Raw genomic sequence first — 71,597 nt, forward strand, 5'->3', positions numbered from 1 at the left:
CTCCCTGCCCCCATGCTGGGCTCCTCCAGCATCCACAGTGAGGCCCCTCCAGTGATCTGGCTTCTTAGACATTCAACCTAAGCTTCCCCAAGTCTGGACCTCTCCCCCTGCCTCCACCTTGGCTGCCTCTGCTCATCATCCTCCCAATTTCTCAGACACACCACCTTCAAAATTGAGAAAGCTGGCATTCCCTTTTGTTGCCTGGCTTCTGTTGCTCCAATCCTTTCTCCTCCCCGATCTCTTGGGAACCTGGCTTTCATGCTCACTGTGTCCCTAGGTTCCAGATCCCTGCAGAAATTTTTGGCGAGCATCTCAGCATCTGGCTTTTGGCATCTTCTGCTCTCAGGACTCCCTTTGAAGTCCATAGCCCTTTGTAAAGAATAAAGGATTTTCACACTCAGCAGGCATTACAATCACTGGCCTTTGGATCTGTCTCCCTCATTATATTATTAACTACTTGAGAGCAGTGTTCTCAATGTACTCATCCCTGGATGATAAGCTTTGCATATGAGTGACACCTGACAAATATTTTCAGAATAAAATGAATGATTGGCTTGGTTTGGCCAGAACTTATGCTTAGGAGATGGCTACGTCCTGTAATTATGAAGGCGTTGGTGGATAAAGCTAGTTAGAAAAAAAAAAAAAAGACGTGCAACACAGAAGCATGAAGGTAAGGAAGGAAGTGGAAGGGAGTGATGGATAAAAGAGGTTGCTCAGAGACTCCTAGTGAGTGAAAGGTGGCTCCGGAGTTATCAGAGGGCGCATGCTGCCACCTTGTGGCCTATCTGCATCAGGACAACCTGTGGGATTCCTTTGGCTCCAGGTTTTTAATCTTTTTGCTCTCTGGACACTTTTATATGTATTCATAGAAGTTATTGAGTATCTCAAAGAGCTTTTGTAGATTATATGTATCAGTATTTACTACATTAAAAGTTTAAAAAATTTAAAATGATTTATTAACTCACGTAAAGTACCATTAATAAACACATTACGTATTACCGCATTTTTAAACAATGAAAAATAATTATATATATATATATGTCAAAAGCTAGTGAGAAGAGTGTTATTTTTTTTCACATTTTTGCAGACCTATTTAATGTGTGGCTTCAAAGAAGACAGCTGGTTTATCACATATACTTCTGCATACAAGGTATTGCTGTATGTTGCTTTGGTTGAAGATTTGAAGAAAATCCAATCTCCCACAGATAAGTAGTTGCAAAGGGGATGAATACGTTAACAGCTTTTAAATATATAATTGTGGATATTCTTCTCTCATATTACATCAAAACCCAACAAGTGATGGTTTCTCAAAGGTTAGTTGCAACGTAGAGTCTGAAACCATATCTATGAATTATTTGTTCTCTGTTACATTAGAATCAATTGGTCCCTCTTAAAATTTAATGGATCTTTTACCCAAACTTTGTGACTTTGTGACTTCATATATTGATCATTTGGAAAATATTGGTTAACTGAGTTATGTACGTCTTCTAAATGCTGACATCATTTATTACTCAATATATATACATATTCATATATCACACACACACATATAAATAAACCACATTTGGCCAGGCATGGTGGCTCACACCTGTAATCCCAGCACTTTGAGAGGCTGAGGCGGGCAGATTATGAGGTCAGGAGATTGAGACCATCCTGGCTAACACTATGAAACCCCATCTCTACTAAAAATACAAAAAATTAGCCATGTGTGGTAGCACATGCCTGTAGTCCCACCTACTTGGGAATCTGAGGCAGGAGAATCACTTGAACCCGGGAGGCAGAGGTTGCAGTGAGCAGAGATGGTGCCACTGCACTCCAGCCTGGGCAACAGAGATAGATTCCGTCTCAAAAACAAACAAAACAAAACAAAAAAAGCAAAAAAGCCCCACCACATTTGTTAATATCACCACTGATCCCATCAGTAGTCTTCAAGCATTGGGAAGCTGTCAAACTCATGGTGGCAGACACAAATTTTCCAAAATTCAAATTTTTGCCTGAAAGCTCCAATTTTATTACGCTAACAAATTCTAGTTGTTTTCCTGGAAGTGAAAGGCTCACTTTGTTAATTTTCAAGAAAACGTATGCCGCATACCCAAATATGAGTATCCATAGTTTGGCTATCATTTGTTCTGTGTTATTTGTTCATGGTGTCCATGAAAAAGTGGTTGGTTCAGCTCACAACTCTAGCACACAAACGCTTTTCCTTGAGAGAATCAGGGTTGAGATTTAATAAAATGAATAATTCTCACTGCTTCATCAAGAACATTCCTAAGTGAGGCTCCTTTTCTTGAAAGAATACGTTGTGAGGAATACAATGACTGCTAGTGCAGTTTGACGCCACACATAGGTTCATGTCTCCAACGGTTTTTTTCTACCATTGTTTTTGTGTCATCAGTGCAAATATCAGCACAGTGAGAAAAATGAGGAGCCGGGAGTCTTGGTTTGTGGGCAGTTTCCTGTGGTGGGCAGTTCAGGGAATATTGTTCTGGAATTAGTTTTGATCTCATGGACCCCCCGAAGGGGTCTTGGGGTCCCCCAGTTTCCCCTGGGCCACTCTTTGAGAACCACTGCCTTAGGTACTTGAAAGTATGCATTATTTGAAGCAGGTCGGTGTGCTGGCTTGCTTTTCCTTTCCATTTCTTCTTTTGACACCTTTTAAAAGTGTGTCCTGTTTAAGTCTTTCTTTATTTTCTTTCTTTCTCTTTCTTTCTTTCTTTCTTTCTTTCTTTCTTTCTTTCTTTCTTTCTTTCTTTCTTTCTTTCTTCTTTTTCTTTCCCTTTCTTTCTTTCTTTCTTTCTTTCTTTCTTTCTTTCTTTCTTCTTTCTTTCTTTTTTCTTCTTTCTTTCTTCTTTCTTTCTTTCTTTCTTTCTTCTTTTTCTTTCCCTTTCTTTCTTTCTTTCTTTCTTTTCTTCTTTCTTTCTTTTTTTCTTCTTTCTTTCTTCTTTCTTTCTTTCTTTCTTCTTTTTCTTTCCCTTTCTTTCTTTCTTTCTTTCTTTCTTTCTTTCTTTCTTTCTTTCTTTCTTTCTTTCCCTCCCTCCCTCCCTCCCTCCCTCCCTCCCTTCCTTCCTTCCTTCCTTCCTTCTTTATCTGACAAATACTTATTGAGTTTCTAACATGTGTCAGCATTATGCCAGACACTAAGCTAAACCCTGAGACTACAGAATAAAGTATAATTCCCACCTCTGTGAAATTCACAGCTGGAGGGAAGATTAAGACAGAGGACAAAAAAAAATGTAAATATAAATAATGATATTATTAAAGGCAGGTAAAGGAGATAGACTTGGGAACTGCTGTTAAGGAGATTATAATTACAATTCATGCAGGTGCTAGAATGGAGAAGAGAGACTCTGAGGCTCTACCTGACCCGACTAGTCACGGAGCCCTTTCCAAAGATGCCAGGCTGAAGTGGAGCCTCTGGGCACAGGTGGGGAGCGAGGCTGGGCACTTGGGAAGGGTCCTGAGATGGTGGGAGGTGGGACAGAGAGCACTGGGAGCCTGCTCTGGCAGCGTGGAGTGAGATGGGGCTGGGGGCCAGATAATTTAGGACTTAGGAGGTCCTCTCGGGATTCTGAGTTCACAGAATCAGAGAGGGACAACCCACACTACTCTCTTCCTCCCTCCTGATGCCCTCGTCCCGGACAGCCCTCAGTCTGTTAGTCCTCAAGAATCTGTTGGTCTCTGGATGGGGCAGAGAATCTGTTGGTCCCCTTAGGCAGCCACCACCCAATCCCTTCTTGGGCTTCCCCTCCCCAAGCCGCTCCAAAAAGGGGAACCGAGTCTCCTCAAGTCCTTGGTGCCCCGGAGGCAAGCCCAGAAACCTTCTCATTTTGAGAGCTGTTCTACTTATTTAGGATGGGCGGCCAGCAAAAGGCATGGAGAAACAGCATGCTGCCAGGCTGGGGAAACTACCAGGGTCCCTACAGTGCTGGTCCCAGGCTCCAGTTCTTGGTCTCCTTCATCTCTGTCTCTGGCTCTGCCCCACGTTCACCCTCACCCCAGGATAGAGCTCACAGCTCCAGCATGGGTCTAGGTGCATGACTGGGATGAATGCCAGGTAGACCTGGCACATGCTCAAGGGGCCCCATCCAGAGAGCGCTCCTGGGGAGCCCGGGCTAAAGGTGGGACTGCAGCTCACTGAGAGCAACTGTTCTGGATTCAGGGCACTTCCTCAGTGTCTAGGGAGGCTGCCCCACTCTCTGGGACGTGAGAGGCTCTGCAGGTCCCCGTGGAGACTGCACCCTACTGCGTTCTTGGAAAGTGTCATGCAGAGTTTCCTCTGTGAAGACTCAAGGGCTGGAAGTCCAGGTTGCAGAATGTGGAATGAGATTAGGTGACAACTGGAACATGGCGAGGAGCTGGAGATTCTTGGTTTGTGGGAGGCTTTCTGTGGTAGGTGGCAGCTTGATGCCGACGGTGGGGAGTGGCAGGCGGGAGGATGATGGGCAGACATGTAAGCTATTGGGGCAGAATTAGGCATCGTGAGCTGTTTCCTGAGATTGTACCTCCCAGTTTCTCTCTGTCCATCCTGACCCTGCTCATGACCCTGGTAAAAGGAGGTGTTGGTGAGTGACTTCAATCCACAGTCTTCAGGCTCCTGTAGCAGATCTTCATAGGCAGGAAGTTTCTAGATGTTGCAGACACAACCCTCAGGCCCTGCAGGCTTTCCCAGGTTAGGGCTGAGGATGAGTTCTCCAGAGTGTTGGGCAATCTTGCCCTTTTCCAGGGAGGAGCTACCTGGGCTTATTCACAGGGCGGGTCACCAGGTGCTGTCAGCCTGAGTCTGGTCCCACTTGCATTTCTCCAGGTGCTGTGAAAGGAGCTGGCTCAGAGCCTTGCCCTCTGTCTTCCCCTTCTCTCCCATCTTTTGTTAGGGATCCTGGGCTCTCCTCTTCTCTCTGGGAAGCTAGAGCCCAAGTGCTCCATTCCCAGGGAGGGAGTGCCCTCTAGGGCCAGGGGGAGTGAAGGCTGGAGGAGGAGGCACCAGCTGGTGAAGAAGGGCAGGGCCTGGAGGCCAAGTCTGGAAGGGAAGGAGCTGCTGGCCAATCAGGGGTAAGCTGACTGCACCCTGACCTGCTGGGCTGGGACAGCACAGGACCCACAGGTATCTGTGAGTTGAGTGTGTGTTTCTTCTTCAGAAGCCCTCTTCCAGCAAAGGGACTGGAATCCACCAGAAAGAGTGTTAAGGGTTGGATTTCTTCTGCCCTAGAACTAAGAACCCCTCCTACTCCTATATCTCCCTCATCTGGCGTATTCCCAGCTGGGAAGGGATTCTCTGCATCAGACCCATCCATATGAGTCTGGATTTCTCGGTTGTACCATTCTTGGCTCTTACTTCCTTTGTCTGTAAAAATGGGGGTTAACAGTCTTACATGACAGGATTAGTGTGAGGACTAATTAAATAAGACTGCATGTGCAAGTGTGTACACAGCCTTGCACGCAATGGGCACGTGATGAAATTGAGTTGCTCGGGTAATAATAGGACAGGGATGCTGAGCACCTGCTGTATGCTGGGGGCCCTGAGAAGCCTGAAGTGGGTGCTGGCCCTCAGGACGCCACAGGATGGTAGAGGAGGCAGATGGCACCCACTGCAGTCAGGGTTGGGGATGCTCTGCAGATTGAGAATGGTCATGTTAACAACTGTCAGCGTCTCTCTCAGGCCGCCATCCACACTCTCCGGATTGGTGTCCTGGGACCACGTGGGAATGCTGCCGTGGCTTCTTGTCTTCTCTGCACTGGGTCTCCAGGCCTGGGGTAAGTTTTCTTTCCCTGGGCCAAAGAGCAACCGAGAAGGGTGATCCTGAAGTCTCATAATAGGAATTAAAAAATACCTACTCTCCATCTGAGCCTGAGGAGTTCAAGGCTGTAGTGAGCCGAGATCCCACCACTGCACTCCAGCCTGGGTGACAGAGAAAGAACTTGTCTCAAAAACAAACAAACAAACAAACAACAACAAAAAACCTACTCTCTCGGCTGGGTGCGGTGGCTCACGCTTGTAATCCCAGCACTTTCGGAGGCCAAGGCGGGCAGATCACGAGGTCAGGAGATCGAGACCATCCTGGCCAACATGGTGAAACCACGTCTCTACTAAAAATACAAAAATTAGCTGGGTGTGGTTGCGCGTGCCTCTAGTTCCAGCTACTCGGGAGGGAGGCTGAGGTAGGAGAATTGCTTGAAGCCAAGAGGTGGAGGTTGCAGTGAGATGAGATCGTGCCACTGCACTTCAACCTGGGTGACAGAGCGAGAACTTGTCTCAAAAACCAAACAAACAAAAACAAACCCATTCTCTCTTGGCCGGGCGCAGTTGCTCACGCCTGTAATCCCAGCACTTTGGGAAGCCAAGGTGGGCAGATAAGGAGGTCAAGAGATCGAGACCATCCTGGTCAACATGGTGAAACTCCGTCTGGTGCGTGCCTGTAGTCCCAGCTACTCAGGAGGGAGGCATGAGAGAACTGCTTGAACCCGGGAGGCAGAGGTTGTAGTGAGCCGAGATCAAGCTACTGCACTCCAGCCTGGTGACAGAGTGAGACTCCATCTCAAACAAACAAAAAACAAAACAAAAAGAAAAAACCCCCCAAAACCTACTCTCTCTTAGGGAGAAAGAATAGATTGTACATAGAGCACAGAACTTGGAGCCTACAGACCTGGATTCAAGTCCTCACTCTGCCTCTAGGAATGATTTTAAACAAGCAATTAAGCTCTATAAACTTTTATTTTCCCACCTGAATATTGAGATAGTTATGACTTCCTAAACTCACTGTGAGGATTAAATGAGATAATGCACCTGAAGATATAGCAATATGTGGGCAGTAAAAGCAAATAAACAGGAGCAAGGATTGCATTTGTATTATTATGATGTCAATCAGAGTCCAGCCTATGGCTTGGGTTTGTGCTTGTCAACAAGAGAAAGCTCCTCGCGGGTAAGAGTCTCAATCAATGCCCTGCCCATCCCCCATGGGCCTTCAGACAGGAGAATGGGCATAGCACATGTCCCTAAAATCAATCCTAGGGGAACTGGTCTGAGCCACGCAGGTAATTCTAACCCGTTCTTCACACACGGTTCCCCATTGCTTCGGTAAAATGCACACAAGAGAGGACTTCGTGGTTTTGAAGTATCTGAATACATTTCCAGGTTTTTTTTTTTTTCCACCAATTCTGTGTGTAGATACAGCTAACGAGAAAAGGATAACATTTCCAACTCCCTGCCTATCCCAGGGGATTTCCCAGAGTTGGCATGGGAGGAAGTTATGCCACCTGTTGCTATCAGAGGTGGCCCTCTGGTCAGCCCAGAGGGACTTCTTAGAGCGGGCTCTGGGATTTGAGGAGGCAGAGGGGCAGTGGAGAGGGGATGGCTGTTTCTGTTCAGAGCTGGTGCCAACATGATGGCTGGTATTGGTGCTCTCTGATGCAAAATGGGATATTCCTTTGCAGGTGATTCCTCCTGGAACAAAACACAAGCTAAACAGTTATCAGAGGGGCTCCAGTACCTATTTGAGAACATCTCCCAGCTCACTGAAAAAGGTAAACTGGATCTGGATAGTAAGGGGGTTTTGGGACGAGCTGGGGTTTTTCATGTGATCGGAAATGTTTCTGAGGTCTGCAAAGCCACATGTGACTGGGATGGGGCAAATGGGATTGAGGTGCAGATAGCAGTACCAGTAAACCACCTGCATTAATTGCCCTAGGTCCTTGGGATGGAAGGCTGGTGCTGGAAGGCTAGAAACCCAGGAAGGGGGGAAACAGCCTCTGCAGACAGGGACCCCCTTTGGAGGGAGACCCAAACCTTGCCCTCAGGGAGTCCTCAGACTGAGGGGGAGACATAGCCCCTGCTGGTGGGAGAAGATGCAGTCCCCTCAGGGAACACTGAGAACCACAGAGGAAATGATCAGAGAGCACACATTGAATGCTGAGGTGACACCAAGCCAGGCTGCTCAGGGCTTTCCCAGGGATAAGCAGGTGATGCTTCCTGAAGTGCAGAGCCTGGACCACAGCAGGGGAGGAGATGAGTAGGGGACATTATGGGATGGGGGAGCAAAGCATTAGGCTCCCTGGCCAGGTGCAGAGTCTGTATTCGGGGTGAGTGTTGGAGAGATGGGGATGCAGAGGTGGGCAGGGCAGGTGCACCTGCCTGCTGAAGGCTCTTCCACTACCATGGGGCCAACACAGCCCATGCCTGCATGTTCAGCTTGGCCGGCTAATGCGGTAGTGATGGGGCAGGCGCGCTGAGTGACGACCCCAAGGCCTCCCCACAGATGCCTCCACCACGGTCTCTCGCAAGGCATGGGGGGCAGAAGCTGTTGGCTGCAGTATTCAGCTGACCACGCCAGTGAATGTCCTTGTTATACACCATGTCCCTGGATTGGAGTGTCATGACCGGAGAGTCTGCAGCCAGAGACTGCGGGAACTGCAGGCCCATCATGTCCACAACAACAGCCGGTGTGATGTGGCCTACAAGTAAGAGCTGGGCCTGGGTCCCAAGGCACATGGTCAGTGTTGCTTCCCTGGGATGCTTCTCCTGTCCCTTCTCATCCCTTTTCCTCATTTTCTGGGTTGTGGTCCTATATGTTTTATAATGAATAAAATATTTAAAACCCCCATGAAACTCCCAATCCTTTGGATTTTTCTGTGAGGTGCCTGTCTCTGAGAGCTCCCAGAAGGAAGCAAGGAAGGTTAAGTAATAACTGTATTCTCTACCCTCCCCCCAACCCTGGCTTGCACAGCACACCACAGATTACAAACGACTTCCTCATACATGAGGGCTTTAGCTCTCCTGACTGATAGGCAGGTGTCACCATCTCTTTGCCCTGGGAAGAGGGGCCCAAGGGAGGGAGGCTGATTAATTTGGGGTCACATATCTATGGACTCATGGAGCCTAAACTGGCTCTCGTCATCCCTGGTGTGCTCCTCCACACCACACACATGGGCTCCAGCCTCAGTGAGGCAAATATCCATCTGTTCCTGTAATGATCGCTCTAGTAGGTTGTACCGGTGCCCATACCACATGCCTTTGGATCACCTCTGACTTTGGCTAGCTGTGGACAATTCCTGAGTGTGATGACGGCTTCCTGCCTCAAGTGCCCAACACATCTCTCTGCTTTCCTGCTTCAGGCCTTCCCCCAGCCCCTGACGACAAAAGGGAGTGAATGCCTTCCTGGGGGACAGGGCTTGGTGTGTAGCCTCCTCAACCCCAGCCCTGATGAGAGGCAGTTCTAAAGCACATGTACACAGCTCCTGGGAAGGCCACAGGGTGGGGTGAAGCCGCAGGTAGCCACTGTGAGCCAGCCCAATTTCACACACTTCGCTGGCTTTCTTCCTTCTGTCTCACTCTCCTCAGCCTGGCTTCTGGGATCCTGTAAGAATTAAAGAAAGAGGAAAGAAACATGAAAGGTGGCTCGACAGTCGACGACTGGTTTATTTTAGAGAAAACAAAACTGAGAGAGGCTTTTGGCTAAGTTAGGTCAGAGACCACTCTCTTACAGACTAAGGGTTTTTAAGGTTTCAGGGTGGGAGAGTTTATCAGAGGCTTGGACTGCTTCTGCATCTTTGTTGTGCTTATCTGGGAGGGAGAGTTGTGTGTCTGTTCCCATACAACTTTCTGCAGCTGCAGGCATACCCCCACTGCCCCCCAGTCTGCTTTTAGCTTCCTTATCTTAGTGCACCTGACGGGAAAGGAATGTGCTTATTAAGGCCCACTGTTTTACTGGGGCCAATTGTATGAGGGTGAAGTTTGGCAGTTACTCAAGGGACTTTCCCCCCACCCCTCTCTGTGCCCGAGCTGTCTTATCTGTGTTTTACTGTCTGCTCTTTCTGGCTGCTTGTTTTTAGAAGAGAAGTGATTTCCTTGAAATACATGAGGCTAGAAAGAGAGCTGGAACTTCAAGTGGTGATGTTTGTCCGAGATGAAGGTGCTCCTGCTCTGTTAGATCCCTTTGCAAATAAAGTGCCCGCATCCTCGTCCTTGTCTCAGGAGCTACTTCTTGGGAAGTCTATGTAGGACAGTTACGTGACAGGGAGAAATCAAATGAACAGCTCTGCGTGGATCACACAGGCAGCACACACTTTGGAGGAGGTAGGAGAGCCATGTTTAAGGAAGTGTGGAAGACAGAAGAGCCTTCCATTGTGTGGTCAGGTCAGTGTTAGTTATCATGGAACCTCTAGGACCTCTTCTCCTGAGCATGTAGAATGATTTCTGGTAAAACTGCAGCCTCTGAAAAGGGAAACAGGTAGGGAGTGTGAGAGTGGGTCCTTCTGAATTCTAAGGACTAGTATAAATGACTTGTTCTTTCCAATGTCTGGGAAGAGTTGGTGCAAATTCCTTTTAGTGAACACGGCTTCAGCCCTTCTCCATTTTGAGGCTGGGTAAGTGGTTTCCCCTCTCAGGAATGTCCTACAGTGCCAGCCATGAAACCTGTATTATCTTGCTCCATAGCTTCCTGGTTGGGGATGATGGCAGGGTGTATGAAGGTGTTGGCTGGAACATCCAAGGAGTGCACACCCAAGGCTACAACAACATCTCCCTGGGCTTTGCCTTCTTCGGCACTAAGAAAGGTAACAGTTATCACAGCTGACCTTCTCCAAAGAGTTCTCTAATCCTTTGTTTCAGGGGCCACTTCATGGGAAGTAGCTATCTGCTACTCTGCTGTCTTCTTACCCTTCTCATACTTCTCTGAAGACCCACTCTCTCTTGGAATTCTCTTCTTCCTTGATTTCCAGGAAATGACTTTGTGAAGGGTCTCTTCCTACTGCCCTGGCTTCCTTCTCAACCCCTGTAAACAGGCTACTCTTCCTCTAGCCATCTTGTACGTGGAGATGCTGACCAGTTGTCTCTCTGCAAGCTTATCTGGGCTTCAACTCTCTCCTCTATATCAATGACTAACACATCTTCCTCTTGAGCTCTGACCATTCTGTGGCTGTGGGCCATGCTTTCCAAGTTCCTGCCAGGCACCTCTTTCTTTCATCTCTTACTCCTAGATTTTCTATATATTTCTAAAAAAAAAAAAACAAACACTCTGAGTCCCCTAATCTCTGACTCTCTTCCACTTCTTTCTGGACTGTTGCTCCAAGGCCCCTTGCCACATGCATCCTAACATATGTACTCCAGGACCATTCCTTTGAATTTGTGCACCCTTTCCCATTAACAGAGATCTTGCATACCTAGTTTCTCATTTTCCCCTCCCAGTACCCTTTGAGATAGTCCAGGTAGATTTCATGACCCCTGTTGTGCAGAGGTGCAGCCTGGGTTTCAGAGAGGTCGATGACCCCAAGTGACACAGCTAGAAGGAGAGGAATCGGAACATGGTCCATATCTTTTATCTCCAGCTCCTGGGTGGTTTCTCCAGCATTCCAGAGGACTCTGTGTTTATCTTGGTTTTGCTTTTGTTTTCATGAATACTCATTTCCATTTGTTGTTAGCTTGGGATCTTGAGCATGTTACTTCTCAGAGCCTCGAGTTCCTCTTCACAAATAATGCAGTTAATAATAGCATCTCTGAGAGGTTTGTGCTGCGGATTAAATGAGTTATTGTAGGCAAAGAGCCTGACACATGCCTGGAGGGGCCCCTTCTGATGAAACCCTGGCCTGGCCTTGCGGGTGCTGCTGGGCTTGGTGCTGCTTCTGAGCTCTTTCATGGAGAGAGGGGGTGAAGTTTGGCAGGTATTTGGGATGGGAAAGGATTTCCTTCTGAGCCACTGAGAGATCTTTCCAGGCAGATCCTTAATTCTCAGCCTCTCCAACTGGGGGCATAACCTGTTCCCTTTTCTTCCTCTCCATCAGCTGTGCAGGGACTGGCAGAGCATCTTCTCCTTCCCCAAAAGATCCCCTGAAACTCAGGCCGGGTGAAGGTTTCCCACAGATTTCTCTCTTCTAGGCCACAGTCCCAGCCCTGCTGCCCTGTCGGCCATGGAAAACCTAATCGCCTATGCTGTCCAGAAGGGCCACCTGTCATCCAGTTATGTTCAGCCACTTCTTGTGAAAGGCGAGAACTGCCTGGCCCCTCGGCAGAAGACAAGCCTGAAGATAGGTAAGACCTTTCTTCAACCCTACTGGGCCTGCCGCTGGGCTCACTCCAACTAACTCACAAATACCATTGGGAGTGACCTTTTCAGTAGGGCCCGTTAGATTCCTTCTGGAAGGCAACTGGCCACCCAACTCTCTGAACTCTTGGGGCTGGCAAATCTTGAGAGGAAACCTCCAGACCACCTCTTTGTCCCCCAGATTCCTCATATGAAAGAGCCATAGCATTATCCCTGGTGTCATATATGCACACTCCTTTCTTCCATCACTCAACAAGCATTTACTGAACACCTTCTAGACCCTGAAAATATACTCAGGAATGAAAAGCAAAAGTTCCTGGCCTCATGAAGTTTCAGTCTAGAGGGCAGAGAAAGACAATAAGCAAATAAATAAGTGATATATTTGGTATGTTATATGGAGAAAAGTGCAAGGGAGGAAACAATGGAAAGGGACTGGATACATTTATACACATATTTATACACTCATATGTTTACACATGAACACACACACACTAACACACATTTCTGAATACAAAAACCAAAACAACACGAATAGACTGAAGTGCTGCAGAAAACTTAGACCGCTACTTACACAGACTTTCAAGAAAGAGCTTAACATAATTCAGATAATAAAAGGTGGATACCATTTTGGGTTTAACAAGCAGCAACATCAAGAACAGTAAATTTAATAAGCACTTTCAGCCTTTTCTTGGGCTTAATCAAGACCGAAAGAAGATTCATCTCTATTATATTAAAGCCTTGGGTAAATTTGATCTCTGGTGCCATCTGTCAATATAAATGATCACTTACATTGACAGAGAGTTTCATGGATTACAAATGACTCAAAGACATATTCTTAGAATAAAATGTCCATGTCCCACTGTGGGACACTGTCTGCTCTCAAGTCCCACTGTTGGGGGCAGGGTGGGAGACCCAGAGGGGTTTGGGAAGTTGAGGGTCCGGGACATTATATCAGCCTACAGTGGAGAAGTGGCTGACATGGATGGGGAAGATGAACCCTCTGTTGTTTCTCGCCCCACCTCAGCTTGCCCCAGCATTGTCCCACGGTCTGTGTGGGGAGCCAGGGAGACCCACTGTCCCAGGATGACTCTGCCAGCGAAGTATGGCATCATTATCCACACTGCCGGGAGGACCTGCAACATTTCTGATGAGTGCCGCCTGCTGGTCCGGGACATCCAGTCTTTCTGCATAGACAGGCTCAAGTCATGCGACATTGGGTATAAGTGAGTGGGTCTGGGTACCGTGGGCTTCTCTTCTCTTGGGGGCAGAAACTGAACCTTTGAAAGGAAGGTGAAAGCAAACTAATATTTACTGGCTAGTCACCATAGGAGAGGCACTGTATGGATAACCAAGTGAATTCATCACACGACCCTGCCTGGGTCTTTCTTAGGAGATAGCCAAGGGGGTAGTCATTTGCCCAAACATGTTCTCAAGATGTGTACCTACTAAAGGTAGTAAACTGGCATGATGGATGCTAAAACTCTGCCAAAAAGTCACTGGAGGAAGCAGTACGCATGCAAGATTCTGACACCTGTAGAAAAGATAATCGAAAGATTGTGCTTTGTTTGTGTAACCACCGCCTCCTACTCAGAGGCTGGGGCTCTGCTGCTCACTTTGGCCACAACCTGAAGTGGTTCCCCCTCATGGTAGACCCGTGCTGCTTCTCTGCTTCTAGAAACCACCAACCTCCTTGGGAAGAATATCCTTCCCGTCTGAAGGCGGGCGAGAGACCAAGTACTATCTTTTGATTTCTCTAATGCTAAGGTCTGTGATTCTTTAATAAGGAACACATCGACCTAAGTGGAAGAGTAAACATTTATTTATTTTTTCCCCGTTAAACATTATCTTAAAGGGTCTCAAAATTCTGTGACACATTTTTGATCAAGATGTTTCCATTAAAAAGTACTGATTTTAAAAACTGCTACACAAACATACAAAATAAATAGTCCACAAAACAAGCAGAAATTTCTTGAAGGATGCTTTCAGAGTTTGCAGATAAGATATCCGGGGTTAGACGCCATGTAATGTCCCATCAGGAACAATCACACTAAATTTTAAGTCTCAGAAAAGGCTACTGGTAGCCCATCTGGCATATTCATGCACATTCATAGAAGGAACCCTTAACTCTAGGGCCATTTATGGCTTAGTGATGAATTTACCATCGCTTGGTACATGATTCTGGGCTGACTGTCTCTCCCCTCTCTGGCCCCCTGCTCTCTGTCCCCATTTTAGTAACACCCTTTTCAAGATAGGAGAAAACTTTCCCTCCAACATCTATGACGTATCAGAACCTACCAAGTGCTTTGCTAGGTCCTGCCATACAGGATTACTTGCAGCGTTGCTGTCTTTAATAAGAGTGGATACCTGAAAATGGACTGTAAATTTGGAAAGCCTAAACTGGAAAGTGGTGGAGGCTGAGGGGAGGCCCTTTATCTTTTTCTATTCAGGTCTCAGAGGGTAGTTACCTGTCCCTTGACTTGGACCTTCTATTGTATCCTCTTCTATTATAGCATTATGACCGTGTCATTTTCTTTCATTGAGGTGGTCTGTAGTCAGGATGACACACTCCCTGCCTCATAGATTACAATTCACTGAACATGTAATTGAATGTGTACTCTGTGTGGCACAAGGCTACTCTGGGGATGCCATCAGATGTGCCTCACAGATATGGTTCTTGCCTGCATGTAGCCAATGCTTTATTGAGGAAGAAAAATAATTCAAACAAATAAGTTCTCGTAGGGTAGGTTAAACATTATGATAGGGGACACGTGGAGGGTAGACGGGAGGTTTAGGATGCCAGGAAAATAGGCGTGAAGGAAGCAATCCCTGTGGGAGCATCAGATTAGCTGAGGCCTTCCAGTTGAGTGGGAGAAGGAAGCAGGAAGAGTGATTCAGGAAGGGGGAAGTGGCCTCTGTGGAAAGGACTGAATTCCAGCCTGAGAGAGGTGCCTGTGGGGAGCTGAGAGAAGTTCATCGGGATAAATATAGATGTCAAAGAGGAGTGTGGTAGAGCCGATGCTGGGGAGGCAGACAGGGTCCATGTCAGAAGGATCTTGTAACTTAAGCTGAGGTGTGTGCACTCAGTGCTGAGGGACTGAAAACAGGGTTTTGATATAGTAAGATTTGTATTTTAGAAAGACCAGTCTGGCTACCCTTTAGGAATGGACTGGATGGGAAAGGGTGGAACTGGAGGCCGTGAGATCTGAGGACTGTGCAGCAATCCAGGCAGGACTGAGTGGTGACATCCCTGTGATGGTAGCAGAGGTCACAGAGAGAAGTGGAAGAATTTCAGAGGTCAGTGGAGGTTAATGGTTAATGACCACGGTGCAGGGCAGATCAGGGAGAGTAGTTGGGAGACATCATTGACAAGCCTGGGTTAATGAGTGGATGAAGTGGGTGGGCTGATGCCTCTATTCCTGGCTGGGGCCAGTGGGTGGGTGGGTGACCATGCCTTTCACCAAGATGGGGATCCCAGAAAGGGGAACAGGTGAGGAAGAAGATGGGTCCAGTTGTGAACATGCGGACTTTCATGGATGGCAACTGAAGCCAAGGAAGTGGATGGGTTAGTCCTGCGTGGAGTATGGGGAGAAGAGGGCTCAGGATAGCATCCTGAGGAACCCCACATTTAAGGAAAGGGTGCAGGAAGATGAGGTGTGGAGAGAGAGCAGCTGGAGAAGAAAGCCAAGAGAGTGTGTGTGATGGAAGCTAAGGGAAGAGAATATTTGGAGAAGTCAAGAGGGGTGGCAGAGTCAAATGTACAGAGAGATCAAGTCAGGAAAGATTGGGGAAGTTTACATTGTATTTAATGGTAAGGAGATCCTGGTCACCTTGGGGGAAACCGTTTTCTTGGTGAGAAGGAGAAAAGGCCTAGGGATTGAAAGCTGTCATTCTCTTTTATCTTCATTGACTATGAGCTACTTGGGGGCCACAGAGGTGTGCTGTAGCCGAATGGGCTTGTGCCAGCTCATGAGAGCTGATTGTTAGAGATTCTGGAATTTTGAGAGCTGGTTGTTAAATTGTTGGTCACCTGAAATCTGCTATAGTGAGAGGTTTACACCACAAAAATCAGCATATGCCGTAAATTGGGATTCCCTCTCCCTACCCTGCTTCCCTCGATCCCCCTGAGCTAGTTTACCAGCACTCCATTGGCAAGGACTCTGCCTTGTTTCTGTAACCCAGTGCTTAGAATCCAATAGATAATCGAAGTCTGAAGCAGTAAAGACATGAATAAATTAATACATGAAAGAGAGAAACAATTCCAGAATTTCATGCTGGTTTCCGTCTCCCCTTGTTGTCCTCTAGCTTCCTGGTGGGCCAGGATGGCGCCATTTATGAAGGAGTGGGCTGGAATGTCCAAGGCTCCTCCACCCCTGGCTATGACGACATTGCCCTGGGCATTACCTTCATGGGCACCTTCACAGGTAAGTGGATGCTTTGGGCAGTAGGGTCATTGCATGGTATTTGAAAGAGAGCATCTGACATGGAAGACACAGTCTCAGTCTCAAGTGTCATTTTAGTGCCTGCATATGCTTGATTGACCCAGTTTCCAATCCAACATTTGACTCAGCTGAGTGTGACCAGAGGTGACCCCCAGACATAATGCTCACCCTACATCTACCCTCCTTTACACCGAGCCAAATGTCTCTTTCTTCCAATACGTAAGGAACACGCAAAGTAAGGGGAAAAGATCTTTGTGCTTATTTTTAGCTCGTCTTGGTCAGCAGATGCATCGTCTTTTGGTTACCATGACAACAATGTAGAGACACTTTGGCTTATATGCCAAAGCCACAGTGAGCCCCAGTCTTTGCACTGAGAGTGCACACTGAGAATTGTCATGGCTCAGAGCTCTATTTTACTTTGTTTTTTCATTTTTATAGATTTAGGGGCTACAAATCCATTGTGTTACATGGATATATTACACAGTGGTGAAGTCTGGGCTTTCAGTGTACCCATCACCTGAGTAGTGTACATGGTACCCATTAAATAACGTCTTGTCCCTAATCCTGCTCTCAACTTCCCACCTTTTGAAGTCTCTGATGTCTATTATTGTACTCTGTGTACCAATATGTACCCAATGTTTAGCTTTCACTTGTAAGTGAAAACATGTAGTTTTTCGTTTTCTGTTTTTGAGTCATTTCACTTAGGAATATGGCCTCCATTTCCACCTATGCTGCTGTAAAAGACATGATTTCTTTTCTTTTCTTTCTTTCTTTTTTTTTTTTTTTTGAGATGGAGTCTCGCTGTGTCGCCCAGGCTGGAACGCAATGTGCAGTTTTGGCTCACTGAAACCTCCGCCTCCTGGGTTCAAGCGATTCTCTGGCCTCAGCCTCCTGAGTAGCTAGGACTACAGGCATATGCCACCACACCTGGCTAATTTTTGTATTTTTAGTAGAGACAGGCTTTCATCATGTTGGCCAGACTGGTCTCGAACTCCTGACCTCGTGATCCGCCCGTCTCAGCCTCCCAAAGTGAGCCACCGTGCCATGATTTCATTTTTTAATGGCTGAATAGTATTCCATGGTGTACACACACACACACACACACACCCTACCTTTTCTTTATTCAGTCATCCATTGATGGACATTGAAGTGATTCAATGCCTTTGCTATTATGAATAGTGTTGAGATAAACATATGAGTGCAAATGTCTTTTTGATATAATGATTTCTTTTTCTTTGGGGTGATACTCATTATTTGGATTGCTGAATCAAATGGCTATTTTATTTTTAGCTCTTTGATAAATCTCCATAGAGGTTGTACTAATTTACATTCTCATCAATAGTGTGTAAGCATTCCCTTTTCTCTGCATCTTCAGCAACATCTGTTATTTTTTGACTTATTTATTTATTTAGACAGAGTCTTGCTCTGTCGCCAGGCTGGAGTGCAGTGGTGTGATCTTGGCTCACTGCAACCTCTCCTCCTGGGTTCAAGCAATTCTCCTGCCTCAGCCTCCTGAGTAGCTAGGACTACAGGTGCATGCCACCACACCCAACTAATTTTTTTATTTTTAGTAGAGACAGGGTTTCACCATGTTGGCCAGGATGGTCTTGATCTCTGTCAATCTGACTGTTGTAAGATGGTATCTCATTGTGATTTTAATTTGCATTTCTCTGACGATTGGTAATGTTGAGCATTTTTTCACGGTTTTTGGCTGCTATCATGTCTTCTTTTGAAAAATGTCTGTCTAGGTCCTTGGTCACTTTTTAATGAGCTGACTTTTTTCCTTAAAAGTTGTTTGAGTTCCTTGTAGATTACAGGTATTAGCTCTTTGTCAGATGCATAGTTTGCAAACATTTTCTTCCATTCTGTAGGTTGTCTGTTTACTCTGTTGTTTATTTCTTTTGCTGTGAAGAAACATTTTAGTTTAATTAAGTCCCATTTGTCTTTTTTCATTTTTGTTGCATTTGCTTTTGAGGACTTAGTCATAAATGCTTTGCCTAGGCCCATTTCTACAAGAGTTTTTCCCTAGGCTTTCTTCTAAGATATTTATAGTTGGAGATCTTAAATTTAAGTCTTTATTCTATCTTGAGTCAATGTTTGTATACAGTGGGTCTAGTTTCATTCCTCTGCATGTGACTATCCAATTTTCTCAGCACCATTTATTCAATAGGGTGTCCTTTCCCTGGTGTATATTTTTGTCAGCTTTGTCAAAGATTGGTTGAGTGTAGCTATGTGGCTATATTTCTGGGTTCTCTATTCTGTTCCATTGATCTATGTATCTGTTTTTATACCAGTACCATGCTAATTTGGTTAATATAGTCTTACAGTATAATTTAAAGTCAGGTAATACAATACCTCCAGCTTTATTCTTTTTACTTAGAATTGCTTTGGCTATTTGGGTTCTTTCTTAGTTCCATATGAATTATAGAATAGTTTTTTCAAATTCTGTGAAAAATGATGTTTGTAATTTGATAGGAACTGCGTTGAATCTGAAGATTGCTTTAGGCAGTATGATCACTTTAATGACATTGATCCTTCAAATCCATGAGCATGGGATGTATTCTCATTTGTTTGTGTCATCTACAATTTTTTTCATCAGTGTTTTGTAGTTCTTCTTGTACAGATCTTTCACCTCCTTGGTATATATATATATATATACACACACACACTAGGAATACATATATATATATACTAGGAATACATATATATACACACTAGGAATACATATATATACATACAAACATATACACACCTATATGTAACAGGTGTATTTATCTATTTATAACTATCTATATGTAGCTATTGTATATGGAATTGAGTTCTTGATTTGGTTCTTAGCTTGATTGTTATTGGTGTATAGAAATGCTGCTGATTTTTGTACATTGATTTTGTATCTTGAAACTACTGAAATTATTTATTAAATATAGGAGTCTTTTGAAGGAGTCTTGAGGGTTTTGTAGATATAAGATTATATCATCAGTGAACAGAGATGATTTGACTTCCTCTTTTCCAATTTGGGTGCCTTTTATTTCTCTCTCTTGATTGATTGTTTTATTCAATACTGTGTTGAATAGGAGTGGTGAAAGTGGGCATCTTTGTCTTTTTCTAGTTCTTAGGGGGAATGTTTTCAACTTTTTACCATTCAGTATGATGTTGATTGTGATTTCGTCATATATGGATTTATTATTCTGAGGTATGTTCTTTTGATGCCTAGTTTGTTGAGAGTTTTTATCATGAAGTAATGTTGGATTTAATTGAATGCTTTTTCTGCATCAAAACTATTACATAGTTTTTGTTTTAATTCTGCTTATGTGGTGAAGCACATTTATTTATTTGCATATGTTGAACCATCTCTGCTTCCCAGGAATAAAGCCCACTTGATTGTGGGAATTAACTTTTTGATGTGTTGTTGGATTTAGTTCGCTAGTTTTTTGTTGTGAACTTTTGCATCGATATTAATCAGGACTATTGGCCTGTAGTTTTGGTTGTTGTTGTTGTGTCCTTACCTGGCGTTGATATCAGAGTGGCTTTGTAGATGAGTTGGGGAGGATTCCCTCCTCCTCAATTTTTGGGAACAATTTTAGTAGGGTTGGTATTCTTCCTTTTATATCTGGTAGAATACAGTTGTGAATCCATCTGGTCCTGGGCTTTTTGTTGTTGGGAGAATCTTTTTTTAATTACTGATTTAATTTAATTATTTGTTATTGGTCTATTAATGATTTCTATTTCTTCGTGATTCAGTCTTGGGATGTTGTATGTTTCCAGGAATTTATTCATTTCCTCTAGGTTTTTTAGTTTATATGCATAGAGATGCTCATAGTAATCTCTGACAATCTTTTGTTATTTCTGTGGTATCAACTGTAATGCAACCTTTATTATTTCCGATTGTGGGTGTTCTAATCCTATCTCTTTTTTTCTTGGTTAATCTAGCTAGTGGTCTGTGAGTTCTGTTTATCTTTTCAAATAACCAAATTTTTGTTTCATTGATCCTTTCTATTTTTTTTTTTTTTTTTGGTCTCATATAGAGACTGAATGCTCAAAGAAGTTCTACACAATACCATTTAGTTCTGCAGTGATCTTTATTATTTCTTCTGCTAGTTTTGGGTTTTGTTTGTTCTAGATTTTCTGTTTTTTTGAGTTGTGACATTAGGTTGTTAATTCGAGACCTTCCTATCTTTCTGATAGAGGCATTTGATGCTGTAACATTCCGTCTTATCACTGTTTGTTGTATCCCAGAGGTTTTGGTATGTTGTGTCTCTATTTTCATTCATTTCAAAAAATCTTTAATTTTGGCCTTAATTTTATCATTGACCCAATGACCATTCAGGAGCAGGTTGTTTAATTTCCATGTATTTGCATAGTTTTTAGAGTTACTCTTGGTATTGATTTCTAGTTTTCTTCCACTGTGGTCCAACAAGATACTTGATATGATTTTAACTTTTAAAAAATTTATTGAGGCTTATTTTGTGGCCTAGCATATGGTCTACTTTTGAGAATGTTCTGTGTACAGAAGAGATGAATATATATTCTGCCATTGTTGACTAGAAAGTTCTGTAAATGTCTGCTAGGTCTATTTGATCTAGAGTCCAATTTAAGTCTAGAGTTTCTTTGTTGATTTTCTGCCTTGATGATCTGTCTAGTGCTGTCAGTGGGGTGTTGGCTCAGATAATTCATTGTTGTCGGAGGCTGTCCTGTCCTGGGATGTTTAGCAGTATCCTTGGCTTCTACCGACTAGCATTCCCTTGCATCCCAGTTTTCATAACCAAAAATATCTCATGACATTGCCAAATGTCCTCTGGGGGGCTAAATTGCACCCTTATAAAGAACTACCAGGCTAAATATTTGCAGTGGATTAAAGCTTTGTGTATCCCCAGAAGAATATATTATTCCAGGCTTGGCTCTTTTGATTCAGGAAAACTTTGACACTAAGAAATCTGAAGTCTTGACCTTGTTTTTTTTGCCTGTCTCTAGGGAGGCTGCCAACAGTGGAATCTATTAGCTTGGTGATGAGGGTGGGTTCTGGGGATATGTTCTATCTTGCAGGGTGCCCTGTAATCCTGTGGACAATGGGCTGCTGTGTTTTGCAGGTATACCACCCAATGCTGCAGCACTAGAGGCAGCCCAAGACCTGATCCAGTGTGCCATGGTCAAGGGGTACCTGACTCCCAACTACCTGCTGGTGGGCCACAGTGATGTGGCCCGAACCTTGTCTCCTGGGCAAGCTTTGTACAACATCATCAGCACCTGGCCTCATTTCAAACACTGAGAGAAGCCCCAGGTCTTTCTGAGACTGCTCTCCCTCCCCTGTCAGGTCTCTCCTGTCCTCACCATCCACCTTGGCTCAACACCTTGTGCCCTCCTCCCCTGCCACACCAACCCATGCCTCCTTTTTCAGGTTGGGATGATCATGCCCTCTCCTGCCAACATCCTCCAAGGGCCTCCAACCCTCATAGCTGGACATTCACAGCCCTCTGAGTCTGAGTCCAGACTTCTTCTCTCCTTACCTTCCTCTCCCCTGGAAACCCAGCTCCTCAGCCAGGTGAGACAATGGGCTGGTTCTTGTTTCATTTCTCTCTCTCTCTCCATGCCCCTCTGCCTGGTGAGCCTTCCCCTGGTGTCTACCTGGCAGCCCTCACCTTCCACCTATCACCCCTCACCCGTAACTCAGGTCAACGTGACCACCCTTCCTTGCTTACATATGAACTTGTATATATTTGGATGCAGCCCTTATTTAATGGCTGTCATTATTTATAGATATGTCTATCCTTGCTACTTGGTTGTGAGTTTCTCCAGGGGAGGAACTGTGTTTTATTCATCTCTATGTCCTCTGTTTCTCAGCAGTGTCTGAAATTTAATGGGTTCTACTGATGTTTATTAGAGAAATGGATGAATAAATGAATGAAGAGATCCAAATTCATGTTCACCTTGCCAATTTACTACATCATCCCCTATTTGGAGAAGAACTCTCTGGACAGTGCCCCCCTACCACCAGCATTTTCTGTGTTTCTGTTCCCTCCCAGTCCAAGAGCCATAAGATCTCTATGGTACAACAGGGTGCCTGGTGGACATGAGAACCTAAAATAACCAAGATATTTTTACCCCAAATTTTTGACAGCTTAGCATCCAAAATCAAGAGGCCTTTTTGCACACTCCGATGGTGTGTAAACACAAAGGATTCTGTAGTAAGATCTGTAGGAACTGGAATGGTCTATGTCCTATGCTTCTCAAAACTAGCCAGCTAAAATTCCCTTCTAGAACAAAGCCCCACAGGGGAGAACTGCTGGAAACAGAATCTAATTCAGTCCAGGCCTAAGAGATTAAAAAAAGAAAAAAGAAAAAAAGAAAAATGAATCTCACATGAAAGTATGGAAAGGCAGTGGAGCAAGAAGCTCTCTGAATATAAGCCATCATAATGTTGAACATTTACTTGAAAAAAAATAATAGAAGGTGTTCCGGAGTGATTGAATTAAAAATGCCTCTCAAAACCATACATCTTCTTTAAAGTTGAGGAAAGCTAATATATAAAATAAACAACAGAAAATAATTGAGGTTCAAACCCACATAAAGTCATTTTAAGATAAAAATAGAATCAGGAGCAGAATCAATAAAATAAAAGCATTACGTAAAAACATGCTTATGGGTGAAAACTATAAACTACAATTTCAAACTGAGCTAAAATAATTAGGAAAATAATACAAGATATGAAAGAACAATTAATGGAAAGTACAAAAACTCAGAAATAAGGTAATGGGGCTCAGAAGAGAATAAGAAATAAAGGAAATATCAATTTCAGAAATAACAAGTAAAAAAAAAATGTTAAAAGTGGATATACATAATGGATAATGCCTTTAAAGAAAGATACAATAAAATGAAGGAAAATTCTAAAATAAAAAATAAATTAAAAAGTAACATTAAAATAATTAGAGAGAAAGTGATAAATATAAAACATAGGCAAAGAAGATACAAGATACATGTATACATATAACTGGAGTCCCTAAAGAAGAAAACTGAAGTAAAGGAACAGAACAAATTTTCAAAACTACTATGCTAGAAACACCTCCTGAAATAAAAAAAAATTTGAAATTTTGTTTTTAAAGGGCACACTTCATACCAGAAAAGATGGACTCAAAATGATGAATGCAAACATATGGTCTACTTGAACTAATGGATTTTTAAGAACTCTTTCTCTTTAGTGGAAAATATCCTTTGGGCATTCAGGAAAAAACAAAAAATTACTAATAAAATAGAAAAATATCATCAGACTTATGGACAACAACATTTTGAGCTAGGAGAAAATATAATAACACATTTTAAAAATAAGAAAAAATGTGATCCAAGGATTATGTTCAATCAAATTGACTTTTATGTACAAAGGTCACAGATAAACTCTCATGAACATGGAAGACTGTGAATATTATTCCCATGAGACTCTTTGTAAGAATCTACAGAATGTCTTTAAAAGTGACCAAAATAACTTTAGAGACACTGGCATTATGACTGGTGGTAAGCATTTAATACATATTTACTTGTAGAATTAAGACCAAATGAAAGTTATTAGAAAAATAGTATTGTATGTAATGGTTATGAACTCTGACAATGTAGTATAAGGTAGAACTGTAAAAAAGTGGGGAGAGAATAAGGAGAGCATCTGCAAGTTAGTTTTAAAAATCATTTTAGTAATCATATTATAGTTCTAATATTAATATTGTTATTAGCAGAAAGTTTAGTATGAGATGTTGAATCAAACAAATGAGTAATTATGTGATATTCTAATTCCATCATCCCCAGTGTTTTTGAAAGTAGGATTCTCAGTGTGGGAAAAGGAGATACAGATTAATACAGCAGAGGTTAAGTGATACACTGTGTCCCTGGATGTGAATTAAAAAAACAATAGGGTGAACTCATTTATGAACATATGAGGTATTTCATCTTAAATAATTTTACCTTTGCTCACTGAAAGAGCCCAGAAACATGATCAATATGGTAGCAATAAGTATCTGTAGCACCCAAGTTGTGATCTTAAAATACCATTTCCCAGTAAAAGAAATCAACAGTTCTTAGAGAAATGGCTGATTTCAGGTCTGGGATGGGAAACATATAAGTGAAAACATGTTATCACATCAGGTAGCAATGAAGCTATTAAATATTTCTCATATTGGGTCGAAAGGACTTGGGAAATTTCTACTGTCTAATGGGAAAATTCCAATGTCTAATGGCTAATGACAATATGAGCATCAATAGCAACAATAACTGCAATCAGTCTGATCTTGTTAAGTTTAAATCAACACATTCATAACAATACCAAAAAAACCCCGAATTGTTTTTTTGCTAGGAATTTGTCACTGCTAGGACATCCACTGAATCTACTTTTTTACTTTAAAACTTGTAAAAAAAGGGAAAGAGAAATGTACCTATTCTTCCTTTCCTACACAAAGAATACAATTGAATAACCAAATAGTAGAGAACTTCTCCTAATAGATGTACTCTAATAAATACATGAAAAAGTAATGGTAGAAATGGAATATCATCACCTTGCAAGCCCTAATGAAAAATCTAGGCATTACTGACTGTTAACGTCACACACACAGCTCCCAACTGATGAAAGGTCTGTGGACTGTTTACCTACTCAAGCTTTAGCAATGGTGGACACCCCTCCCCCAGCCTCGCTGCTGCCTTGCAGTTCGATCTCAGACTGTGCTAGCAGTGAGCGAGGCTCTGTGGGCATGGGACCCTCTGAACCAGGTGCGGGATATAATCTCCTGGTGTGCCATTTGCTAAGACTGTTGGAAAAGTGCAGTATCAGTGTGGGAGTGTCCCGATTTTCCAGGTACAGTCTGTCATGGCTTCCCTTGGCTAGAAAAGGGAATTCTGTGACCCCTTGCACTTCCCAGGTGAGGCGATGCCCCACCCTGCTTTGACTCACAATCTGTGGGCTGCACCCACTGTCCGACAAGCCCCAGTGAGATGAACCCAGTACCTCAGTTGGAAATGCAGAAATCACCTGTCTTCTGCATCACTCACTCCGGGAGCTGTAAAACTGGAGCTGTTCCTATTCAGCCATCTTGGAATCCATCGTGATGTCTAAAATTAATCTTAAAAAAGATTAATTGGTAAAATTCTAATGAGTCTAACTGAGAAAGAGGGGGTGGAGGAGAAACATATATAACTAATGTCAGAAATTAAGCAAGGAACATTACTGAAGATCAGTAGAGACATAGTAAGAAGATAGTATGAAAAGCAGTATTCAATACATTTGCAAACTGACATTAAATAGAAAAACTTCTAAAAAGGTGCACATCACCAAATTTGACACAAGAAGAAATGGAAAACCTAACTTGTCCTAAACATTAAAGAAATGGCATCTGTAATTAATACCTTTTGTAATAACAAAACAAAACAAAACAAAACAACAATTAAAAAAGTTAGTCTGAGGTATCTTCACTAATGAATTCTACAAGAGAAGAAGTTAGAAATAACATCCATTTTAAACAACATTTTTATAGTAGGAAAAGAGGAACACTCTCCAACTTGTTGTATGAGGCAGCATAATAAAAATACCCCCTTATGGAATATTTTAAATTTATACAAACCTATACAGACTAATATATTTAACTCATATGCACCCAAAATCTAGCTTAAATGATTAATTCATGGCTAATTACATTTAAACCATACTCTCCACACATTTTCTCAAAAGAAATTCATATGTATCATACAATGTCACCTATATTTCATTATATGTTGCTGAAATAAAATGACAGTAAGAAATAGTCAATATCATTTCATGCCTAAAAGAATCAACAATAAATAATAATTTCTCAATATCATAAAATGCTGAGTCTGTGCACAAATTTGTCTTGCTTTTTTTCCTGTTTGTTAGAATTGGCATCCAAATAAGGTCCATATACTGTGGTTTTTTAAATTTATTTTTTATGTTTTATTTTTTTTGAGACAGAATCTCACTCTGTCACCCACGCTGGAGTGCAGTGGTGTGGTCTTGGCTCACTGCAACCTCTGCCTCCAGGGCTCAAGCGATTCTAAGGCCTCAGCCTCCTGAATGGCTGGGATTACAGGTGCCTGCCACCACTCCTGGCTAATTTTTCTGTTTTTAGTAGAGACAGGGTTTCACCATTTTGGTCAGGCTGGTCTTGAACTCCTGGCCTCAAGGGATCCACCCACTCCAGACTCCCAAAGTGCTGGGATTACAGATGTGAGCCACCGCACCCAGCCCGTACATTGTGTTTGATATGTCTTTTATAATTCCTCTAATCTGTAGGCTCCTAACATCTCTTCTTTTCCTTGCTATTTATTTGTTGAAGAAACTAGTTTGGTTTGCTATAGTTTTCCACAGCATAGATTTTGCAATTTTGTATCCATGGTACGTTTTAACACATCTCTCTGCTCTGGAATTTCCTGTAAGTTGGTAGATCTGGAGGTTTTTGGTTCGATTTTTTTGAGGGCAAGAATACTTAATGATGGGGATAGATTCTTCCATCAGAAGTCACATAATGCCTGATGGCCTATTTAGCTCTTCTTTTTGATGTTAGAAGCCACTGATAATTATGTTCAGAATTTATTAGGGATGATAAAATGCTGATATTATAATTCAATCATTCCAGCTTCATTTAATAGCTGGAATACTTTTATAAAGGGAAACTTCCCTTTACCAACCATTTGAATACCATGAGATAGAGTTTATACAGAAAAAATAAAAAACAATATGTACACACACACACACACACAATCACACACACACACAGCCCAAACAAAAGCTTGATTCTTTAAAATAATATGTTGGTTCCCCAATGTAGCACTGGCCACAATAATGTTGCCTCACAAATCACCTCAAAACTTAGCAGAATACAGCAATAAGCATTTATTCTCACACTGAGAAACAAGTGTGAATGAGCTGCTTTAGAGTTGACTGACAGGCTTTGTTTCAAGCTGTGGCTCTGTCTGGGTTTGGCTTCTTGCTCCAGACTAGACACAGATCAGCCCCATGCATATTTATTCTGGAGCCCAACTGCACAAGTAAATTTCAAGCTTTTGCACCTCACTTCCATGATCTACTTATTGGCCAAAGCAAGTCACATGGCCAGATCAATACTACTAACACAGAAAAGTACACTTTTCTTCTTCTTCTTCTTTTTTTTTTTTTTGAAGACAAGGTCTCACTCTGTTGCCCAGGGTGGAGTGCAGTGGTGCAATCTCGGCTCACTGCAACCTCCTCCTCCCAGGTTCAAGCGATTCTCCTGCCTCAGCTTCCTGAGTAGCTGGGACTACTGGTGTGTGCCACCACGTCCAGCTAATTTTTGTATTTTTAGTAGAGACAGGGTTTCACCATGTTGGCTGGGCTGACACTTTGTTACTATTAGGAGAGGGGAGTGAATATTTGTGGAATTGCCTTTACAACAAATGCTGCTAGAATAATTGGATTTCCCTATAGAAAAAATACGACCTATCCTTCACACGATGCACAAATATCAGTTCCAGGTGAATTGTAGATCTGCATACAATGGGCTAAACATAAGCGATGTAGAAGATAATATATCCATCTTCATTTTTTATGGCTTAAGAAAAGACTTCTTAAAAATGATGGAAAAAACATTAACCCTAAAAGAAAAGATTATAAGTTGGATTATGTTAAAATTAATAACTACTGTTCATCAAATGACACTATTAAGAAAGTGCAAAGGTAAGCCGCCAAGTTAGAGAAAGCATCCGCAAAGCACAGATGACAAAAAGATCATATACAGAATATTTTAAAGATCTGGAATTTATAAAGAGGTGAGATTCATAAAAGTAAGTCTAACCAATTTGATTGGTTAAAAATGGCATTTATGTGAAATTTTAATATACATTTTTCTTATAAGTGACCTTGAGTATTTTTTCATGTGTTTAAGGGAGATTCGTATCTCTCTTTCCATCCTTTCTTCTTGTCCTTTGCCCATTTTTCTATTTGATTGTTGGTTTTCTGCTTCTAAGTGCTTTCATGCAAAAATATATACATTAGAGAAATTAGCTTTTTTTGTGAAACTAATTGCAAATATTTTTCCCATGCTTGTTATCTGCTTTTTGCCTTTGCTCATGATACATTTTTAGTTTTTGTAGTATGCAAGAGTTTTTTACTTTAAGTAGCCAATTTATCATCTTTTATGATTTCTGAGTCATATTTAGAAAGGCCTACCACTCCCATGTTATAATAAAATTAATTCATGTTTTCCCAAGTAATTCAATGTTTTAATTTTTGTATGTATTTTTTGATTCATTTAGAGTTTATTTTTGTGTTGTGTATGGTATGGATAAAAAATTTATCTCTTTCCATATGATTATCTACTTGTTTCAATAATATTTATTAAAAATGCCCATTTACTTGTTGGATCTACTTTTGTGTCCTTCAGACTTGTTTTAGCCCTAGTTCTACAGTTAAACACATTCGATGCTCACCACAAGTTTTTAGTTTTTTTGGCCGAAATTTCTCCAATAACCTGTTGACTGGATAAAGATTATTCTCTAGTAAAGTACTTAATAAAGAGCTTGCCTTAGTCCATTTTGTGCTGCTATAACAGTATACCTGACACTGGGTAATTTATAATAAACAGGAATTTATTGACTCACCGTTCTGGAGGCTGGGAAGTCTGAGACTACGGCACAAGCATCTGGTGAAGGCCTTTTTGTTACATCCTCACATAGTGGAAGGCAGATAGGCATGAGCCCTCATGACTTAAACACCCCCCATTAGGCCCTACCTTTCAGAATTATCACATTGGGAATTACATTTCCAACACATAGATTCAAACCACAGCAGGGCTCATGGAGCAACAAGATTTACCTAGTTACTACATATTCAAAACAGTTTTTATCTGTAGCCTTTATACTTTGAAGAACAGATTGGCTGGACATAAAATCCTTGGCTCATGCTATCTTTTCTTTGATGAGTGTCCTGTAGGTTCTTCTTCACAATCTGCGTGTGAATGTTGTTGTTGAGAAGCCTGATGGCAATCTAATTTTTTCTCTTATAAATGGCTTGGTCTCTTCACCTGACTGTCTAAAAAGTTTATATCTTCATATTTTAAGTACCATAACATGGTTTAGCAATTACTATTGCAAGTTAATTCTCACAGGTAAAAGTGTGGCCTTTCAATATGTAGAGTTGTATCTTTGATTTCAAAACATTTTTTCTTAAATTATTGTTTAAAGTATTTACTCTTTTACATTGGCTTTCTTCTTTTGGTACATGAATACATGTATGTTGGATCTCCTTTGCCTGTCTTCTACATTGATCACTTTTGCTTTAATTCTTTTTTCCTCCAATTTTTTATTGTGGTGAAATACACATACAGTTTACCATCTTAAGTGTACAGTTCTGAGATAATAGGTAAATCATATTGTGTACAAACTCTAATTCTTTTTTATCTCTGTCTTTTTAAAAATTTTAGTTTCTTTGGACTTTTAAAATTTATTTTCTCTAGACGTCTGACATATGTTTTCTGGGGCACATGCTCTCCTTTGTACTCCTTGTATTTTAGTCTTAATTCCTGAGATGATTATGTCACTTCTCTTTCACATCCTCCTATTGCCTAGTTAAATTTTTCTTTGAGGTCTTTTACTTCTGTTTTGTGAATTTTTTTATAGGTAGACTATTAGGAAAATTATGTTGAAATATGTTTCCCCTCTGCCTATTGGAACCTTTTTTAATGATGAGTTTTTTGTTAATAAAATATGATCTTATGCCATATATTTAAATGGAGGCTTTGTTTGGATCTGACAGTTTGCCTTTTTATTATTCATATTTGAATGAGTTGGTTTTTTTCTGGTCCGGTTGCTACAGGAATATCCTGTGGCAGTTGTGTTTGGAGGTGGGAGAAAATTAATGTAGCTTCTCCTGTTTCTCAGCTCATTGGCTCCTCCATCTGTTGCACTCAATTGGTAGTTTATTGGATATATTGTGATACTACCTTTGTTCTCCTTGCACTCCCAGTCATTTCTGTCAATCTCCACCAGTTCTCATGCAATACCCTTTTCATTCTTAGAACTGTCCAGAGCAGTGCCCCTCTAGGTGGTCCCTCACATTCTGGTGATGAATATCTGCTGTGGATTCCAGATTATAATGGTCTCTTTTTCCATCTCCACATTTCCTCATAGCATTGACCATTCCACTACCTCACCATTCATTGTTATGGCTTCTAGTATTAGTTTCCTGAGTCGATCTCTCCCCTCTCCACACTTACTTTCATATACCTAGAAGTTTCTGGCCATTTTTGTCTTCTTAAATTATATATATTTACAGCATACTACATGTTTTGGTACATGTATACATTGTGAAGTGGTTAAATCAAGCTAATTAACATATCTATCACCACGCATACTTGTTTTTTTTTTTTTGTGGTGAGAAGATTTAAAATCTACTCTCAGCAATTTTCAAGTATACAATATATTAGTATTAACTATGATCACCTTGAGGTACTACGGATCTCCCAAACGTATTCATCCTTTGTAACTAAAATTGGATTTTTTTCATCTGCTAATTTTGCTAAAGGTGTAGGATTTTAAGATATTAATTCTTCTTGTGTCTTTGTATGGTTATGAGAAAGATACATCAAATTCCACTCTAAGCTGTTGACGTGCTCCTATATGGCCAGGAGACTACCCAATTATCTTAGATACTGTATTTGTTTTCTATTGCTGCATAACAAATGGCCACAAACTTAGAGGCTTAAAACAACAACATTTATTATTTCATAGTTTCCATGGGTCAGAAATCTGGGCATGACTTATGTAGGTCCTCTGCCAAAGTCCTTACAGGGCTAAGTTAAGGTCTGAAGGGCTGCATTCTCATCTGGAGGCTTGACTGGGGAAAAACCTGCTCCCAAGCTCATTCAGTTTGTTGGCATCATTCATTTCCTTATGGCTGTGTGACTGGGGCTCCTGTTTTCTTGTTAGATGCTGGCCTGGAATCATTCTTAGCTCCCAGAGGCCTCTCTCAGATCCACTCTGGGGCCCCCTTCATAGGCCTTCTCACAACATGACAGGTTACTCTTTCAAGCAGGATCATTTCTCTTCAGGAAGTAAGACAACTAGGTTGGGCACAGTGGCTCACACCTATAATCCCAGCACTCTGGGAGGCCAAGGCAGGTGGATTGCTTGAGCTCAGCAGTTCAAGACCAGCCTGGGCAATATGGTGAAACCCCATCTCTACAAAAATACAAAAATTAGCCAGGTGTAGTGGTGCACCTGGAATCTCAGCTATTTGGGAAGCTGAGGTGGGTGCACACAAGCCTGGGAGGTCGAGGGTGCAGTGAGCCAAGATTGCACCACTTCTCTCCAGGCTGGGTGAAAAAGCAAGACCCTATCTCAACAAAAAAAGAAAAAAGAAAGAAAAGAAAGTAAGGCAACTAAACATATTGAGTATGCCAAGAGAGTGCTCTTCCAAGATGGCCGAATAAGAAGAGCTTCGGTCTGCAGCTCCCAGTGAGACTGACGCAGAAGACAGGTGATTTCTGCATTTCCAACTGAGGTACCTGGTTTATTGGTTCATCTCATCAAGACTGGTTGGACCTACCTACAGAATGGGAGAAAATTTTTGCAACCTACTCATCTGACAAAGGGCTAATATCCAGAATCTACAATGAACTCAAACAAATTTACAAGAAAAGAACAAACAACCCCATCAAAAAGTGGGTGAAGAATATGAACAGACACTTCTCAAAAGAAGACATTTATGCAGCCAACAGACACATGAAAAAATGCTCAACATCACTGGCCATCAGAGAAATGCAAATCAAAACCACAATGAGATACCATCTCACACCAGTTAGAATGGCGATCATTAAAAAGTCAGGAAACAACAGGTGCTGGAGAGGATGTGGAGAAATAGGAACACTTTTACACTGTTGGTGGGACTGTAAACTAGTTCAACCATTTTGGAAGACAGTGTGGCTATTCCTCAAGGATCTAGAACTAAAAATACCATTTGACCCAGCCATCCCATTACTGGGTATATACCCAAAGGATTATAAATCATGCTGCTATAAAGACACATGCACACATATGTTTATTGCAGCACTATTCACAATAGCAAAGACTTGGGACCAACCCAAATGTCCATCAACGATAGACTGGATTAAGAAAATGTGGCACATATACACCATGGAATACTATGCAGCCATAAAAAAGGATGAGTTGATGTCCTTTGTAGGGACATGGATGAAACTGGAAAACATCATTCTCAGTAAACTATCGCAAGGACAAAAAACCAAACACCCCATATTCTCACTCGTAGGTGGGAATTGAACAATGAGAACTCATGGACACAGGAAGGGGAACATCACACTCCGGGGACTGTTGTGGGGTGGGGGGAGTGGGGAGGGACAGCATTAGGAGATATACCTAATGCTAAATGACGAGTTAATGGGTGCAGCAAAACAACATGGCACATGGATACATATATAACAAACCTGCACATTCTGCACATGTACCCTAAAACCTAAAGTATAATAAAAAAAAAAAAACTGGTTGGACAGTGGGTGCAGTCCACGGAGGGTGAGCTGAAGCAGGGCAGGGCATCATCTCACCCGGGAAGTGCAAGGAGTCAGGGAATTTCCCTTTTCCAGCCAAGGGAAGCTGTGAGAGACTGTACCAGGAGGAACGGTACACTCCTGCCCAAATACTGCACTTTTGCCATGGTCTTTGCAACCGGCTCACCAGGAGATTTCCTCTGGTGCCTGGCTCGGTGGGTCCCACGCCCATGGAGCCCAGCAAGCTAAGATCCATTGGCTTGAAATTCTCGCTGCTAGAGCAGCAATCTGAAATTGACCCGGAATGCTGGAACTTGGTGGGGGGAGGGGGCATCCACCATTGCTGAGGCTTGAGTAGGCAGCTTTATGCTCATAGTGTAAATAAAGCTGCTGGGAAGCTCGAACTGGTCAGAGCCCACTGCAACTCAGCAAGGCCGACTGCCTCTCTAGATTCCACCTCTGTGGGCAGTGCATATCTGAACAAAAGGCAGCAGCCCCAGCCAGGGACTTATAGATAAAACCCTCATCTCCTTGGGACAGAGCACCTGGGGAAAGGGGCAGCTGTGGGCACAGCTTCTCCAGACTTAAACATCCCTGCCTGACAGCTCTGAAGAGAGCAGTGGTTCTCCCAGCATGGCATTTGTGCTCTGACAATGGACAGACTGCCTCCTTAAGTGGGTCCCTGACCCCTGTGTAGCCTGACTGGGAGACACCTCCCAGTAGGGACCAAGAGACACCTCATACAGGAGAGCTCTGGCTGGCATCTGGTCACTGCCCCTCTGGGATGAAGCTTCCAGAGGAAGCATCAGGAAGCAATATTTGCTGTTCTACAGCCTCTGCTGGTGATGCCCAGGCAATCAGGGTCTGGAGTGGACCTCCAGCAAACTCCAACAGACCTGCAGCTGAGGGTCCTGACTGTTAGAAGGAAGACTAACAAACAGAAATGAATAGCATCAACATCAACAAAAAGGACATCCACACCAAAACCCCATCTGTAGGTCACCAACATCAAAGACCAAAGGTAGATAAAACCACAAAGATGGGGAGAAACCAGAGCAGAAACGCTGAAAATTCCAAAAATCCGAACATTTCTTCTCCAAAGGACCACAACTCCTCACCAGCAAGGGAACAAAACTGGATAGGGAATGAGTTTGACGAGTTGACAGAAGTAGGCTTCAGAAGGTGGGTAATAACAAACTTCTCCGAGCTAAAGAAGCATGTTCTAACTCATCGCGAGCAAGCTGAAAACCTTGAAAAAAGGTTAGAGGAATGGCTAAATAGAATAACCAGTGTAGAGAAGAACATAAATGACCTGATGGAGCTGAAAAACATGGCACGAGAACTTCATGAAGCATACACAAGCTTCAATAGCCGATTTGATCAAGGGAAGAAAGGATATCAGTGATTGAAGATCAAATTAATGAAATAAAGTAAGAAGACAAGATTAGAGAAAAAAGAGTGAAAAGAAATGAACAAAGCCTCCAAGGAATATGGGATTATGTGAAAAGACCAAATCTACGTTTGGTTGGTGTACCTGAAAGTGACAGGGAGAATGGAACCAAGTTAGAAAACACTCTTCAGGATATTATCCAAGAGAACTTCCCCAACCTAACAAGGCAGGCCAACATTCAAATTCAGGAAATACAGAGAATGCCACAAAGATATTCCTCTAGAAGAGCAACCCCAAGACACATAATCGTCAGATTCACCAAGGCTGAAATGAAGAAAAAAATGTTACGGGCAGCCAGAGAGAAAGGTCTCACAAAGGGAAGCCCATCAGACTAACAGCGGATCTCTCGACAGAAACTCTTCTACAAGTCAGAAGAGAGTGGGGGCCAATATTCAACATTCTTAAAGAAAAGAATTTTCAACCCAGAATTTCATATCCAACCAAACTAAGCTTCATAAATGAAGGAGAAATAAAATCCTTTACAGACAAGCAAATACTGAGTGATTTTGTAACCACCAGGCCTGCCTTACAAGAGCTCCTGAAGGAAGCACTAAACATGGAAAGGAACAACTGGTACCAGCCACGGCAAAAACATGCCAAATTGTAAAGACCATTGACGTTATGAAGAAACTGCATCAACTAACATGCAAAACAACAAGCTAGCATCATAATGACAGGATCAAATTCACACATAACAATATTAACCTTAAATGTAAATGGGCTAAATGCCCCAGTTAAAAGACACAGACTGGAAAATTGGATAAAGAGTCAAGACCTATCAATGTGCTGTATTCAGGAAACCCATCTCACATGCAAAGACACACATAGGCTCAAAATAAAGGGATGGAGGAAGATCTACTAAGCAAATGGAAAGCAAAAAAGAAGCAGGTGTTGCAATCCTAGTCTCTGATAAAATAGACTTTAAAAGAACAAAGATCAAAAGAGACAAAGAAGTCCATTACATAATGGTAAAAGGATCAATTCAACAAGAAGAGCTAACTATACTAAATATCTGTGCACCCAATACAGGAGCACCCAGATTCACAGAGCAAGTCCTTAGAGACCTACAAAGAGGCTTAGACTCCCGCACAATAATAATGGGAGACTTTAACACCCCACTGTCAATATTAGACAGATCATTGAGACAGAAAATTAACAAGAATATCGAGGAATTGAACTCAGCTCTGCACCAAGTGGACCTGATAGACATCTACAGAACTCTCCACCCCAAATGTTGCAACAGAATATACATTCTTCTCAGCACCACAACGCACTTATTCTAAAATTGACCACATAATTGGAAGTAAAACATTCCTCAGCAAATGTAAAAGAACAGAAATCACAACAAACTGTCTCTCAGACCACAGTGCAATCAAACTAGAACTCAGAATTAAGAAACTCACTCAAAACTGCACAACTGCATGGAAACCGAACAACATGCTCCTGAATGACTACTGGGTCAATAACAAAATGAAGGCAGAAATAAAGATGTTCTTTGAAACCAATGAGAACAAAGACACAATGTACCAGAATGTCTGGGACACATTTAAAGCAGTGTGTAGAGGGAAATTTATAGCACTAAATGCCCACAAGAGAAAGCAGGAAAGATCTAAAATCAACACCCTAACATCACAATTAAAAGAACTAGAGAAGCAAGAGCAAACACATTTAAAAGCTAGCAGAAGACAAGAATAACTAAGATCAGAGCAGAACTGAAGGAGTTAGAGACACAAAAAACCCTTCAAAAAATCAATGAATCCAGGAGCTGGTTTTCTGAAAAGATCAACAAAATCGATAGACTGCTAGCAAGACAAAGAAGAAAAGAGAGAAGAATCAAATAGGTGCACTAAAAAATAATAAAGGGGATATCACCACTGATCCCACATAAATACAAACTACCATCAGAGAATACTACAAACACCTCTATGCAAATAAATTAGAAAATCTAGAAGAAATGGATAAATTCCTGGATACATACACCCTCCCAAGACTAAACCAGGAAAAAATTGAATCTCTGAATAGACCAATAACAGGTTCTGAAATTGAGGCAATAATTGATAGCCTACCAACCAAAAAAAGTCGAGGACCAGACAGATACACAACCAAATTCTACCAGAGGTACAAGAAGGAGCTGGTACCATTCCTTCTGAAACTATTCCAATCAATAGAAAAAGAGGGAATCCTCCATAACTCATTCTATGAGGCTAGCATCATCCTGACACCAAAGCCTGGCAGAGACACAACAAAAAAGAGAATTTTAGGCCAATGTCCTTGATGAACATCAATGCGAAAATCCTCAATAAAATACTGGCAAACCGAATCCAGCAGCACATCAAAAAACGTGTCCACCACGATGATGTTGGCTTCATCCCTGGGATGCAAGGCTGGTTCAACATACGCAAATCAATAAATGTAATCCATCACATAAACAGAACCAATGACAAAAACCACATGATTATCTCAATAGACGCAGAAAAGGCCTTTGACAAAATTCAACAGCCCTTCATACTAAAAACTCTCAATAAACTAAGTATTGATGGAACGTATCTCAAAATAATAAGAGCTGTTTATGACAGACCCACAGCCAATATTATACTGAATGGGCAAAAGCTGGAAGCATTCCCTTTGAAAACCGGCACAAGACAAGGATGCACTCTGTCACCACTCCTATTCAACATAGTATTGGAAGTTCTGGCCAGGGCAATCATGCAAGATAAAGAAATAAAGGTATTCAATTAGAAAAAGAGGAAGTCAAATTGTCCCTGTTGGCAGATGACATGATTGTACATTTAGAAAACCCCTTGTCTCAGACAAAAATCTCCTTAAGCTGATAAGCAACCTCAGCAAAGTCTCAGGATACAAAATCAATGTGCAAAAATCACAAGCAGTCCTATACACCAATAACAGACAAACAGAGCGCCAAATCACGAGTGAGCTCCCATTCACTATTGCTACAAAGGGAATAAAATACCTAGGAATCCAACTTATAAGGGATGTGAAGGACCTCTTCAAGGAGAACTACAAACCACTGCTCAATGAAATAAAAGAGGACACAAACAAATGGAAGAAATTTCCATGCTCATGGATAGAAGGAATCAATATCATGAAAATGGCCATACTGCCCAAAGTAATTTATAGATTCAATGCTATCAAGCTACCACTGACTTTCTTCACAGAAGTGGAAAAAACTACTTTAAAGCTCATATGGAACCAAAAAAGAGCCCGCATAGCCAAGACAATCCTAAGCAAAATGAACAAAGCTGGAGGCATCATGCTACCTGACTTCAAACTATACTACAAGGCTACAGTAACCAAAACAGCATGGTACTGGTACCAAAACAGAGATATAGACCAATGGAACAGAGCAGAGGCCTCAGAAATAACACCACACATATACAACCATCTGATCTTTGACAAACCTGACAAAAACAAGAAATGGGGAAAGGATTCCCTAATTAATAAATGGTGCTGGGAGAACTGGCTAGCCATATAGAAAGCTGAAACTGGATCCCTTCCTTACACCTTATACAAAAATTCATTCAAGATGGATTAAAGACTTAAATGTAAGACCTAAAACCATAAAAACCCTAGCAGAAAACCTAGGCAATACAATTCAGGACATAGGTATTGGCAAATACTTCATGACTAAAATACCAAAAGCAATGGCAACAAAAGCCAAAATAGACAAATGGGATCTAATTAAACTAAAGAGCTTCTGCACAGCAAAATAAACTATCAGCAGAGTGAACAGGCAACCTACAGAATGGGAGAAAATTTTTACAATCTATCCATCTGACAAAGGGCTAATATCCAGAATCTACAAAGAACTTAAGCAAATTTACAAGAAAAAAACAAACAACCCCATCATAAAGTGGGCAAAGGATATGAACAGACACTTCTCAATAGAAGACATTTATGTAGCCAACAGACACATGAAAAAATCCTCATCATCACTGGTCATTAGAGAAATGCAAATCAAAACTACAATTAGATACCATCTCACGCCAATTAGAATGGTGATCATTAAAAAGTCAGGAAACAACAGATGCTGGAGAGGATGTGGAGAAATAGGAACACTTTTACACTGTTGGTGGGAGTGTAAATTAGTTCAACCATTGTGGAAGACAGTGTGGCAATTCCTCAAGGATCTAGAACTAGAAATACCATTTGACCCAGCCATCCCATTACTGGGTATATACCCAAAAGATTATAAATCATGCTACTATAAAGACACATGCACATATATGTTTATTGCAGCACTATTCACAATAGCAAAGACTTGGAACCAACCCAAATGTCCATCAGTAATAGACTGGATAAAGAAAATGTGGCACATACACCAAGGAATACTATGCAGCCATAAAAAAGGATGAGTTCATGTCCTTTACAGGGACATGGATGAAGGTGGAAACCATCATTCTCAGCAAACTATCACAAGGACAGAAAACCAAACACCGCATGTTCTCACTCAAAAGTGGGAGTTGAACAATGAGAACACATGGACACAGGGAGGAGAACATCACACACTGGGGCCTGTCAGGGGGTCGGGAGCTGGGGGAGGGATAGCATTAGGAGAAATACCTAATATAAATGACGAGTTGATGGGTGCAGCAAACCAACATGGCACATGTATACCTATGTAACAAACCTGCACGTTGTGCACGTGTACCCCGGAACTTAAAGTATAACTAAAAAAAATTATATGTGAGTGACTTTGAGTTCCTAATTATTGTGATTAAAAATTCAAAGTGCTATTTTGTTTAATAATTCAATTTACATAATTTATACAAAGTAGCTGTTTATGCGAATTGCTTTCATTAGCATTAACATATTAGCTTTTTTTTACACTGTTGGTGGGACTGTAAACTAGTTCAACCATTGTGGAAGTCAGTGTGGCGATTCCTCAGGGATCTCGAACTAGAAATACCATTTGACCCAGCCATCCCATTACTGGGTATATACCCAAAGGACTATAAATCATGCTGCTATAAAGACACATGCACACGTATGTTTATTGCGGCACTATTCACAATAGCAAAGAGTTGGAACCAACCCAAATGTCCAACAACGATAGACTGGATTAAGAAAATGTGGCACATATACACCATGGAATACTATGCAGCCATAAAAAATGATGAGTTCGTGTCCTTTGTAGGGACATGGATGAAACTGGAAAACATCATTCTCAGTAAACTATCGCAAGGACAAAAAACCAAACACCGCATGTTCTCACTCATAGGTGGGAATTGAACAATGAGAACTCATGGACACAGGAAGGGGAACATCACACTCCGGGGACTGTTGTGGGGTGGGGGGAGGGGGGAGGGACAGCATTAGGAGATACACCTAATGCTAAATGACGAGTTAATGGGTGCAGGAAATCAACATGGCACATGGATACATATGTAACAAACCTGCACATTGTGCACATGTACCCTAAAACCCTAAAGTATAATAAATTTAAAAAAAAAAAAATAAAGTAAAAATGAAAGATCAAAAAAAAAAAAAAACATATTAGCTATAACTTTTACCTGTGGAAGGAACACTTTCTCTAATCTTAATGAAAATACCATTTGGGTAACAGTGGTCTTGCTTCAGACTTTCTGCCAGCTAATCCCTTGGTGTCCTTCGATCTCTAGTTGGGGACTGCAGGATCCTACCCATTTTCCTTTCCTTTTGTGGGCTGTCACTGCCCCCTTTATCACTTGGGTTTCTTCTCTTCCATGTCTGGTCTTCAGAGTGAGACAGTCTCTCGGTTCTCCCTTACTTGCTGTTCTAAAGATGAGCTTATAAACCATTTTCATTTGAAGGACTTAATCATGATTGCAAAAGATCCAAAGTCATAAATAAAAATTTCAGACTCATAAGGTAGTGTCTGTCCTTGTCAGCAACTATAATTCCCAGTCCCCTTGCTAGATGTCTGCCTCTGAGGTCCTCACCCAAGATTCCCCACCCTATGGAAAATGGAGGTCACTCAGCCTGTCTCCCTCAGATGCTGGCAGCCATGTGAGGCTGTGGGGTCTAGGAGAGGTCTCCTCAGCTTTTGTCCCTGAAGAGTGGTTTGGGCTGATCAGTGTATAGAACAGAGTGGGTATCCAAGTATCTTCTAAAGAGTGCATGGTACTTTCCAAGACCTCTGGCCTGAGCATTCCCCATCCAGGGTGCTGCAGCTCAGGTACACTTGGCTGAGCCTGACTGGAAAGTCTTATGCATCAACCTCTTCAGAGAAGAGACAGGGATTCCTGGAGACCAGAGTTGAGGATTGAGGGCCACTGTCAGGAATGCGTGAGGAGGGCAGAGCCTTGGTATGTTTCAAGGGAAGAGTTTGAAATTGAGATGCAGTGGTGGATGAATGGGCATGATAGCTACAGGGTCAGAGTAAGTTCTAGTGATGACATATTGCTAGCTGCCTCCTGGGAATGTGCCTTTCAATTTCTGTCCCTTCCTCCTGCCCCTGCTGGTGACACCAGTGGAAACTGGAACAGATAGATCTTCATTGGTAGGAAGTTCCCAGATGTCAGGGACAGAACCCCCGGGATCCCAGGTCTACAAGGCATAAGGGCTGGGGATGAGGAAGGAACTCAGGGAGTGTGGGGCAATCACGCCCTTTCCCAGGGAGGAGCTACCTGGGCTTATTCACAGGGCGGGTCCCCAGGTGCTCTCAGCCTGGGTCTGTTCCCACTTAAGTTTCTCTGGGTGCTGCAAACGGAGCTGGCTTGGAGCCTCAGCCCTCTGCCTTTCTCTTCTCTTCCACCTTTTGTTAGGGATCCTGGGCTCTCCTCTTCTCTCTGGGAAGCCAGAGCCCAAGTGCTCCATTCCCAGGGAGGGAGTGCCCTCTAGGGCCAGGGGGAGTGAAGGCCTGAGGAGGCACCAGCTGGAGAAGAAGGGCAGGGCCTGGAGGCCAAGTCTGGAAGGGAAGGAGCTGCTGGCCAATCAGGGGCGAGCCGACTGCACCCTGACCTGCTGGGCTGGGACAGCACAGAACCCACAGGTATCTGTGAGTTTGAGTGTGTGTGTGTGTGTGTTTCTTTAGAAGCCCTCTTCCAGCAATGGGACTGAAGTCTATAGGGTTAAAATGTGTACATGGTAGGGAAAGCTCCCCTGATCTTCCTTTTGGAACTCTTTCTCCAAATAAGAAAACTTTCTTCATTCTGAATTCTTCTAAATAGTTTGGTTTCACCACTGCTGGATCTTTCTTGGCAAGGCTGTGGGTTCTGGGGTTACCTCTACCCAATTTCTTCCTTTTCCGTAGAGCCCTAAATTCTTATCTATTATGTCTCACTTGTCTCCTGCTCTAATGTTTCTTTAAGTATACAGGATGCACAGCAGTGTGAGCCAAGGTGGTAAATCCTTGGCTCCAGCTAATCCTACCAGGTTAGTGTTTGCAGTTCATGGTGTGGATTGGAGACACTATCAGTTCTGTCTCTGGCAAGGTCAGGGGCTGGGCTGAAGCCTTGATATTTTGGATGTATGATATGACAAGCTTGGGCAGGATTTGCCATACTGACGTTTCATGGTTGTGGAAGCACCATGATTAAATGACCAGGGTGCAAACCAGAATTGATAGTGGCTTCCAGTAGCTTTGCAGGAGGCCAGCTCCTCACAGGGCTTCAATCTTGGGAAAGTGAATCTTTACCTCTCATTTAACTAATGAGGGAGGCTGAACATTTTTCCTTATATTTATTAGGTGCCTGCCTCATTTGTAATTGGCTCATTTTGTCTTCACTGCAGTTTTCCTGAATGAATGGAATCCTGAGTGTTATCTGCTAAGTGGTTGCTTGTCCTGACCCAGGAGGCTTCCACATGCTCTACTTTTAAGACATGGTTTTAAAAATTTTCCATCTGGGGACTGCTGATCGCAGTTTAAAAACCCTGGAGGGCAATGATCTATCCCATTTGGTTTCAAACTCCACTTTATATTTTCTCAGTAGGAAAATTGGGGGGAAAGTTGATGTTTTGGGTGGTAGCTCATAGAGCTAAAGTTTCAGTCTGACTGAGTATGAGTAAGCAATTCACTTCTACCTGAAAGAGCAGGAAAGATTCCTGGAGCTGGAAAAGACTATAGTGATCCTATAGTTCAACCTCTTGGACCCATGTTGAGAATGTCCGTCAGAAACTCAAACAGGTTGTGAAGTTTCAGGCAGAGGCTCTGGAGTCAGACAGACCTGGGTATGAATCTGGCTCTGACCCTATTAGCTGGGAAACTTAGGACAAGTGACTCAAACTCTCTGAGGCTCAGTGTTCTGATGATAAGTGCGGGTCTTATAGGTCATTGTGAGACTACTTAGTGAATATCCATGGAGTCCTCAGCAAAAACCTCGGAGCACAGAATGCAGTCAGTAAGTGGTAGCTGTTATTATGATTCTCACTAAAGAAGAGGTTAGTCGAGCATCTGTCAGGGATCTTTGCAGAGTAGAGGGCTGAATTGGATGACTTTACATACCTGGGACTCTCAAATGGTGCAGGGGGTGAAGCCAAGCCTGCTTCTGCTTGCAGTTCACTCCATCTGAGCCTCAATGTTCTTACCTATAAAAATGGGATCAAATATGAAATTGCACCACCAGATACGAAAATACATACACAGGGTTTTTTTCATAACAGCTACCTCAAGGATTTTAGAAATTGTTATTTTCTACCCTGAAAGGCCTAAGATCAGGCACTGGGCTTCTATGAGGAGCCAGGAGTTGCCCAGGGCAACAGGAGGTGGGTGGGGAGTGGGGTGGCTAGACATAGGCATTAGTGTCCTCACATTTATTGGGCACCTGATGTGTTTAAGGGGCCCTGAGAAGCCTGAGCCAGGTGCTGGCCCTCAGGAAGCCACAGGATGGTAGGGGAGGCAGACAGTGGTGCCACGTAGTAGGTGGGTGCTCCACTTGCGGAGTTAGCATGGTTGTGTTAACTGTTAGCCTCTCTTCCAGGGCCGCCGTCCACACTGTCCGGGTCAGAGTCCTGGGACCACATGGGGATGCTGCCGTGGCTTCTTGCCTTCTCCATTCTGGGTCTCCAGGCTTGGGGTAAGTTTTCTTTACTTGTATCAGAAGTGCCTTTGATGAGCAAGAGAAGACCGTTCTCAAGTTTAATAATAGAAACCCATCCAAGTGCTTTCCCTTTGTTAGTGGATAGTGTAGCTTTGCAATTTGGAGCCCTGTTCTAGAGTTTACAGATTTTTGTTCAAATCCTTGCCTGCCCTTTGTTATGGTCTTCAACAAGTTATTCAATTTCTTTGAATCTTATTTGCTCCCATGATAAAAGGATAATATTGCTCATTTCTTACGGTTGTTTTTGAGGATTAAATTAGATCACAAGTGTGCGCCATTTAGCACAATGCCCAAACAGTAAGTGCTGGGTAATTTGCAGCTATGATTTAATTATTATCACCATCATTATTATACCAATCGTAGTTAAACCCAGCACTTGGGTCTACATTTGTAAATAAAAGCAAATTCCCCAAGAGTAGCAATGCCCTTTCTCTACATTAAAAAGATTTCTTCTCGTTTTATACATAAGAGTAGACACATAGCAATGTTCAGTAAACAAATGCTGTCGAATTAAAATGAAAGTGAGCTTGGTGATTCTTAAAGATGACATGTTTTTCAGTTTGTCTTACATACACAGACCCCCTTCTGAAGGAAAAATGTAATATAGCTTTCTCTCTGTCCTCTGCTACTCAGACAGCAAATTTAATGGGATTACCTGGAGTTAGTGTTGGAGAAACTCACAGGCCTTTCATTGTATGAATGGAGAAGCTGAGGCCCTGATGGGGAAACTAACTTGCCTAAGCAAGGCAGGGAGTTTTGTGTGGTCCTCATCCCTGCCTCCTGGTTCCTGCCCTGCCCCTGTCCTGCCTGCCAGGTGTCAGTGTTGGCCTGCGGGTTGCTCTTCCACTCTGAGAATCCTGTGGGTTTCATTTGTAAAGTGTCCTCTCCAGGCTCCTCCCTCCCTATCCCCAGTCCTCTGTGTCCCCTTCACAGCCCAGCTCAGGCCCTCTGCCTGCTGAGGTGGGCTCCTGTACTCAGCAGTCTCTCCAGCACACTTGGACTTGGTGTCCTGGTCATGTATTTGCTCTTGATTTCACAGAAGGACAGAACCCCAGAACCATGGTGGACACCCTCGGCGACTTTGTCTTGTAGGAAGAGAAACAGGTCACATTGTGGCAGTGACTAACCCAAGTTCATCTGACAACTTTGGGGAGGCTGCAGAGTACAGTTGTTATGAACAGGGGCTTCAGGGTCAGAGATTCTGATTGGAATCTAAATCTACGCTTAAAACCTCTGTTACGTTAGACAAGTAACCTAACTTCCCTAAGACTTGGTTTCCCTTCTGTATAGACAGCATAGTTGCTTTGCTTAACTCATGAAGTTGTTTTAAGCCACAATTCTGATAGCATCCTTGGATGTGCTTTGTAACCACAGGCCTGGTCTGTGGGAGGTGGGGCTGCTGACAATGTCACTGCTGCCACTGGCTACTGCTCCCAGAACCCCTGGTACTGAATGGGAGCAGTGGGGGATAAGGACAGGCTGGCAGTGGCTAATCCACAGTAAAATGTCTCTAAAACGTCTAGTTTTTGAAGGCAGTCACAATGATCTGTATATTTCTGTTTCAAGAACCTTGTCTGGCACCCATAGGTGATTAAGACATGTGTGTTAGCTCAACATGTCACGACTGTCTTGGTATGTGACACTCTGCTGGGTACCCATGGTTTGATTAGTAGGTCTGCAGGTGAACCAGGAAAGGTGGCACTGCCCAGATAAGGCAGCAGGTGAGACTGCAGTGCTCCTGGAATGGAGGGAGGCTGGGGGAGGTAGGAGGACAAAGGCCTTTCTGGGCAGATGTGGAAGGCAGAGGTAGGCCGAGGCCAGAGACTTCTGTGGTTCTCCTCTGTGTGCTTGCTAGAAGACGTTAGGTGACCTGGGGAGGAGGAGAGGCTATGCACTGCAGACTGGGATGTCTGGCCCAGCCTCTGAGCTTGCTGGCCACGTGCACTCCAAGGAGTGCACCAATGCACCAGTGCTCTCTTGCAGGGGATTTTCCACAGTTCTCCTGGAATGAGACCCAAGCCAGCGGCTTGTCCCAGAGGCTTATGGACCTGTTTGTCAGTATCTCACAGTTCATTCACAAGGGTCGCAATGGTGAGGCGGTTTGGAGATTGGCTGGGGCTTCTTAAGTGGTCAGAAATGTTTCTCAGGACTTGATAATGTCTGGGCTGAGAGTCAAAGGGTTGGGGAGGAATCCCAAGAGGTTCGTCTCCAACAACTCCCATGGATCATCCTGAGTCCTTAGGCAAAGGGGAGTTCCTCAGCCTAAGGAGAGAAAAAGAAGAGAAACTCAAATGAAGAAAGAGAAGGAGGCCAGGTGCGGTGGTTCACGCCTATAATCCCAGCACTTTGGGAGGCCGAGGTGGGTGGATCACGAGGTCAGGAGATCGAGACCATTCTGGCTAACATGGTGAAACCCTGTCTCTACTAAAAATACAGAAAATTAGCTTGGCATAGTGGCACGCACCTGTAATTCCAGTTACTCAGGAGGCTGAAGCAAGAGAATCACTTGAATCTGGGAGGTGGAGGCTGCAGTGAGCCGAGATCACGCCACTGCACTACAGCCTGGGTGACAGAGTGAGACTCCATCTCAAAAAAAAAAAAAAACCAAAAAAACAAAACAAAACAAAACAAAACAACAACAAAAAAAAAAAGAGAGAGAGAGAGAAGGAGAAAAAACCCAGAGAGAAAAGACATGTCCTCCACTCCCAGCTCCAGCAGGACAGTGTCTCCATTGTCCCTCAGAGCACTCCTGGGGCTCCCACGATGAGAATGGAGAAAGGGAGCCCTCAGGTAGCCTGCCGCCATGGGTGGGATCTCACAGCCCTGCAGCTAGGGAGTGTTCGGAAGAAAGAGGTGCAGACCCCGTGTTTATGGAGCCTCCTGTGGGCTCTGGAGTCCCTAGTTGAGGAGACTGATAGAGCTTCCTTCAAAGAGTCACGGTTCTTAGGGGAGGGGAAGACAAGAGACACAGTTGAGACCAGGGCAAATGGCAGTGAAGAAAATGCATCCTCAGGGTTCTGGGCTAAGGAGGCAGCTCAGAGCCCCATGGTGGGCGGCGGGGTTGGCTGGGGTGCTTTCTGAAGGAGGGGAGCATGTAGGCCAGGGGGCAGTGGGGGATGGGATTTGCCCTTCAGGGAAAGACAAGGAGAGATTGTCTGGGAACAAGGTGGTACGACTTCCCAGGCTGAGTGCAGCGTGTGTCCGGGCAGTGGTTCAGCCACAGTGGAGAGGAAGAGGGGGCTGTGGGGGTGAAGGGCTCCCCCAGGGTGTCTCCCATGCATGGGGCAGGCCTGCCCTGAGCATGAGAGGTCAGGGCACATGGTCGACCTGTTGGGGGAAGATGGGCAGGGCCTGCTATGTGCCATTCTGTGGTCTTCCCTACAGATACTCCCACCATCGTCTCCCGCAAGGAGTGGGGGGCAAGGCCGCTCGCCTGCAGGGCCCTGCTGACCCTGCCTGTGGCCTACATCATCACAGACCAGCTCCCAGGGATGCAGTGCCAGGAGCAGAGCATTTGCAGCCAGACACTGCGGGGGTTGCAGTCCCATTCCGTCTACACCATAGGCTGGTGCGACGTGGCGTACAAGTAAGAGGCTAGCCAAGTCCCTGAGGCCCACATCCAAAGTCACCCCTCTCAGGGTGCTTCCCATTTCCCCTTCTCTGTGGCTCTTATTTTCTGGGCTTCATTTACATTGCTTTTGTAATGAATAAAGATGGTAAAAGGGAAATCAAACAAAATCCGAAACCTCCGGGGATTGTAAGAGGGATGACTCTAAGCCACTTATTTAAGTGGCTTTCGATTCTGGTGCTCCTGTGAAAAAGCAAGGAAGGTTATATAACAACTGCAGTTTTAACTGAGCCCTTGGAACTCATGAAATGTTACAGTTTACAGAGGTCTTCACAAATATCACCCAATGTGGCCCTCCCAGCTACTCTGAGAAATGGGTTCCTACCCATATTCCTACCCTTATTTCACAGGTGGGAAAGCCACGGTTCAGGGGAATTAAAAGCTCTGCTCAGAGAGGGGAAGCATGTACCCAGAGCTGTGTGAGGGTGCCTGCCAGTGCAGCCCTTGCTCCTCCCCACCTCACAGGGACTCGCACCTGGAAAGCAGTGTGTCTCACTTGTTACCCTGAAGGACCACTCTGACAGCAAGTCTGGGGACCCCACCGGGGAGAGTGGGCACTGGGAATGGCAGGGAGGTGAGACCCGCAAGAAAACAAGGGAGGGCATGAAGGAGCTGTGCACTGTGCATTGAGTTTCTGCTCTGGGGATCATCAGTGGAAGCCCAGAACCTTTTCTCCCTTAGCCTCAAGAATGAGGAGACATATGTAGAAGGAGAGGGAAAGAGAGAGTGGGAATGGGGCTGTCCTCCACGGAACTCTAGAGACAAACATAAATAATTTCTGAATTATCCATTTTGGAAAGGGAAATCTAAGTCTTCTTATTTATTTATTTAATTTATTTTTAAACACAAATATATAAGAGCAGTTGCAGGCCCTGGTCGTGGCCCCCAGCACCCCTGGCATGGCTGGGTCTTCCCTGTCTGCCCACGGTGCATGCCGTGTCAACCACGACTCACCTGCTGCCCCTGCCACCAGCATCTCCACTGTCCTGCTGTTGTTGCTGCTGTGTTATCTGGTTTGGTCACTATATTCCTAAGTTATTTCAGCCACTGCATCTCTAAGTCAGGTTTCTACAGTGACAACTTGACCATCTCCAGTTTTTGCAATGCAGCTGACAGTAGCTGTAAGGGACTGTTCACACTGGACTAACCACAGGCTGCTGCAGGAGTGACCAAGGAACCTGTGAAAGTACTGGCAGCAAAGCCAGGGAAGGGGTGGACACACCAGGCTCCACACCCATTCCTCAGGTCGACATCGGTGTAGGGTGGAAAGTCAGCCTGACTCAGTTCAGGCTCTTTCCTTGACCTAAGGGAGGTGTTCTTTCTGTGTTTAGTTTGCTGTGGAAACTCATGTTCTATTAAAAGATGAATATGGCAAAGTTGTGAAAACGTCAATTCTGAAGACTGATTGGAAAGTGGAGGAGAGAAATTATAAAGAGGCAGGAATAAAAGAAGTAGAATAAAAAATTGATTTAAAAAGTAAATGTTAAAAAGGAACATTCTAAACAAATTTCTATGATAAAGAAGAGCTTAAGGAAATTCCTAAAGAGAATCTGAAGAAAAACATCAATACAAAAGGAACTATTGAATCTGGCATAATTGTTTTAGAGAATGTTCAAGTGTTTGGTCCTATAATTTAAAAACATGATGTATTAATTTTTAAGCTCTTGAAAAGCATTGGACTAATGTCCTCAGGTCCTTGAGTGTCATGCAGTCAAATTCCACTTTGAACCAAATGAGTATTTTTAAAGTGAGGTTCTGGAAAACACATGCAAGCTAAATCACAACAAAAACTAAAATATATTCCCATGTCTCTTGGAGGTCTAAAACTGATTATTCTGCACCTCCCATTGTTATGTTATTGGAATATAGTACTTATTTATGAGCCTCCAGAACCCCTTTTCCTTTTGAGGATCAGTGAGAGGTTTTCATTTATGGGGATTTGCCAGTAAACCCATTATTTCCTTCTTGTCAGCTTCCTGGTTGGGGATGACGGCAGGGTGTATGAAGGTGTTGGCTGGAACATCCAAGGTTTGCACACCCAGGGCTACAACAACATCTCCCTGGGCATCGCCTTCTTTGGCAGTAAGATAGGTAAGGGCCGCTCCCTGCGGACCCCGTGCTGGAGAGTTGTGTACACGCTCTTCCTCCACTCCCAAGGCTCAACACTCATCTTTTCACCCTACATCATACTTACCTTCTCTGATGATCGCCCTTCTCTTGAAGTTCTTTTCTCCTTTGGATTCTGTGACATGCATACTTTTTGTCCTCTGCCTCTCATTACTGGTCTGTACTCTTGTGATACTGCTGAAGCCTGCATGGGCATTGCTTGAGCTCACGGTTGTTGCTGTCACTTCTAAAGTCTGAGGTTGTCTGACATAGACGCTGTGACTGCCAGAGGCAGAGAAGCACGGCTCATCTCTTATTCCAGTTTCTTCCATTGGTGGAAACTGACCAGAAGGCAGCAGGCAGGGAAATCTGGAGGTATAATTTGCAGGCTTCTAGCCCCTAGAAAAATAGAGAGAAGCACAGAACAGGGATGGAGTTGAGAAATAATACATACAGAACCAGCACTTGCCAGCATCCTCATTTGACAGATGGGGCTAGGTAACAGCATTTCTCTCAGAGGTTTTCTGTGAGAATTATGAGTGAACAGATATAAAGAGCCTATTGCACACCTGATCAGGGGAGCTATGAGTAAATTCTGGTTGCCTTTTATCCTGTACTAGTGCACACCGGACTTGGTCAGGTGGGCTTCCCTTTGCATGTATCCTTCACTGCCTTCCAGCTCTTCTGCCTAAAGATGGAGTGGGTAACGTCTTAGCTCGGCTCTTGGAAGAAGTTTTCAACCTTGGCTGCTAAGAGATCTAGGTAGTTTCTTGCCTCTTAGGCACTCTGTTCTGGCAACTGGGCCAGTTTCCTCTCTTCCAATCCAGTTATTCAGGCTCAAGTGGTAATATCATCCTCCCTTCAGGTATCTGGTCCAGGTGGAGTTTCTTACTGATATTTCTGTGCTCCCTGTCCTCCTCTTTAAGGCAGCAGTCCTAGCCCTGCTGCCTTATCAGCTGCAGAGGGTCTGATCTCCTATGCCATCCAGAAGGGTCACCTGTCGCCCAGGTATATTCAGCCACTTCTTCTGAAAGAAGAGACCTGCCTGGACCCTCAACATCCAGTGATGCCCAGGAAAGGTAAGACCCTCCATGTCACCTCGACCTCCCCCTCATCACCACCCAGCCATGTTTGGGAGCCATGTATGGGAGTGCTTTTTCCTGTCAGATCCCATGGGATTCTGGGACCAAGAACATCTCATGCCTACTTTGAGATCTGGAAAATTTTGAGAGGGCGTCTTCCTGGCCTCCTCTCCATCCCATCAGAATGAGATAGCCATAGACTTATTCTTAAAACAAATACATATGTACACAGATTTTCACTCAATCAACAAATATTACTGCATAGCAGGCACGGCACTGTTCTAAGTACTGAGCATACAGCTGTGAACAAAACAGATGAAACTCTTCACCTTCAGGAAGCTTGCACTTCAGTGAGAAAAGACAGAAAATGAACAAAATAACAAAGAAATATATATGATGTTAGATGGCATAAAGGCTATAGAGAAAAATAGAGTGGGAATGGAGTGGGATTAACATGTATACATATTTGTGTCTATTATATGGGGACACGAAGACATACATAAGCTTACATACCTTTCTGAATGCAAAAACCAGCCATGGCCCCAGCATGGCCACAGCTCAGAGAAAAGCTCGTGCTCACAGATGATGCTGACGTCAGAGTGCATATAACAAAAAGCTGAGTAATGAAAATAATGCACTATTTTGAAGTGAATAAGCAGCAACCTAAAACCAGTCAAATTAATAAGCACTCCTGCTAGTGTGGACCTTTTCTTGGCTTGGGATCAATGTTTTTAGAATTAGCTTTTCAAAATTGTGAATCTCTAAATAAAATATTTCTTGCTGTTGGACAGGCACTATGTTCAATAATGATAATTCCTTAATATTTGTACAGTTCTTGCTAGATTTCAAGTTGTTTCCAAATGTGTGTGATCAGTTCAGAGAGGCCAGTGACTTCTGCGTTATAGTCCTGTTACATAAGCGCACATACCTGCATATGTATTTGCAATGCGTGGTCTTTTGAAGACAATGACCATGCCTCTGTATAACCCACAGTCCTTTCCCTTCTGCTTATGCACTGATTTATATTGGTATCAGGGCTGTAGATTTTTGCCTCAGCCCCCTGGCTCCAGCCCTCTGAATCTGAAACCCCCCAACTGGACTTCCCCAGAATCCCAAAGCCGATCTTACACTAGGATGTGCCCATGGGTGCTGGAGGCCTGGGAGAGGCTGAGGAATAATCCAGCCTGGAGTTGAGCTATTGCTCACAGAGAGGCAAAAACAAATCCCTATTTCCTTGGCTTTTCATTTTACCACAGTTTGCCCCAACATCATCAAACGATCTGCTTGGGAAGCCAGAGAGACACACTGCCCTAAAATGAACCTCCCAGCCAAATACGTCATCATCATCCACACCGCTGGCACAAGCTGCACTGTATCCACAGACTGCCAGACTGTCGTCCGAAACATACAGTCCTTTCACATGGACACACGGGACTTTTGTGACATTGGATATCAGTAAGTGGGATCAATGCCAAGAGAACCCTCTTTTTCTTCAGGATTGTAGGAAGGAAGGCTGTGGGAGGGAACTGATGTTTCCTGAGCCTCTCCTTTGGGCTGGGTGCTTTCCATAAGGCATCATATTTTATTTTTGCAAGACTGGGCTGAGGATCATTCAGAGCATAGCTAATGGTCAGTTACCTCGCTTGGACGTATCTCCACAAGTGGTTGAGAAGATTCTGAAAAGAAGGCATTAGAAGCCTAGTGATAAAGCAAGAAGGTGATACCCTCAGGGGAGGCCACAAAGGGTTGTACCTTTTTAATGCAATCCCTTCTAACCTGTCAGAGACAAAGGCCTTGCTTGCTCCTACCTCAGTCTGCCCAGCTCCAAACTTGCTCTCTCCGATGTTAGAATCCTGCTATTCCTCTGGTGTTACTTACCTCATTTTATAGATGTAGGAACTTTTAACCTCTCTGGGCCTCTTTTGTCTCATCTCTACAATAGGGACAATACTTTATCTGTTTGAAGACAGGGAGCGAGATCAAAACATTCTCTTTTGGTGCCTTTAATGCCAGGTCTGTAATAAAGAAACACATTAAACTAATGGAGTAGAAGAAGCTACTTGGAGGATGTCTTGGAATTTTCATAGGAAGGATTTAGGGTTAGAGTATAATGTATTTCAATTATTCATCTGTGACTTAATCACAACAAATCTTACAAAGTCTCAGGTAGATGTGCTTTTGCAAATGTGTTGTTCTGGGCCTATTGTCTCTCTTTTTAACTCCTGTTTTAAAAGCAGCCTTTGCAAACAGGAGGGAACTCTTGCTTCATTTTGCAGGATTTTCCATGGGCTTTCTATGGTTGTTTAGTACAGGTAACAGGAAATTGACTATAAATCTGGAAATTCCACATGGAAAATGCCAGAAGTTGAGAGAATGTTTGTTTTCCTCTTTCACTCAGTCTTTAGAGAGTTGATCCCCATTTCTTGACTTCAAAACCTGTTGTGATATCCTTCTGCTCCAGCCTCATGATATGTCATCTGTAACCCTGATGTAGACTGTAATCAGGACAAAGCAGCCACTCACACATTATTTTCTAGTTTTTTAATCAATAGTTATTGGATAGCTACTATATGCCTGGTGCTAGACAAGATATATTAATCTAACAACAAACAGAGAGAGATTCTCCAAAGATGATGAATTTGGCCAGGCACGGTGGCTCATGCCTATAATCTCAGCACTTTAAGAGGCCGATGCGGAAGGATTGCTTGAGGTCAGGAGTTTGAGATCAGCCTGGGCAACATAGGGAGACCCCATCTCTTCAAAAAAATAAAATAATTAGCTGGGTGTGGTGGCATGTATACCTGTAGTCAGTCCCAACTACTTGGAAGGCTGAAACAGGAGGATCGCTTGAGTCTAGTAGTTTGAGGCTGCAGTGAGTCATGGTTGTGCCACTGCCCTTCGGCCTGAGCAACAGAGTGAGACCCTGTCTGAAAAAACAAAAACAAAAGCAAGAGAATAAAGATAAGTGTTTTATTTGGGAGTGTAAAGGGAATTTCCAAATCTGGGATATGCCTGCTACAGGAACCATAGGCATATCCAAAGAGGTTCAGGCTAGGGGAAGCTTTTAAAGGCAAAAGGGAAAAGTGCACATCGTTTGTTTTGAAATAAAGGGAACACTGGAGAACATTGGCACTTATCGCAGGAGGTGACACCAGTTCATTAGTGGAGACAGTGTGTTGGGCAAGTGTTCTTCATCAGCTGGATGTCCTTGTGACTAGTAACAAGCTGCAGTTTCGAAAGTTTTGGCGAAAGTTCTTGTTACAGACATGTGTGCATAAGAGTCCTTCAGAGAATCTTTGTGATAGTTCTTATTGTAGGCTTGTGTGCCTGAGGGTCCACCCTTCTCAACTTCCTGGCTTTATTTATTTTTGTTAGAGTTTGACACAAGTGACTCCATTTTGATTCTGACAACTTTCACTGATAGATAGGAGAGAAGGAGGGCTAACAAGTAACTATGAGTCAAAGTGTTGAGCACTGTGATGGATGCAGAACAGGATAATGTATAGGATGAGTCTCTAATCAAGGCTTTGTGGGGGGTGATTGGGGTCTGAGAATGGCTTCAGAGGGAGGAGTCCTCACTGGGACATGGATAAGGAGTGGGGTTTATTCAGGCAAAGAAGGAGGAAGAGTGTCTGGGTGAGGAGGAACAGCATTTGCCAGGGCCCGGGGTTCAGACAGATCATTACAAATAGATTTGAAAGAGAGGAGTGGTGAGTAGTAAGGGTGGGAGGGCCTGGGAGGGGCCACATCGCAGAGGGCCTCATAGCAGACTCAGAGAGACTGACTCTATTTGAAAGCCAGCTGCAGACTATTTGGGAGGTCATGCCCTATGATAGGATTTGTATTTTAGAAAAATCACTCTGGATGCTACTTTAAGAATGGGTTGGAAGGAGGCAAAACTCTGGGAAGGAAGCTGTTGCAGTGATCCAGTGACTTGGAGTGGGATCGTGGCAGTTGGTCTAGAAAGAAGTGGAGGAATTTAGAAGCTGTGTAGGAGATACAATTGACAAGCCATGATTGGTGACTAGGTGGGCTGAGTGAGGGGGTAGAAGGCATTCAGGGTGTTGTCCAATTTTCTAGCTGGAGAAATTTTAGAAGAAGATGGGTTTGCTTGGACTGTTTTTACAAGTAGTACTTGAAGCTGTGGCAATGATTGTCCAGGGCGAACACGTTGAGTGAGAGAATGGCCTAGACTAGAGTGCGGAGGAGCACCATGTTTGAGGAAGGGAAGGTGGGGTGGCAGAGGGGCCTGAGGGAGCAGCAGGAGGAGGAGAACAAGGAGGGGTGTGGTTGTGGAAGCCCGGGGAAGGGAACATTTTAAGAGAGTTGTCAACAGGGTCAGTGTAGTCTAGAAGTAAAATAAGTGTCCATTGTACTTAGTGCCAGGAAGCCACTGCTTACCTTGGAGGGGTCAGATTTAGTGGTGTGGTGGGAACAAAAGCCAGGTTGAAGTGGATTGTGGTATTTTTTTGTTTTGTTTTGTTTTCTGTCCTTGTCTACATTGGCACATAAGAGATCTCCAGTCAATATCGGATGAATGGATGAAAGAATGAATGAGTGGTTGAAGGAGCGAATGAAGTATTTAAATTCTGTTTCCTAGAGTGACTGTCTTTATTTTCTTTTCCTGACCTAAGCTTCCTGGTGGGCCAGGATGGTGGCGTGTATGAAGGGGTTGGATGGCACATCCAAGGCTCTCACACTTACGGATTCAACGATATTGCCCTAGGAATTGCCTTCATCGGCTACTTTGTAGGTAAGGGGTGAGCATGGGGTAGAGGGTGCTGGGGGTTGAAGGACCATGCGGCATGTCTGGGAAGCATGGCGGGAAGGGCAGCCCTGTGGTGCCTGGCAGTGTGAATGGAACATTTTAGCTTTAAAGTGGACTCTTAATACAGGATGTCACCAGGATCCCCTTTCAGACAGAGCATTTACTCCCAAATCCACCCATCCCCATGCCCAGCTCCACCTTGCTTTACATCCAAGGCAAACATGGAGCAAGGGGGGAAATGTCTTTTGCAAACTTCAGTGGTTTTATCGCTCAGTTAGCAAATGCATCCCCTTTCTTGTTAGCCATGGCAACAATTTGGGGAGCACCACTGCCTGTTATGGAAAACCAGTGGGCAGCCCAGTGGTGCTGTATCTGCTTTATACCTGCTCAGAAGTGGTGTGTTGTGCTGCAGTTCTCCTCCAGAACAGTTTTTTATTTTTATTTTTATTTACTTATTTATCTATTTATTTATTTATTTTTGAGATGGAGTCTTGCTCTGTCTCCCAGTCTGGAGTGCAGTGGCGTGATGTCGGCTCACTGCAAGCTCCACCTCCCGGGTTCACGCCATTCTCCTGCCTCAGCCTCCTGAGTAGCTGGGACTACAGGCGCCCAGCTAATTTTTTTGTATTTTTAGTAGAGAAGGGGTTTCACCATGTTAGCCAGGGTGATCTCGATCTCTTAATCTTGTGATCTGCCTGTCTTGGCCTCCCAAAGTGCTGGGATTACAGGCGTGAGCCACCGCGCCTGGCCCCCTCCACAGCAGTTTTGAACCTTCTGGAAGAAACTTTGGCACGGAGGAATCAGAGAAAGCAATGACCTTGTTTTCTTTTTGTGCCGGATTGCCACAATTTAAGTAAATGTGTTGGCTATGGTGATGGCGGAATGGGGCATGGTGGGGGAAGAAAGAAACTGGGATCTAGGTGCTTGTCCCTTCCCTAATCAAGAAACTTTGAGCCCCTAATGACTGATGGGGAAAATATGTTTTGCAGAAAAGCCTCCAAATGCTGCAGCACTGGAGGCAGCCCAGGACCTGATCCAGTGTGCCGTGGTTGAGGGGTACCTGACTCCAAACTACCTGCTGATGGGCCACAGTGACGTGGTCAACATCCTGTCCCCTGGGCAGGCTTTGTATAACATCATCAGCACCTGGCCTCATTTCAAGCACTGAAGGAGGCCCCACTCCCTCTGAGACTGCCCTCCCTCCCCTACCGGGTCTCTCCAATCCTCACCAGCCAAGCTGGCTCAGCACCTTGTGTCCCCCTCCCCTGCCAGCCCATCCTTTCTCAGGTTTGAATGGTCATGTCCTTTCCTGCCAACATCCTCCAAGAGCCCCCAAACCTCACAGCTGGGCATTCACAGCCCTCTTGGTCTGAGTTGAGACTTCCCCTCTCTTCACCTACCTCTCCCCTGGGCACCTACCTCCTCAGTCAGGCGAGACAATGGGCTGGTCCTTGTGGCATTTCTCTCTCTCTCCCTGCAACCCCTGTCTCCTCTTCTTTCTTTCTTTCTTTCTTTCTTTCTTTCTTTCTTTCTTTCTTTCTTTCTTTCTTTCTTTCTTTCTTTCTTTCTTTTTTTCTTTCTTTCTTTCTTTTCTTTCTTTCTTTCTTTCTTTCTTTCTTTCTTTCTTTCTTTCTTTCTTTCTTTCTCTTTCTTTCTTTCCTTCCTTTCCTTCCTTTCCTTCTTTCCTTCCTTTCCTTCCTTTCCCCCTTCCTCCCTCCCTCCCTCCCTCCCTCCCCCCTTCCTTCCTTCCTTCCTTTCTCTTTCTTTCCTTCTTTCTCCTTCTTCCTGCTTTCTCACTCTCTTGCTTTCTCACTCTCTCTCTCTCTCTCTTTCCCCCCCACCCCTGCCTGGTGAGCCTTCCCTGTTTTCTGCCTGGAAGCCCCCACCCTTCATCCCTCACCCATGACCTAGGTCAGTGTGCCCACCCCTCCTCTCTGCTCACACATGGACTGGTACATGTTTGGATGCAGCCCTTACTTAAGGGCTGTAATTATTTATAGATATGATTTATAGATATGTCTGTCCTCTCCTCTGGGTTGTAAGTTTCTCCAAGGGAGGAATTCTATTTTATTCATCTCTGTCCTCAGTTCCTCAGCAGTGTTTGGAGTTTAATAGGTTCTACAGATGTTTGTTAAAGAAATGGATGAATAAATGAATGAGTGGACCCAGGTCCCTGTTCACCTTGCCAATTTGCTTCGGAACTTCCCCTCTGGGGAAGCCTTTCTGGATAGTGTACCCATCCCACCAGCATTCTCCCTGTTCCTGTTGCCTCCCAGTCCAAGGCTCAGAGCTGGCTCTGGTCGTCTGTCTGTAATAGTGGCTGTATTGTTAGGGTCCCGCGTCCATGTCCCCCAAGAGCACCCTGAAGGCAGGGAGCATGTGCTTCTCTGGGTCAGGCCAGGGCTGTGTCCACACAAGTTGCCCAGTGCCTGCCACTTGCCCTTGCCTGGCTGAGTCCCACTGGGTGTTGGGCTGAGAGAGAGCCCAGAGCCCTGGTGCTCTGTAGCCCTCCCTACCTGGGCTCCTCTTGCCCAGAGGGAAGCTCCTTCTTTTCTGATGGGGGCATGATGACGTACTGCTGTTTACTGGAAGCACATGAGCTGGCTCTTCTTTTCAAGGGTTTTGATCTGGAAACAAGGGAAGGTGTTGACAGAAAGAGTCAAACTCTGTAAAAGATTTGAAGAGATTTATTCTAAGCCTAATATGAGTGACCATGGCCTGTGGCACAGCCCCAGTAGGTCCTGAGAACATGTGCCCAACGTGGTCAGGCTACAGTTTGGTTTTATATATTTTAGGGAGACATGAGACATCAATCGATACATGTAAGATGTATATTGGTTTTGCTGGAAAGGTGGGACAACTCAAAGCAGGAGGTGGGTGGGTGGCGGGGAGGGCGTCCAAGTCATAAGTGAATTCAAAGATTTTCTGATTGGCAATTGGTTGAAAGAGTTATTATCTAAAGACCTCCAACCAATAGAAAGGAATGTCTGGGTTAAGATGGGGATTGTGGAGACCACGGTTTATCATGCACATGAAACCTCCAGGTAGCAGGCTGCAGAGCTCTTATCAGACCTAAAAGGTGCCAGACTCTTAGTCAATTCTCCCCTGGATCAGGGAAAAGACCTGGAGAGGGAATGGAATTCTCTACAGAATGGGAATTTTCCCCCACAAGAGACAGCTTTACAGGGCCATTTCAAAATATGTCAAATAAATACAGTTTGGGGTAAAATACTTCAATTTCTTTTAGGGCCTGCTAATTGTCATGTTGATATCTTATTGCAACAGTCTGTTTGGTCAGTCTTAAGATCTCTGTTTTAAGGTTAATGCTGGTCAGTTGTGCCTGAATCCCTAACGGAGAAGGGTATAATGAGCCATGTCCGACCTCACTTCCCAACATGGCCTGAACTAGATTTTCAGGTTTCCTTTGGAAGACCCTTGGCCAAAATGGAGGTTCGTCAGTCAGTTGGGGGATTAGAGTTTTATTTTTGGTTTAAAGAGGGAAGGAGGAAGAAGGGGTGCCAGAAACATGGGCTTTCTTCCCCCTGTACATGTTTTGAGTACTGATGCTGTGTCTTTGCTTCCAGTGTTTCACGTCTCTTACAAGGCAGGCTTTAACAGCCTAATCTGTATACAGCTCTGTGCTTTCAAAACGGTCCCTCCGATCTCATTAGATTGATTCTGTCCATTTGTCATTTGCCCTATGGCATCCTGGTTATGTAAGCAGGGGAAGAATGGTTCATCTAGAGGGTCACATAAGCCCAGGGAGACTCAGAACCCTTGCCCCATTTATACAATCAGAGGAAGGTGGCTCCAGAACTCCTGTAGTGAAAGGTCTTCCTCCTGCAGTAAGAAGTGACACTCCTGCTAGCCTCCTTCTGGTGGAGGGGTGGGTTGTGGGCACAGGCTTCCCAGAGGAAACTTCCCCAGCAGGGGTGAGTTTAACATCCCCTCATGCAGGAAGTAGCCAAAGGGGTAGACTGAGATGCTGAGAAATGGTTTCATGAAAAAGGTATCCTTATAATTCTTGGCCTTCCTTATAATCCTCCAAAATAGAGGGTCTCCTCTTTTTGATTTAAACACCATTCCCAGGCCTTAGGGACTCATTGACCTCCCTCCCCAACCCCCATCCCTTATGAACTTTGGAAGAGACTGTAGATTCCCCATCTCCATCAGCACTCATGAAGGCCTCAAAACAACAATATTGGCTGGGCGTGGTGGCTCATGCCTGCAATGCCAGCACTGTGGGAAGCTGAGGTGGGTGGATCACCTGAGCTCAGGAGTTCAAGACCAGCCTGATCAACAAGGTGAAACTCCATCTCTACTAAAAAAACAAAAATTAGCCAGGCGTGGTGGCAGGTGCTTGTAGTCCCAGCTCCTCGTGGGGCTGAGACAGGAGAATTGCTTGAACCCGGGAGGTGGAAGTTGCAGTGAACCGAGATAGCGCCACTGCACTCCAGCTTGGGAGGCAGAGCAAGACTCTGTCTCAAGAAAAAATACTGCATGGTCTGGATTATTGTTTTTCCCAAATTATCTACTTTTATTGATCTTAAACATACTAAGTAAAATCAGAGCACTCAACTGGCAAATGCCCTTCCCTTCCCTTCCTTCCTTCCTTCCTTCCTGCCTGCCTGCCTGCCTTCCTTTCTGTTTTCTTGAGACGGAGTCTTGCTCTGTCACCCAGGCTGTAGTGCAGTGGCACTATCTCGGCTCACTGCAACCTCCACCTCCTGGGTTCAAGCAATTCTCCTGTCTCAGCCTCCTGAGTAGCTGGAACTACAGGCACCTGCCACCACGCCTGGCTAATTTTTGTATTTCTAGTAGAGACGGGGTTTCACTATGTTGGCCAGGATGGTCTTGATCTCTTGACCTTGTGATCCACCTGCCTCGGCCTCCCAAAGTGCTGGGGTTACAGGCGAGAGCCACTGTGCCCAGCCAGCAAACGCTCTTTCAAGGCAAATTCAAGGCAGCTTATTCCAGGCAGTTTGCTTCTCCTGTGTCCTTTTATAGAGAAATTCTTCCCAGCTTCCCCTTAATCATTTAGAGTGAGGGGCAATACTAACACCCCCCTCAGAGGATTATCGCTAGGGTTAAATGAATGATCAGGTGTAAGTGTCTGAGAACTTGTACTCAGCACTGAAGAACCATTCCACTGGCATCGGGTGAGGCTTTTGATTTTTGCTGTCTGTTACTCCTGTTTGACTGTGGCAGGAAGGATGTGCCTTCGTGGGCATCAACCGCAGCTGCCTGGGGAAAATTGGTGGAGATTGTGCCCAGAACTTGTGATGAGCAGGGAGGAGCCAGGCAGGCCTGCAAGTGGGTGGGGCAGGTTTGAAGGAGCCCACTGTGAAGGAGGGGGCACAGCCCCTTCATGGCCCCCGGCATCGTCAGGGTGGGAAGGGCCCAGAGTTGATCGACTCAGTGGTTGTCCACGATTATAAGCTGGGAAAAAAAGACTCCAAAGTTTTCTTTGGTTCCAGCATAGTGAATATCAGTCTGGTTAAAGCCTCCTGTTTCATGGAACACTGAACTGGAAGGAGGTAGATGACCTGTTCAAGTTGGCCCCGTGAGTTAAGTAGAGGAAGGAGCACCCAGATTCTGAGGCTGAGGCACGGCATGATTCCTATCACCCCTCTGCTAAAATCATGGTATGGCCTCTCCTTTCCCACTGAGTCAACTAACAACACACGAGTATGCCGGTTAGGGCCTCCACAATCTCTTTCCCACAGAACAAGCCCGTGCGGGTCACTTGGAGTCTCACAGGCTGGGCTTTCCCATGTTCCTGCCTTTGCCCGCACAACTTCCCCTCTCTTGACCTCTCCAATCCCATTTTTTTTTTTTTTTTTTTTTAGCTGCTTTTCAAAGGCTTGCTCTTCCAGAACCTGCTTCTCCAAACTAGAAATGGCGTCTCCCACCGCAAACGCCCATGGACTTGGCCCCGGCCTCGTAGTGTCTCTTTGCTGCCCGCGTGCCTTCTCCCTGCCGGCCTGGACTTCCCGAGGGCTGCACCTGCTCCCCTCGCTCCGTCTCCTGGGCCAGCACAGGGCCTGGCACACTGCTTGGGCCACCTAAGCATCTGTAGGAGGAAAGCCAGGGTGGGCTGGACAGAGGCAGTGTCTCCCTCAGCTGGTCTCAGACGCTTGTCGCAGAGCGGAAAATCCCAGTGTCTCCACTGCTGAGCCTCCGCAGATTTCTCACAGGGAACTCCCTCTTAATGCCAGGCCATCCTTCGCCCTTACCCTCTGGCGGCTTCCCCTCCGCTGGTGAGATTTGGGGGAGGCATCCTATCTTCTCCAGCACCAATGCCCTCCAACCCCGCCCCTGTGGAGGCTCCTGTGACCCCTCACTGTGGTGGATGCAGCCTCTGGGGCCGAGGGTGGTGGGTGTGGTGGGGGGGCGGAGAGGGGGCGGCGGGGCGGGAAACGCGACTGCAGCTGCTCCCCTGGCAGTGGCTTTCTTCCGACTGGCTGACTTAGGAAAACCTTTCTTCCTGAGCTTCCTGACACCGTTCCCCATGCTTCCTGGGCTCTTCCTCTCCATGTTGTGGGCTTTTTTCTTTCCACCATTGTGTCTTGTGTGTGTCTGTGCCTCCCTCCCCTCCCTCTCGGCCTCTTCTTTTCTTTCACGCTGCCTCCCTGCCTGTCTCTTCATGCGCCTCATTTTCTGTCTGTCTGCCCTTCTGCTCCTGTTCGTGCCTGTCTTTATCCTTTCTCTTCTCTTTCACCAACATCTAGAATATGGCAGTGTGAAAGGATTAGTGGGGGAAGCGGGTCTGAGACTCAGTACAATAGACACCCACAAATTATCTCCAGGCTGCGCCCTGAAAATCATCTCCACACCCTGCCCCAGGGCCGTGGGGGTGCTGGGAGTGGGAGGAGAGGGTCAGAAGGCCAGGGGCAGGGTGGCTCTGGGGAAGGTATGCATTTAGGAGCCAGACTGAGCACACCCAGTGTGTTTCTGGCCCGGCAGGTTCCGTCAGGCGGGGCGTTAATTAGAGCCTGGCCCTGGAAGAGGGGAAGGTGTTATTAGGTGGAAGGACTGGTGGGCAGGGGTGGAGCTCCCAGGACATGTGGCAGGGACCTCTTGGGAACTTTCCATGGTAGGCTGGAGTAAGAAGTGTCACCCCATGGGTGGGGAGCTGGGGCTCCCTTTCAGAGTGGCTGAGAGCCCTCTGGTACCCAAAAGTTAAGCAGCTGCCTGCCTGGGAGGGGAGCTGGGGAGTTTCCTCCTCTGTCTCCAGTGCTCAGCTCATGTGCCACTTCATCTAAGAGTCTAGCTCTTGAGGTCCCCAAGTTAAGATTTCCCTCTACCGTGTTCACTTATAATTACTTATTTATGTGTGTTTCTCTCTCTGTGTGTATACATGTTTTAATCATCTGAATTTCCCACTAGATTATAAGCTCTGTGAAAGCAGGAACCCATTTAGCACACTCATACTACGTACCTAGTCCTGGTGTGTAGCAGGTGCTCCATCAGCATTTTGGACATGCTGAGCCTCAGGTCTGGGGAACATGTGCCGTGATGGTCCATTAGCGTGTCTCGGGGAAGGGGGCAAGTACAGTGGCTTTGTCTGGGTCTGTCCCCACTCAGCTCTGACTGGGGTGAGGATGGGGGAAGGGCCCAGTGTGTAATGAGGAAGGGGTGAGAAGGAAACTGACTTGGAATGAAACCAGGTTCCAGCAGAACTACAGAGCAGATACCCATAAGTGGACAATTGAGGGGGCTGACGGCCTAGTGACGATTGACTGTCTTTTCTGCTTGCAGACTCTGTGGTAGGCACATGGTATATGCGATTTCATCTAATCCTCAAGACAGCTCTATAGGGCAGGAACTGCCATTCTATTGAAGAAACTGAGGCTCAGCTTGGAGAGATTAAGTCACTTCCTTAAGGTCGCATAGCTAGTGCGTGTCAATACTGAGCTGGGTTTTTGTTCCTTTGCCCATATCACACTGGCTGTTTGGTTACTTATATTCCTTTTACACTTGGTGACTGGTAGAAGACAAAATTCCAGGGATCCTCTGACTCAGGGTTCATTGGAGTAATCACTTCCCTTGATCTAACAACATTCTTCAATTAATAGGTGGTACATGTGAAACCCTCTGTAAATGCTGTAGCTCTGAATTCATGTGATAATAACAACCCTGGCCATAGCAGTGCAGCCCAAGATTGCTTTACCTGTCTGGCCACCGCATCATGCCGTCAGCCTCCACTTCATCATGATTGCTATTAACCCACCTCTCACCCCTTCCTGCCTTCACCAGGCCTGTTTTTCAACCTAACTGCAGGACTCTGGTTTGTCTTGATTTAGTGTCGTATGAGTGGTGTTCCCTTTAGTTCAAATCTGTTGAAATGTCATCCTCCATGTGTCATTGCTCACTTCTTTATCTTCAGGTTTTTTTTTTTTTTTTTTTTTTGAGACAGGGTCTCACTCTGTCACCCAGGCTGGAGTGCAGTGGCATGGTCTCAGCTCACTGCAGCCTTGACCTCCTGGGCTTGAGCCATTCTCCCACCTCAGCCTCCTGATTAGCTGGGACTATGGGTGTGCACCATCATGCTTGGCTAATTTTTGTATTTTTTGTAAAGACAAGGTTTCACCATGTTGCCCAGGCAGGTCTTGAAGTGCTCCTTGGTCTCCTGGGCTCAAGGGCTCCACCCACCTTGGCCTCCCAAAGTGCTGGGATTATCTCGGCCCAGCATTTTTATTCAAATCCTTCATTATCACCCATGCCCCAAATATCCACATGTATTGGGCAATGAGTATCAGGAACTTTTGCATAGATCACCCGAATTGACCTTCATGAGAACCTTGTGAGGAGGGCACTATTATCCCCCCCGACTTTATACATGAATAACAGACTCAACTTAGGTAGTGTCTGTTTCTCCACACCACCATAGCCTTGTGTAGGTTTTGCAGAGATCTACTTCCAGGCTGACGGTAATCCATTAGCCACAAGTCTCTGCTTCTGTTCATTGTACCACCCACAAGAGCACTGACAGGTGCTATCTATGATCCAGTTGTGGTAATTCTGTGACTGCTGAGGGAAAGAGGAATCACGGCAGATATGTGTGTTTGTGTGTATGTGTGTGTGTGGTACCAACACCACTGCTCATTATTATTAATTAGTCCATTTTCCTTATTGAATGCCCACAATCATTTCATTTATCACCAATATTCTTACTGATCTCAAATCTGGAATTTTCATTATTGACTTTCCCTGAAAGGCAAGAATATCCCTTAATTCCATTCTTACTTGCCTTTCTTCTCTTAGTTTTTTTACACACATGTGATGAGGTTCATGTTTCAGGGGTGCATCTTCTGGTATTGTGGCCAACTGACCCTGAGCCGGCCCTTTAGCTCTCCAAGTGAACTTTGGGCACACTACCCTAATACTGAACCAGGCATGTTGGTAACAGTGTGGCGTTCATATAGTAAGCCAAGGGTGGCACGTGGAAGGACTCTTACGCTTGATTCATGCTGTGGAGCCTGCACGGAGCTTCATGATGCATGGCCTTCTGGTGTTTAAGGAAGTTAAAGATGTGTTGCTGTTTAAAAGCACGGGGAGTCTTGGTTTAGATGCTAGTTTCAATGAAGCCAAGGACACTTGATCAACCTTCTTGGTTTGCTATTCTGTCAAATTTGGGCAACAGTGAAATTCTCTGGGTTGCTATCTAAAGGAAAGAGAGGATGAACTCACAATATTATGAAGTTGAAGGATAAAATGCATATGTTCAAACGAAGTAAATAAGAGCAAGCAATATTGCCTTCCCTTAGGAGGGCTTTCATTTAGAGATGAGGGGGATGAGGAAGGGAGGGGCCCACCAGAGAATGGATGTGTGCCTCATGGGCTCTTCTTCCCATGAGGTGAGTTGGAGCCCCGGAGCCCCAGAGCCCCGTTGTTGACACGGCCTTCTGTTCATAGGCTGTGGACATCAGGGCCTTCTCGCATACTGTTTCCTCTGTCTGGAATGTTTCTCCCACCTTCATTTCTTTTTCTGGCCAATTTATATTAAACCTTCGGTTTCCAGTCTTAAGGTCATGTCTTCAGAGAGGAGCCCTCCTTCCTGCCAGCCATAAATTCATTCATAAACTTTTCCCTTTCCAACATTATGCCATTTAAAGCTGTATCTTTAATTGTGTGGCTATTTATTTTATATCTGTCTTCCTCACTGGCCTGTTCCATTTATGAGGGTAGGACTTCCCCAGTGCGTCCCTAGCTCCTTAGTGATGCCAGATACACCAGCACATAATGGTAGCTCCATAAATATTTGTGGAATGAACAAATAGCTTCAGTATCTTCTTTTGTAAAACAGTGGGGTTGCAACTGGTGACCTGGGCATTTTCCAGGTCTGAAATGCTTTGGAGTCTAAGAGTCCTAGTGTGAGCCCTAAGTCCCAGAGGCTATTGGTGTGGAAGGGGGGTTAGGGAATAGCAGCAGAAGGGCGCTGGAGTCCTGCCCTGCCTCGCCAGTAGGTGGTGCCAGTGAGCTGGCTCCATGGTCAGGGCTGGGGCTGGGCCAGCCCTGGTGGGTGTGGAGTTGGAGCGCCCTTAGCTGAACCATTGCCCGGACCTGCCTGGTGAGGAGGCGGGGCACCCAGCAGGTACAGGCACAGAAAGGAAGGGAGAATGGCTGGAGATACAAACCTGCTGGGACAGTTGCTTGCTACACGGGTGGGTGGCGGGGGGTTGGCATCCTGGTACTTCTGGCTACAAAACTGCTCTTGGCACATCAGGGGCCAGAGTGGTGAGGCTGTCTGTCCCAAGAGTTGGAGGTCAGAGGAACTAAGCCTCCCCTGCCTCCAGGCTGGGGCCCCAGCACTGCCTTGGGACAAGTCTCCTACCTGTCTAGTCTCCTGCTAGCACTGTCCTCATGTATATTCATGCCCACATTTTACCTCTTTCCCCAAGCTTCCTTCCCAACCCCCTACCGCTCAGCAGAGAAAATTGAGGCCATCTGGCAGGATCTCTCTCCACTTCCTGCAACCTGGCAAATGTTCTTGCAACCACATTCCCAAAGCTTCCTTGACATCAGCTTCAGAAGGTCAACTTTTCACTCCTTCCCTCCATCCCATCCTGTTTACGTTCCTTGAGCTCTTTTTTTAAACTCATCACTTTTACCTCCCAAATTTATATTTACAGTGGAAACTTTTTTTTTTTTTTTGGCAGAGTCTCGCTCTGTCTCCCAAGCTGGAGTGCAGTGGTGCGATCTTAGCTCACTGCAACCTCGGTCTCCCGGGTTCAAGCGATTCTCCTGCCTCAGCCTCCTGAATAGCTGGGATTACAGGTGCTCACCACCATGCCTGGCTAATTTTTGTATTTTTAGTAGAGACGGGGTTTCACGTTGTTGACCAGGCTGGTCTCGATCTCCTGACCTCAGGCGATCTGCCCACCTCGGCCTTCCAAACTGCTGAAATTATAGGCATGAGCCACTGCACTCGACCATGTTTTTCTTTAATACAGGTTCAAATTCTGCCATGTATTTATCTCTCCACGTGTGTGTGTGTCATAGGACATCTAATACATGCCCAAAGCCAAACTCCTGAACTTGCCTCAAAAGCTCCTCCTACCAGTCTTCCTCAGCTCAGTAAGCGGCACTTCCACTCTCAGGACAGCTTAGTAAACGGCACTTCCACTCTCAGGCCTGGTATTGTGGCCAGCTGACCCTGAGCCTACCCTTAGCTCTCCAAGTGAACTTTGGGCACACCACCCTAACACTGAACCAGGCATGTTGGTAACAGTGTGGTGTTCATATAGTAAGCCAAGGGTGGCACGTGGAAGGACTCTTATGCTTGATTCACGCTGTGGAGGCTGCATAGAGCTTCATGATCCGTAGCCAAATGACAAAAACCTTGGGTCACCACTGACTCCTTCCTTTCTCCCATTCCCCTCATCTGGCTGGCTCTGCCTTAAAAATATATTATTTCAGCCACTTCTCAGCCCCTCCCTTGCTACCACTCTGGTTCAAGTCACCTTTATCTGAAGTGCTGCAATAGCCTTTTAATCGGTCCCTCTGATTCTGATGTCCTTCAGCCCTTAAGTCTATTCTCAACACAGAAGCCAGAGAGATCTGGTTAAAATCCATGTCAGATCCTGTCTCTCCTCTGCTCAAGACCCTCTGATGGCTCCCCATGTCACTCACAGTAAGAGCCAAGGTTGTTACTATGACCTAAAAGTTCCTACATGATCCAGCTTCTCATTTTGCCTCCGACCACACCTTCTGCTCTTTCTTCTTTCTTACACTGCTCCAGCCTCACTGGCCTCTTTGGTGTTCCTTGACCATTCCAGGGAGGCTTCTGCCTCAGGGTCTTCGCTTTGCTGTTCCCTCTGCCTGCAGTGCTTTTCCCTCAGATACTCACATAGCCCTCTCTCTCATATCCTTCAGGCTTTTACTGAAATGCCACTTTCTCAATGAGACTTTCCCTGGTCACCCCACCCACAACTGCAACACCTCTTCCTGCCAGCACTGTCTCCTTTCTTTGCTTTATTGCACCCTCTTTCATACAATATACTTACTCATTTATCTTGTTTATCTCCCCCAACTTGAATGTCAGCTCTGTGGAGGGTAGGGATTTTCAGCTGTTTTGTTTTCTGCTGAACATCGGTGTCTCAAAAAAATGTTCTTGTACATAGTAAGAATCCAAAAAATATTTGTAGAATGAATTTATTGAATGCATCTTCACATTCTTTCTTCATACTCACAGTTTATAAAGATACTCAAGATTCTTTCATTCTGAAACAATTCGGACAAAATAACAACAAAAATAAATCTGTTTTAACTCCACTGCTCTCTCTAGTTACTTTCTAATCTCTTTATTCTTTTCACTCACATCTCTAGAAAGATTATTCTTTTTCTCACGTCTCATTTACTCTGCACTACACTTCTGCCCTTACCCCCACTTGGCACTGCTCCACTGGAATTGCTCTTACTTGATTTCCTAAGGATGTCATAAAAGCCAAGTCCAAGGGGACAGTTGTAACTCACTCCTCTTCTTACAGTCTTAACTGTATCTGACACACCTGATTATTTTCTTACATATTTTTGAAACCTTTCATTTTCTGTGGCTCTGGTGGCAATACACCCTCCAGATTTCTTTCTTCTTGTCTTTTCATTGTTTTCCTTAAGGACTCCTTTCCCTCCCCCATCACGAGGATCCTCTCCACCTGCTTTCCCTGAGTGATGTCTTCTTAGGCTCCTCCTGGCTGTGACAGCTTCTGGGACATCCTTTGTTTTTGATGACTTTGACAACGTTGAAGATTACTGGTCAGGCATTTTGTAAAATGTCCCTCAATTGGGATTTGTCTAATCTTTCTCATGATGACAATGGGGTTATGGGCTTTTGGGAGAAAGAGTGCAGAGATAGCAATGAGCACACCTAGTAGCCAGATCTTGGTTTCTAGTACCATTCTCTAAGAAATAAACCAAAGCTTCTTGGAGAAATGGCTGACTCTAGGATTGGGAAGAGATATACAATATAAGCTTGGAACCTCTTATAGTACCAGTAAGTAAGGCACTACTCAAAAATAGTAATAGTAAAATGGTGGGGTATATAAAAAAATACGGGAGCCAACTGAAAGAGTTCTTAACAGCCAAAATCAAGCAATTTGAACAAGAGCGTAAATGAATTAGTATTGGATTATAACCTAGAGCATAAAATAAACGTCCACGACTCCATACCAATATAAAGAAATAATTGAATAAATAAATGGAAGAGAAGAGAAAAAAGTATTGCAAATAATTTATGTAGATCCTCTGTCCTGAAGAAAGTAGAATGTAACTCCCTACTCCTTAAGTATGGATTGCACCTGTGACTTCCGTCCAAAGAGTGCCATGTGCAAAGGGGAAATAAAAGTAACTTTACAGTGGAGAAACCTGACTAATGCTACATTGCCAGATGATCAAGGTCAACCCAATAGTGATGTCATGGTGATAGTGTGTACCCTTTGATATGATGTGATGAAAATGGCACCACCTTTAGTCAATGGCACAAATGTTATAAGTATTTGCATGCACATTTTTGTGGACCTAAGTTCTCAAATCAGTTGGGTAGATTCTTAGAAGTATGATTACTGGATCATGTGGTAAGACTAGGTTTAACTTTGTAAAAAACTTCCAAACTATCTCCCCAAAGAGCTATACCATTTTGTATTCACTAGTAACAAATGATAGTTCCTGTTGCTCCGCATCCTTAGCAGCATTTGGTATTATCAGCTTTCTGGATCCCGACCATTCTCATAGATGTATAATAATATCTCATTGTTATTTTAATTTGCAATTCCCTGATGACAAATTATATTTAGCATCTTTTCATATGTTTATTTGCCATCTACATTTCTTGTTTGGTGAGATGTCTGCTTAAATATTTTGTCTGTTTTTAATTAAGTTGTTTGTTTTTTTTTATTGTTGAGTGTTAAAAGATCTTTGCATATTTTGGATATAAGTGCTTTATTAGATTGCGTTTTACAAATATTTTTCCCAGTCTGTGGCTTGTCTCCTCATTCTCTTAACATTACCACGTACAGAGCAGAAGTTATTAATTTTAATGAAGTCCAATTTATTAATTTTACTTTCATGAACTGTGCTTTTGGTGTTGTATTTCAGAACTCATTATCATACCCAAGGTTACCTAGATTTCCTCCTATGTTTTCTTCTAGACGCTGTATAGTTTTACATTTTACATTTATGTCTATGATCATTTTTGTTTGTTTTTGTGAAAGGTGTAAAGTCTATGTCTAGGTTCAGTTTTTTCAAATAGGACACCCAATGATTTCAGCACAATTTCTTAAAATGACTCCTTTTCTTTGTTCCTTTGTTAAAGTTAGTTGACTAAGGCCCAATGGGCTCTCCATTGGTATAGATGTCTATTCTTTCACCAATACCACACAGTATTTATTTGTAATAAATACTATATTACATAGTATTTATTTATAGCTATATAATAGCTTTATATTATATAGCTTTATAGTAAGTCTTGAAATAGCTTTATAGTATAGCTTTATAGTAAGTCTTGAAATCAGGCTTTATAGTAAGTCTTGAAATCAGGTGATGTGAGTCTTCAAACTTTGTTTGTCTCTTGCAGTACTGTGTTATTCTAGGTCTTTTGCCTTTCCACATAAATTTTAGTATCATTCTGTCAAGATCTATAGAATAGCTTGCTAGGATTTTGATTGGGATTGCGTTAAATCTATAGATTAATTTGGGTGAGTTGACATCTTAGTACTGTGCCTTCTAATCTCTGAACACAGAATATATCTCTCCATTTATTTAGATTTTCTTTGTTTCATCAGAGTTTTGTAGTTTTCTGCATGTAAATCCTGTACATCTTTAGTTCAATTTTTATTTATTTATTTACTTTTTTTTTTGTAGAGGTGAGGTCTCACCATGTTGCCCAGGCTGGTCTGAAACTCCTGGGCTCAAGCGATCCTCCAGCCTTGACATCCCAAAGTGCTGGGATTACAGGTGTGAGTCACCACACTCAGCCTTTAGTTAGATTTATACCTAGGTATTTTATTGTTTTTGGTACTATTGTAAATTGTATTGTTCGAACTTTCACATTTCAACTGTTCATTACTGGTATATAGGAGAGCAATTGACTTTTGTTTGTTGTACTTATTAGTTCCAGGTATTGTTTTGGTCAGTTCTTTGGGATTTTCTTCATAGACAATCCTATCATTTGTAAACACAGGCAGTTCTATTTCTTCCTTTCCAATCTGTACCTCTGTATTTCTGAGGCTGTCATTGGTGGCTTACATTATACTCTTATTGGGCATGGCTGATCTAGACAGTCCCATAGCTGAGACGTGTGATTGCTGATTGGCATGGCTGTGGAGAGCAAAAGGGTTTCTGTGAAAAAAACCAGCCTGCTTCATTTATCCAAGCATTCTGAAGGAGTAAATATGCAAGTGTGACCTGTTGGGACTTTGAAACATGTTTTGACAGCATTCTGTATGGCACTGGGGAAAACTGTTTTCTTATTTGTAGGGGTTTGTTCTAAGTACAGAAATAAAAGCTCTTCTGCAAACAGAAGTGTGAAAAGGGACATTTCTGAGAGGTCAGCCCTAGACTGGCAGAATTTCAATGTTTTCATTAAAATTTTTTCCTGGGGCTGGGCATGGTGGCTCTTGCCTGTAATCCCAGCACTTTTGGAGGCCGAGGTTGGTGGATCACCTGAGGTCAGGAGTTTGAGACCAGCCTGACCAATATGGTGAAACCCTGTCTCTACCAAAAATGCAAAAAAATTAGCTGGGCCTGGTGGTGTGCGCCTGTAGTCCCAGCTACTTGGGGGGCTGAGACAGGAGAATCACTTGAATCCGGGAGGCGGAGGTTGCTGTGAGCCGAGTTTGCCCCACTGCACTCCAGCCTGGGCGACAGAGTGAGACAATGTCTCAAAAAAAAAAAAAAAAATGTTGTCTTGGAGGTAGTTGAGTCCCGTCAATGGAGCTGACAAGTCAGATATGTTTTTTGTTAATTTGATTGATCATTGCAGTTGTGTTACAAAATCTAAGCTTGCAGATTATACTAAGCTTTCCTTGACAGAGAAAATCCA

At 44.0% G+C, this 71,597-nt stretch overlaps 2 protein-coding genes across 2 annotated transcripts; both read left to right on the forward strand.

The window, feature by feature from the left end:
- Positions 1 to 4,788: 4,788 nt before the first annotated feature.
- PGLYRP4 (peptidoglycan recognition protein 4) lies at positions 4,789 to 22,189 on the forward strand. The gene is made up of 9 exons (XM_003259289.2): positions 4,789 to 5,107; positions 5,657 to 5,751; positions 7,429 to 7,518; positions 8,238 to 8,451; positions 10,427 to 10,545; positions 11,864 to 12,016; positions 13,054 to 13,252; positions 16,332 to 16,450; positions 21,556 to 22,189. The coding sequence occupies exons 2-9, from the start codon at positions 5,703 to 5,705 to the stop codon at positions 21,732 to 21,734; spliced, it is 1,122 nt and encodes a 373-aa protein (XP_003259337.1). The 5' UTR covers positions 4,789 to 5,107; positions 5,657 to 5,702; the 3' UTR covers positions 21,735 to 22,189.
- A 21,158-nt stretch (positions 22,190 to 43,347) lies between these two features.
- Positions 43,348 to 56,319, forward strand: PGLYRP3 (peptidoglycan recognition protein 3). The gene is made up of 7 exons (XM_030823322.1): positions 43,348 to 43,449; positions 46,858 to 47,059; positions 49,074 to 49,192; positions 50,134 to 50,286; positions 51,546 to 51,744; positions 54,924 to 55,042; positions 56,047 to 56,319. The coding sequence occupies exons 1-7, from the start codon at positions 43,395 to 43,397 to the stop codon at positions 56,223 to 56,225; spliced, it is 1,026 nt and encodes a 341-aa protein (XP_030679182.1). The 5' UTR covers positions 43,348 to 43,394; the 3' UTR covers positions 56,226 to 56,319.
- The last annotated feature ends 15,278 nt before the right edge of the window (positions 56,320 to 71,597 follow it).

Source organism: Nomascus leucogenys, chromosome 12, assembly GCF_006542625.1.
Source record: "Nomascus leucogenys isolate Asia chromosome 12, Asia_NLE_v1, whole genome shotgun sequence".
Taxonomy (NCBI): domain Eukaryota; kingdom Metazoa; phylum Chordata; class Mammalia; order Primates; family Hylobatidae; genus Nomascus; species Nomascus leucogenys.

Coding starts and splice junctions, on each gene's coding strand:
- PGLYRP3 (XM_030823322.1), top strand. CDS start 43,395: ATGGGGATGCTGCCGTGGCTTCTTGCCTTCTCCATTCTGGGTCTCCAG. Junction 51,745..54,923: donor TTTTGTGACATTGGATATCA/GTAAGTGGGATC, acceptor TCCTGACCTAAG/CTTCCTGGTGGGCCAGGATG. Junction 55,043..56,046: donor CTTCATCGGCTACTTTGTAG/GTAAGGGGTGAG, acceptor TATGTTTTGCAG/AAAAGCCTCCAAATGCTGCA.
- PGLYRP4 (XM_003259289.2), top strand. CDS start 5,703: ATGCTGCCGTGGCTTCTTGTCTTCTCTGCACTGGGTCTCCAGGCCTGG. Junction 10,546..11,863: donor CTTCTTCGGCACTAAGAAAG/GTAACAGTTATC, acceptor TCTCTCTTCTAG/GCCACAGTCCCAGCCCTGCT. Junction 12,017..13,053: donor GAAGACAAGCCTGAAGATAG/GTAAGACCTTTC, acceptor GCCCCACCTCAG/CTTGCCCCAGCATTGTCCCA.